The sequence below is a fragment of the Momordica charantia genome, assembly GCF_013281855.1.
Source record: "Momordica charantia cultivar OHB3-1 chromosome 2 unlocalized genomic scaffold, Mcharantia_2.0 BLBB01000002.1, whole genome shotgun sequence".
Lineage (NCBI taxonomy): Eukaryota > Viridiplantae > Streptophyta > Magnoliopsida > Cucurbitales > Cucurbitaceae > Momordica > Momordica charantia.
This window is the reverse complement of record NW_028275160.1, coordinates 10,131,851-10,203,939: the sequence shown is the minus strand read 5'-3', so window position 1 is coordinate 10,203,939 and position 72,089 is coordinate 10,131,851. Positions and strand designations below refer to the sequence as shown.

General features: G+C 34.8%; 3 protein-coding genes across 7 annotated transcripts; all 3 read left to right on the top strand.

Annotated features, from left to right (window-relative positions):
• The first annotated feature begins 37,555 nt into the window (after positions 1-37,555).
• Positions 37,556-39,267, top strand: LOC111024767 (B3 domain-containing transcription factor VRN1-like). Its single transcript, XM_022302543.2, has 4 exons — positions 37,556-37,669; positions 37,766-38,369; positions 38,457-38,650; positions 38,729-39,267. The coding sequence occupies exons 1-4, from the start codon at positions 37,592-37,594 to the stop codon at positions 38,990-38,992; spliced, it is 1,140 nt and encodes a 379-aa protein (XP_022158235.1). The 5' UTR covers positions 37,556-37,591; the 3' UTR covers positions 38,993-39,267.
• Positions 39,268-53,692: 14,425 nt separating this feature from the next.
• LOC111024761 (putative membrane protein At3g27390) lies at positions 53,693-61,925 on the top strand. 5 transcript variants are annotated; one of them, XM_022302534.2, is made up of 11 exons: positions 53,693-53,831; positions 54,110-54,229; positions 54,312-54,420; positions 54,522-54,723; positions 54,810-54,940; positions 57,566-57,854; positions 58,390-58,496; positions 58,573-58,714; positions 59,464-59,656; positions 60,449-60,692; positions 61,691-61,925. In XM_022302534.2, exons 2-11 carry the CDS (start codon positions 54,136-54,138, stop codon positions 61,827-61,829), a joined length of 1,650 nt encoding a protein of 549 aa, XP_022158226.1. In that variant the 5' UTR covers positions 53,693-53,831; positions 54,110-54,135; the 3' UTR covers positions 61,830-61,925. The 5 variants fall into 5 exon arrangements, with proteins under 5 accessions (XP_022158226.1, XP_022158227.1, XP_022158229.1 ...); XM_022302535.2 differs by having other exon boundaries at positions 54,100-54,229; XM_022302537.2 differs by lacking the exon at positions 61,691-61,925 and having other exon boundaries at positions 60,471-60,671.
• Positions 61,926-66,863: 4,938 nt separating this feature from the next.
• On the top strand, positions 66,864-71,758 carry LOC111024758 (putative membrane protein At3g27390). The gene is made up of 11 exons (XM_022302530.2): positions 66,864-67,081; positions 67,368-67,494; positions 67,583-67,691; positions 67,831-68,032; positions 68,158-68,288; positions 68,989-69,277; positions 69,374-69,480; positions 69,597-69,738; positions 70,192-70,384; positions 70,890-71,133; positions 71,318-71,758. The coding sequence occupies exons 2-11, from the start codon at positions 67,401-67,403 to the stop codon at positions 71,454-71,456; spliced, it is 1,650 nt and encodes a 549-aa protein (XP_022158222.1). The 5' UTR covers positions 66,864-67,081; positions 67,368-67,400; the 3' UTR covers positions 71,457-71,758.
• Positions 71,759-72,089: the final 331 nt, after the last annotated feature.

Sequence of the window (72,089 nt, the reverse complement as noted above, 5' to 3'; positions counted from 1 at the left end):
CAAATTTGTTTTGAGTAATTTTCCCTTCTCTTCTTCTCTTGTAAACCAATATTTGATCTTCAAATTCTTCACTCTCACTTCTAATATCCCCAAAATCTTCCATTGGATATTCAATCTCTGAAGCACTTGGATCAAATATTGTAACATGGAAGCAAGCATTTGTTTCATATCTGAATGTTAAAAAGTAGCCAACTCCAATGGAATAAAACTCCACAAATTGTTGCCACCCTTTTTCAAACCATACTTTTCCATTACTTTTTTTCACTCCCACTTTCCACTCTGCCCCATTTGCCACCTTCAGACATACCTCCTCATTTTGCAAAGCTTCCCCATGTCTTAAAACAAATTTCTTTGGAACATTCTGAAAATAAATGAAAGATCAAAAAAGTTCAAAACTTTACAAAACCCACAAGAAAAAGCAAAAACAAAATGCAAATTATGTTCTTGGTGATCATGTTTGTACTTACTAGCTTTCTTTGGGTGAGGGTGTGAGCGAGAATGACCTTGAAAAAATGGGGCGTTACCGACATAAAGCGGCGGTGCGGGTGGCGGTAGCGGCGGGAGGAGGAAGCCATGGCAGTCCGGCGGAGAAATGTTTTAGATTGTGATTTTTGTGAATAATTATAAAATGATCCAGCACCATGGAAGGGGGAGATAATATATAGAGAGTTCATTGAATGAGAGGATCAATTTTATTAATGGCTATTGTTTATGCAAGGATATGCACAACAATGTATTTCAGATTGCACTCGAACTCGGCCTCCGGACCGATCTGAATACTTGGGCGGACCTGCACAAAAAGGTGAGCACTCCGACGTTCAAGTCAGTATAGGTCGGATTCCCAGTTTAGTTCGAGGTCAGAAATCATCGTACCTGATCGTGGAGTGAGGTCCTCTACTTATGGGTGGTAGTCCCGCTAATCTCGCGACGGTTACACCCAGTAATCTCGGGACCGTCGGTTACACCCGGTAATCTCGGGACCGACGGTTACACCCGATAATCACGCCGCTGATAGTAGCTCACATCGGCCCCTACCGAGCTTCCCGGTAGGTCGGACCTCGGCCGGGTTCACCTCGGCCCTCATACTTAGCATCTGTCAACGCTAGTGGTGGTGATCTCGGCGGTCCGAGCTGGGCATAACTCATGAGTCATCTTGGAGCACCAATAGGGATCTTCCACGTGTCCAGGGTATTCTCTCCCCCAAACAGCTATGATTTCTTCAGTAAATGGAATTCCAAAACTTTTCTGTTATTGGGTATTGAGAGGTTTAATAGTCCACGATATGAATCTTCTTGCTGCATAAATGTAAACCAGTTTGCCAAGTGGATGACTTTCTTTTAAAGCGATGTTTATCCAATTGTATTCACGGTAGACCGTCTCAAAAGATAATCTCAATTGTATTTTTTTTCTCTCGTCTATTAATAAGCTGTACCTTTTTTTTATTAATTTTTTATTTTTTATTTATATTACTAATACATGATTTTATTATAAAATATTATAAATTTATATTTAATCTTTTAATTTTACTTTATTATTATTGGTTAATATCAATAGATTTTTTTTAAATAGAATTCATTCTTATTAAATATTAGAATAATGATATTTAATAAAATTTTATATTAAATGACAGTTGTTCACATAAAAAGTATTCTAATTTTATTTTAATTATTAATTATTTATTAGTAAAAAATATTTACTATCAATACTATAACAATAAAATAAATTAAAAAAATATTATTATTGTAATTAAAAATATTAGTATATTAATATATTTGTAATTAGCTAGAAAAAGGAATAACATTGAATTGAAATGATTTGATTTTCATTAATTGTATTTATTTACGGCTCTTTTTACATTATTCTTTTACTTCAAAAATTGTGTAGGAAATGGAATTGTCGACCTTTAAGATTGTATTTAGAATGTCTTATCCATTTGAGTTATGCTGGAATCGACAAATTTTATTTAGATTAGTATATATTTAATATAATTATTTGGTAATCTACTTTAGAAATAAAATATACGATTACTCTGGATAAGACACCTATTACTAATGATTGATGATTTGATCTCACTTTGTAATTGTTAAACTGACCACAAAATAAATAAATAAATCTCCGGTTAATAAATTACAGTTGTCAATTTAATATAGAAACATAGATATTTCAAAAGACAAACATATAGTTATAAATAGTTAATTTTAAATTATGATTATGTTTTATCTATATCACTACGATTTCTCCTTCTGCCTTTTTTTAATTAATTTTATTTTTATAACAATTTTAATATCATTATTAATATTTACTTTACATTTATAATTAAACTAAAGGATATGTATTAATTATAATTCAATGAAATTCTACTTAGAAATAAAAATTACAATTTTCAAGATAACTTTATTTGAAAAGTCAAAAGTCAAAAATATAGTTATTAATAGTTAATTTAAGATTATAGTTAGTTTTTATTTAGATTACCAATATTTAACTAAATAAAATTTAGATTACCAAAAAATATTAATTATAGATGTTAGAAATCTACTCAGAAATAAAAAAAACTACAATTTACAAAATAATTTAGAATTATGCAAAATAATGTAATTACTTCAAAAACAAAAAAATTGTTAATTTAATTAAATTTATTTAAATAATAAATATATATTTTTTATAAATCTTAAGTTTCTTCTTTATAACAAAAATAAAAATTTCAAAATAATTATTAAAAAATGCAATAGTTCTATTGATATGTGAAGATGCTAAATAAAAAATCATTGTACTGGCCGGAGATTGTATTTTAATTTGTTTAAGAATCTAAAAGGTAAAATGTTTTGTTTATAATTTATATTTAATATATTGAGAGGGATATTTTGAAAATAATCTAGATCAAGTGAGCATTTATATTATATATTGAGAGAGATATTCTTTCTAGGGGTAATCAAATGGGAAAATGTAGAAAATGGGCATATTATAATCTTAATAATAAGTATATATATAGCTAAACTATATCATAATATTCCTTACAGTCTCTCTCGATCCTTAGTCTTTTAAAACTCTCAATAATGTATTAAAAATTCCCAATGAGGCCTTTTATAATGAATCTTGTTAACATTTTTTTAACATAATGTATCATTAAATTATTATTTTATAATTTTATTAATATATCTTGGACATGCAAGTATACTATTTGGACACGTCACTTTTAAAAATGAATTTTGTTAATTCGACTATACCTCAATTCTTTGTTAACAAATTTCATAAGATTTCTATATCTTATACATTTACGTTGCATGTCATAATCTTTTAAAAAATAATTCAATCTATTTCCAAAATTTCCAAAATTTCAAAGTATGAAAAATATTTATATTTCTATGCTCATTCTCTTTGGTCTAAACTTATAAATAGAAAATTTAATGATACTTCTGTGGGAAAGTCTTGTTAAATTATACATTTGATCCATTAACTTTCAAATTTGTGTTTAATAGATTCCGAAATTAAGAAAAAAAATGTCTAATAGATTTTCAAACTCTTAATTTTAAATCTAATATGGGTGTCTAAATTTTTAATTTTTTGCATTTAATATCCCCTAAGCAATTAGACTATTTTAATTTAACGTTCACGGGTCTAATAGACACAAAATTAAAAGTTTAGCGTCTATTTGACACTCTTTAAAATTTAGAAACATATTATACACAAATTTGAAAATTAAAGATCGAACAAACTTATAATTTATGGAACTTAAATATCAAACATATAAACTAGTTTGTGTATTTATATCAATGTGTTCGAAAGTATCTTCGTACAAATTTAAGCTTCTATGACATAAAGTTTTGGATTGCTACTGTTGTTATATATTTAGTCTTCCATTATATCATATTGTCAACAAAATATCACTTATTATAAACTAATATTATTAATAAAAAAAATAGCTTATTTAAAAGTGTGAAATATTTATTTTCCAATTTAAATATTTTTTGCTTATCAATTTTTTGACATTTGACTATTTAATATTTTACTTTTAAGTTCTAAAGTTAAATTTAATAGAAAACTCTTAACGATATTAATTATTTAAAATTTACAATATATTGTTGACGGTTTATAGTGCTTTTGCATTGTTGAATATTTTTAATGGTTAAATTATACAAGTTTGGTACTTTGAAATTTAAAAAATCTTCAGTATAGGCTCATGAATTCTCAAAATAGTCTATATCAGTATCTTGTATAGACAAAATTGGAACCATCCACGTAACGGTGACATTCACCGTTGAAAACCAGGCCTGAGCTTGACGACGACAGAACACGTGTGGGCCTTGGTCTTGGCTTGCCTCACACCAAGTTTATAAGCCCAGTCAATGCTTATAAACCAACTTCCCAAAAGTTATTCTTCCGACGTGGGACAACAAAAGATTTTAATATTTGTCATTCCCAACAGGTTTTAGGGGCTCATAGTCGGTGATTTGGATTTATTCCCTCTTAATTAACTCTAGAACTTTTGGACCAATAAGCCACTCATGATGGTTGCTAGTGGGATAATTTCAAAACTTAGTATCACATGGTTAAACTTTATGGAATCAAATAGAGATGTATAAAATACAAAATTGAAGGGCTTATTAAATTCTCTTAAAAGTACAAGAATATTTAAAAGATTAAATGCTGACCCCTTCTCTTTGTGGTGTTCCTCTTGTCTGCTTTCTGCCTAGAGATGAAAGTCTTAATGGTATTTGGTTGTATTCATCGATTTTCATATGAGTAGTATGCTGGTTGACAGTATGATTAACAACATTTTATATACGTTAAAAATTAGTGTAAATTTTTGTTTAATTATCAAGTTAGTGTTGGACTATTTTTAGGAGTTAATATATTAGTGGGTAGTTAATTCATAGGAAGTAGTGGTGAGTGGATATTGTCGCAACCTCATCGCGATGCGGAGCGGCCGACGTCATCCCCTGACAGGTCTCTTTCGAGGTTAGGGTTTGGAGTCGCCACCAATCATCTACGAGGTGTGATTGGTCACCTATTTAAAAAAAAAACTTGGTAGGGAAGGTATTAGCACCCTACGACACCCGTTCGAAAACGGTACCATAGTTTGTCGAAAATTATCCTATTATACTTGGTCCAAAAAGAAAAATACTTTTTGTGTAGGGCCCATAAAGACTTGAACTTGTGATAAAGGAGTCTATATATAAACTTCTTACCAATGTGCCAACATCCTAAGATGCTACTTAATATTTTATATAAATGTTTTAAGATTTGAAATCCTATAAAAACGAAAATTTTTTTTATATTAAAAAAACATTTTATCTAAAATAGCTGTTTTGTAAAAATAATGATATAAAAAAAACATTGAGGCAAGCAAAGACTCAAACCTAAGACATGTGAATTATTCCTAAATAACCTACCGCTATGCCAACACCACATGATACAACTTAGTTTTAATTCTTATCATACAAATATTTATTTAAAAAAATTGTTTAAAAAAAACTAAAACCGAAAATAATAATAATAATAATAAAATAAAAAAATTTATTTTATTTTAGATTTGAAATTCCTCTAACAAACTTCCTTAAAACTAAAAAAAAACATTTAAAACAAACTTATTTTAAAAAAAAAAAATCATCATATTTAAAACAAACTTGTTTTTTTTTAAAAAAATCAAATCATATTAAAAACAAACTTATTTTAAAAATAATCAAATCATATTTAAACAAATTTATTTTAAATATATATATATATATCAAATTTAAAACAAACTTATTTAAAACAAATAAAATAAATCAAATCATTTCTAAAACAATTTTTTCCTATATCACGTACTGCGGTGAGGAAATCCTTGGTATGCCCGCCGGTCTGAAACCGTGAAGGAGCACTCGAGGTCGGAGTCAGGTTGTTCGTTATATTATTGTTGTCTGTCGTGATTATAGAGCTTTGCGCCGGACTACTGTGGTGCAGGTTGTTTGAACTTGTGATCACCGGGGGACGTGTACAATCTGTGTATTGTCGGGGTTGCTGGTCTGGGTGAAGAAGAAGAGAAGGTGATGGTAGAGAGAAAGAAGGAAGTGAATTTTTCTTCGTATTCTCTATACGGGTGTTCTGCTTGCCTCCTCCTCCCCACTGCAGCTCTCCTTAAATACACCTAAAAATAACGATAAAAAAGAAAAAAATGCAGGAGAAGAGAGAAAAAGAGGGAGGAGAAGAAAGGGAGGGGACACGTATGAATGAAAAAATCAAAGGAGAGAAAAAAACTGTTTTTTTTTTAAATCTTAAAATCAATTTTTAAAAAAATCAATTATTTTCAAATAAAATCTAATTTTAAAACTTAATTTGATTTAGTTAAAACTTTACATTAAACTTTATAATAAAGTAAATTATGTTATTTTAAACTAAATCAATAAATAAAATAATAAATAAATCAGTAATAAATTTTTTTTTTAAAAACGAAAACGAGCCGGACCAAATACGGTGTCTACAGATATGTAACTTAAGAAGTAATTTTTGGCATAGTGTGATTGGTTTCTCTTAGTTCCTATAAATACCTGTAACAATTGTGTATAGGTTTAGTGCTTGGTGAAGATGAACAGTGGAAGCAATATTTGTGTAGACAAGCTTACTAGCTATAGCTATTGGAGGCGATCTATGCAAGTTTTTCTATATCAAAATTCATGAGATTCCATCTCAAAACCAATTGACAATGAGAGGAGTAGCTCACTTACATTATAAACCATAGTTATATAGGTCCCTTATCTTTTCAATGTGGGATCCTTAACATGCTCCCTCAAGATCTTGACTCATCGATATTGACCAGATCTCATTTTTGGACTAGATGCTCATTTCAGCTTTTAGGCTATGATGATACCATATCAACATTCATGAGATTTCATCTCAAAACCAATTGGCAATTAGTGGAGTAGCCCATTTACATTATAAACCATAGTTAGGTCTCTTATCTTTTCAATATGGGATCCTTAACCTGCCCTCTCAAGATCGTGGCTCTTTTGGCTCATCGATCTTGGCCGGATCCTATTTTTTGACCGGATACTCGTTTGAGTTTTTGGCTCTAATACCATATCAACATTCATGAGTTTTCATCTCAAAACCAACTGGCAATAAGAGGAGTAGCTTACTTACATTAACCATAGTTAGGTCCCTTACCTTTTCAATGTAGGATTCTTAATCTTCTACAAGGTCAAGATTGGTTGGATCTTATTTCTGGTGATGATGCTGAAATTCCAGAAGATACTCAAGAGAATTCTGAGGTACGAAGGAAGCGGAAGATCAAGTGTGGCAAAGCGTTATTTGCTTTGTGAACTTCTATTGGCAAAGAGTATATCGAGCATGTTCATGACAAAAAGTCTCCAAAATAAGTGTGAGATACACTTGAAATGTTGTTCACTCAAAAGAACACGACGAGGTTGTTGGCCTAATGCGTGCAACTGATGTTGCATGCAAATAGCATGCCCTCATACAGATATAGGAAACTTAGCTCTCATAAGTAATGGTCTAGCAATTAACTGCAATCGTTTTAATGATTCAGCTAAATCATTTTGTGTATGAACAAAAGCTACAAGATGTTCAACACTTATCCCAATCGTCATACAATAATTATTAAATGATTGAGATGTAAATTCACTAGCATTATCAAGACAAATACACTTAATTAATTGTATAATTATGAAATTGTGCTTGTAAAATAATTATCTGAGCAAGTAATCTTGTAAATGCAATGTTTCAACTTGATAATAAACACACATGTGGCCATCTACTCGATGCATCTATTAACACCATAAAATATCTCAAGGGTCCGTTTGGTGCATTTACAGGTCCACATATATCACCATGAATTCGTTCTAAAAATGCAGGTGATTATGTCACCACCATTTTAGTTGGTGATAGTTTAATGATTAATTTATCTTGAGAGCAAGCATCATATGACAATTCATTAAATTGAAGAATCTTATGGTTTTTTCAATGGGTATCCATGTGAATTCTCAATCATTCTTCTCATTATTATTGACCCTCGATAATCCAATCTGTCATGCCAAATAATAAATATATATGGATTCAGGAACTTCAGTTTCATTGTTTCATTTGTTTCAATTACTCATATATGAGTATAATATAATCCATAAGATAAAGTATACAGCTTTTCTAGTATACGTTTGCCATGTAAGATAATAGATATAATATATAGATTTTCTATAATATTATTCTTGTTATCAGTCTCAATATGATAACCATATTGCAATGTATATCTTTAAAACTCAATAGATTTCTCTGTGATTAACTAGAAAATAATGTCAATTGTAAATTTTGTTCCTCTAGGCAAAATAATATTTGTTTTTCCAAAACCTTCAATTAAGTTTGTAGAACCTGATATTTGTTGACTTTTACTTTCAGCATTGTCAAATCGGAGAAATATTTTCTACTTTTAAGTATTGTTTGCGTTATTGCATTATCTGCCAGACATAGATCTTCATTTCTCATTTTGTAGTTATCCAATATATGAAAATTGTCCAAGCTTCTTCATTAAACAAAATAATTACAATAAGAAGAAGAGAAGAAAAGAAAAACATGAAATGCAAAAAGGCTCGCATTAGCTAAAAAAAACATAAAGATAGATGTAAAAAAAAAAAAACATTAATCCTGGATGTTTTCAAAATCAAAGCAGTATTCCATCCATTGTGCCAATTTGTTCCCCAGTAGGTTCAAGAAAATCTACCACATCCAACTTTGTTATGTTGACAATATCACCTTCTTGATATGCAAGATTTGTCTCCACATTTTTTCCATTTTATTTTAGGGAAGCTTGATAGAGATCCACTAAGTATTTTGATGTACGACAGATATGTGACCAATGTCCAGTCATACTGCATCGAAGGCATATATTTTCAACACTTCTGGAACTCTGATCTTTTGGAGTTTTTCCTTTATGATCATCATTTCGTGTGGTTCTTTTGAAATGTGGATGATTATAATGATCACCACGAAAATAATAACTATTTCTTCCTCTACTACGGTCACACCCTCAACCACGGCCCCGACCTTGACTACGATTATTAAAATTCACAGCATTTGTTTCAAAGAATGGTGTTGCTCCCGTTGGTCGAGATTCATGGTTTTTCATCTATAGCTCATTATTTGTTCAATAACAAGAAAACATGATATGAGCTCATAATATTTCTTAAAACCTTTCTCTCGATATTATTGTTGCAAGAGCATATTCAATACATGAAAAGTAGAAAATGTCTTCTCTAACATATCTCCATCAGTAATTTTTTCTCCGCATAACTTCAATTTAGAACTTATTTTAAATAACGAAGAATTATAATCACTTACTTATTTTAAATCTTGGAGCCTCAAATGCATCCATTCGTATCGAGCTTTAGGAAGGATAACTGTTTTCTGATAATCATATCTCTCTTTCAAATTTTGCCATAAAACATGACGTTATTTTATTGTCAGATATTTCATCTTCAATCCATCGTGGAGATGCAAATGAAGGAAAATCATGGCTTTTGCCTTATCTTTACTTGTCGTTGTATTTCTTTCTTTTTATGGTTTCTCCCCCATTTATGGCATCAAGATGAATCTCAGCATTAAGTACCCATGACAAATAATTATTGTCATTGACGTAAAGGTCAACAAACTCTAATTTGGTAAGATTTGTCGTGGTAACACTATCATAAAGAAAATGTATGTATATTAGAAATTTAATATATACTAAGCATAGAGAACAAAATATAACTTACTTGGAGAAGAAAAATAACAAATAACCTACCTTTATGACCTACCTTTAGCAGAAAAAATGACAGAGGCTTGTGCTGATAACATCTTGTAAAATTGAGGAGCAAAATGAGGCACCACGAGTACACAAACAATGGTAGAATATGAGATTTGACGAAATACAAAAATATAAATATAAAACTAAAATATAAATTTGGAAAGACAAATTTTGCTTATAATTTCGACATAGATTTTTCCACCAATTTTTTTCATCTCAAATGAACCATGAATTACCACTATTTACAGGTAATTTGTACAACCATGAGGTGTTATAATTGGACACTAATAATAGGTAGAAAAGAGACACATGACAACATCACTATTCAACAAATTTGTTCAAATGATAACCTGGCAGATTTATTGACAAAGGCATTACTTATTGCAACATTTGAAAGATTGATACGCGACATTGGAATACAACGGCTCAAAGATTTTAAGTGATGTTTCCATGAGGGGAGCAAAATATATTGTATTTTTGGATTTATTTGATTATATATATGAAATATGTACTCTTTTTCCTTCACTAGATCTTTTCCCATTGGGTTTTTCCCTAGTAAGATTTTAACAAGGCATATTTCATATATACAATGGGCATCTAAATGAGAGTATTATAGACATTATCAAAATATAGATGTCCAATCTTAAGTATCAAAAAGAAAGGTGTCTTAATAGTTGTAACCCTATGTGTCAAAATTTTTCATTTTCTTAGTGCCAAGTGTCAAATTGTCCTATGCCCAAGTGCTTAATTCCTAATGTCACATGTGTCTCTTTTCTACTTATTATTAGTGTCCGATTGTAACACCTCATAGTTGTACAAATTGCCTATAACTAGTGGTAATTCACGGTTCATTTGAGATGAAAGAAAAAGAATTGGTAGAAAAATCTATGTTGAAATTATAACCAAAATTTCTATTTCCAAATTTCTATTTTAGTTTTATATTTTTATTTTTGTATTTCGTCAAATATCATATTCTCCCATTGTCTGTCTACTCGTGGTACCTCATTTTGCTTCTCAATTTCACAAGACGTTATTAACACGAGTCTATGTCATTTTTCCCGCTAAAGGTAGGTCATAAAAGTAGGTTATTTGTTTTTTTTTCTTCCCCAAGTTATATTTTCTTCTCTATGCTTAGTATATATTAAATTTCTAATATACGTACATTTTCTTTGTGATAGTGATACTACGGCAAATCTTACCAAATTAGAGTTTGTTACCCCTGACGTCAATGACAAAAATTATTTGTCATGAGTACTTAATGCTGAGATTCATCTCGATGCCATAAACGGGGAAAAACATAAAAAGAAAGAAATACAACGACAAGTCAAGATAAGGCAAAATTCATAATTTTCCTTCAACACCATCTCCACAAGGCATTGAAGATGAAATATCTAGCAATAAAAGATCCTCGTGTTTTATGGCAAAATTTGAAAGAGAGATATGATCATCTGAAAACTGTTATCTTTCCTCAAGTTTGATACAAATGGATGCATTTGAGGCTCCAAGATTTCAAATCAGTAAGTGATTATAATTCCTCGTTATTTAATATAAGTTATAAATTCAAGTCATGTGGAGAAAAAATTATTGATGGAGATATGCTAGAGAAAACATTTTCTATCTTCATGTCTCGAATATGCTCTTGCAACAACAATATCGAGAGAAAGGATTTAAGAAATATTCTGAGCTCATATCATGTCTTCTTGTCACCGAGCAAAATAATAATGAGCTATTGATAAAAAACCACGAATCTCGACCAATGGGAGCAACACCATTCTCTGAAACAAATACTGTGAATCTTAATAATCATGGTCGAGGTCAAGGCCGTGGTCGAGAGCGTGACTGTGGTAGAGGAAGAAATAATTATTATTTTCGTGGTGGTCGTTATAATCATCCAAATTTCAAAAGATCATAAATGAAAAGCTCCAAAAGATCAGAGTTCCAGAAGTGTTGAAAATAAATGCTTCTAATGCAGTATGACTGGAGATTTGGTACATATTTGTCGTACATCAAAACACTTAGTGGATTTCTATCAAGCTTCCAAAAAAGAAAATGGAACAAGTGTCGAAGCAAATCTTGCATACCAGAATGGTGATATATATTTGATCCTGCCAACATAACAAATTTGGATGTGACAGATTTTCTTGGAACTCTCTTGGAGAACAAATTGGCACAATAGATGGAATAGTCAGTACTTCCTTTGATTTTGAAAATATCCAGAATTAATGTTTTTTTTTTTTTTTTACATCTAACTTTCATATTTTTTTAGCTAAGGTTGACTTTTTTCTATTTCAAGTTTTTTTTTCTTATCTTCTTCTTATTGTAATTATTTTGTTTAATGAGGAAGCATGGACAATTTTCATGTATTGGGTGACTCGAAAATGGACAATGAAAATCTATGTCTGGAAAATAGTGCAACAACGCACACAATACTTGAAAGTAAAAAATATTTATCTAACTTGACAATGCTAAAAGCAAAAGTCAACATAATATCAGGTTGTACAAATTGGATTAAAGGTTTTGAAAAAACAAATATTATTTTGTCTAAAAGAACAAAAATTACAATTGAAAATGCACTATTCTCTAGTCAATCAAAGAGAAATCTATTGAGTTTTATAAGGATATACCTTGCAATGATTATCATATTGAGACTTATAACAAGAATAATATAGAATATCTCTATATTATATCTATTGTCTCACATGGCAAACGTATACTAGAAAAGTTTATCTTATGGATTATATTATACTCATATACGAGTAATTGAAACATATGGAACAATGAACTTGAAGTTCATAAATCCAAATATATTTAATTATTATTTGGCATGACCAATTGGGTCATCCAATGTCTATAATGATGAGAAGAATTATTGAGAATTCACATGGACACCCATTGAAAAATCAAAAGATTCTTCAATCTAATGAATTGTAATTATGTTATGCTTGCTCTTAAGACAAATTAATCATAAGACCATCACCAATTAAAGTGGGGATGAAATCACCTGTATTTTTAAAACAAATTCATGGTGATATATGTGGACCTATTAATCCACCAAGCAAACTCTTTAGATATTTTATGGTGTTAATAGATACATCAAATATATGGTCACATGTGTGCTTATTATCAAATCGAAGTCTTGCATTTGCAAGATTACTTGCTTAGATAATTAAGTTACGAGCACAATTTTCTAATTATACGATTAAGAGCATTTGTCTTGATAATGCTAGTGAATTTACATCTCAATCATTTAATAATTATTGTGTGGTAATTGTTAAGCATCTCACATTGAAAAGAAAGGAGACCTTACATATGTTTATAATAGACATGAGCTATTCCTCTTATTGTCAATTGTTTTTGAGACGATAAAACCTCATGAATATTAATGTGGTATCAGATCCCAAAAGCTCAAGCACTCGATCCAAAAAAATGGGATCCGGGCCAAGATCAATGAGCCAAAAAGAGCCACGATCTTGATGGGGCATGTTAAGGATCTCACATTAAAAATAAATGAGACCTTACATAGGTTTATAATAGGCATGGAACTCCTCTCATTGCCAATCGCAGAGGAAGAGGGTGGCCAATCAAATAACTCTAGTAAGACCACATCTTACTATTATCACCGATTTGACAAGAAGTACATGGGATCATCACATCATCATAATAATGGAGGAAAAAACAAGGCTGATGTTTTTATCGCAACACCAGAAGTGGTGACCGATCCAATATGATATGTTGACTCTGGAGCTACAAACCACAGCACATCCGAATTGGAAAATTTGAACCAACAGAATGAATATCATGGTAATGAATCTCTTGTTGTTGGTAACGGGAACTTGTTGAAAATCGAGCATGTTGGTAAACCATCTTTAATTTCAAATACAAATCCTGAAACTATTTTACACCTGCAAATATTCTTCATGTACCCGATCTAACAAAAAATCTCTTGAGAATTTCAAAATTAACTAGTGATAACCATGTGTTTGTTGAATTTCACTTTGATAAATGTCTTGTAAAGGACAAGGTAACCAAGAAGGTGTTTCTGGAAGAGAGCGTTGAAGATGGACTTTACCACTTAAAGCAGCCAATCGATAGGCCTCTCCCAGTTACCACCCATATGCAGCTAGAAGCAATCAACTAATCATGCTTTCTTTCTCATTCTTGTGACAATTGTCCAAGTACCTTTTATTTCTAAAATTGAGGCAGTCTTAGGTATATGACATAGGCGTTTGGGACACCCTTCCCATAGAATATTTTGTCAAATTTTGCGTTCTTGTAATTCCAATTTGAGAATAAAAGAAAATTCATCCATCTGTGATGCATGTCAACTTGGCAAATCTCATGCTATCCCTTCAAACTTTCATCTTCACATGAATCTAAACCACTGGAGCTAGTTTATACAGACCTTTGGGAACCAGCTTCACCACGACCATCCAATGAAGGATATCATTATTACATCTCCTTTCTTGGTGACATACTAGGTTCACTCACATGTATCCTTTAAAACATAAAGGAGAGGCTTTCAATTCTTTTTAAAATACAAGCAACTAGTTGAAAATCACTTTAACACAAAAATTAATACTCTTCGTACCGATTAGGGGTGAATTTCGTTCTTTCATTCCTTATCTAACCACCTTTGGCATTGCTTTTCAACATCTTTGTCCTCATATAAGTGCTCAAAATGGACAGATAGAAAGAAAACACCAACCCATTGTATAAATGGAGTTAACCTTGCTTACTCAAGCTTCCATGCCTCTGTCCGTTTGGTGATATGTTTTTTCTACTGTTGTACACCTTATTAACGCTCTTCCCACTCCCGTCCTTGATAACCAACCATAGGCAAGAATCAGGTATGTTTTTTCTACGGATCCCTCCTCCTAAAGTGAAACCCTAGGGAGGTTGAAAGAGATGTGTGGAGCGATAAAGTGGGGTGAATTTTCTTTTATTTTTAGAAAATTTTTACTGCTCTAATTTTTTCATTGATTAAAGCGGATTGGTTCTTTTTAATTCTAGTGAGAGGTTAACTTCCTAAAAAAATGGCATGGATCTTAACTTCTTTACAGAAAAGAAAATCTTTCTATTTTTCAATGGAGGATTTGGCCACCATTGAAAGAAAGACAATGAAAATTGAAATCAAAATTAAGATTCTAAGTAGAAGAGAAAGAAAGGGGGAGGGTGGGAGAAAAAGAAAATAAAAATTACAGAAGAGAGAGAAAATAGGTAGAGAGAAGAGAAAAAAGGTATATGAGAGGGAGAAATTGAAGGAAGGGTAAACATGTAATTTCACACAAAAGCGATGCAAGCAAAATACTACAAAACTTGAATTTTTAAAAAAAGAGGCAAAAATCAAATTTGTTTTGGGAAAATATCTACTTATGCTAATTCCCAAGTTTTAAAGAGTTTAAATTTAACTTGTTTATGAAAGAAGATTTATGAGATTATTTTCTTATTAACATACCACTTACTGAGCTTTCCAGTTCACTGTTTATCATTTGTTATTCCTCTAAATTGTACTTAGTTTCCAAGAGATAAGAGATAACATACTAACTTCTAGTTTTAAAAAATTTAAATTTAACTTGTTTATGAAAGAAGATTTATGAGATTATTTTCCTATTAACATACCATTTACTGAACTTTCCAGTTCACTGTTTATCATTTGTTATTCCTCTAGGTTGTACTTAGTTTCCAAGAGATAAGAGATAACAGACTAACTTCTACCATCTAGAATAGTTCAAGCGTTATATATCATTATGTATGTATATATAGTGTATTTATATATAAAGAGTTTTATATTTAAACCAGGTTGACAGAATAGAATGTTTAAATGGTTTTAGGAATTATTGTGTTGTAAAAATTACTATTTTAGCCCAGATTTAGATCACAACTTTGTTCATGATTTCAAAAAACTTGAGAGAAGAAGAAAAATCAGGAGAGGGAGGGACGATAAATGTTGGAAGATGATAGGAGATAGGAAAATGAGTGATTTGAAGAAGGGTAGGAGTGTAATTTCGTAAAAAAAACATAAGCAAAGGGTTAAGAAAACATGGATTTTCAAAAAAGGTGTACAAATCAATTCTAGCGGGTGAAGAAGGCTACTCAACCCAAATTCCCTTAAAACTTCATAGAACTCTGAAACCTACTAAAAACTCAATATTCTCTCTCACATCCAACTTGTAATAACAATTTTTTTCTAGGCAAATAAAAAAAAAACTCAGTAATCTTTCTCACATCCAACTTGTAATAACAATTTCTTTCTAGGCAAATAAAAAAAGCAACGCTTCCAAGTCAGGATTTGGTCTTAATCGCCATAGTATTCTCCTACGTCCCCTACGACCTAGTTATGCCAACATCTCAACATGTCATAAAAACCCTTTCTAAAAACATGTAAAACAATATTCTTTCAAACATAAAACATGCTAGGAAAATTAAACACCACACATGTACCCAATATTCTGATCTGCTCGCATAAAGTAATTTCAATATACACAGTAAAATAATTCTCTCAATGCGTGAAGTCAAATGCTCTTCAAGACCTTTCGATTTCTACGTATACTTGTAGTTTACAAGTAATCACCTGGATACAATAATATGGTGTGTTTATGCAAGGATATGCACAACAGTGTATTTCAGGTTGCAGCTCGAACTCGGCCTCCGGACCGATCTGAATACTTGGGCGGACCTGCACAAAAAGGTGAGCACTCCGACGATCAAGTCAATATAAGTCAGATTCCAAGTTTAGTTCGAGGTCAGAAATCATCGTCGTACCTGATCGTGGAGTGAGGTCCTCTACTTATGGGTGGTAGTCCCGCTAATCTCGCGATGGTTACACCCGGTAATCTCGGGACCGTCGGTTACACCCGGTAATCTCGGGACCGACGGTTACACCCGATAATCACGCCGCTGACAATAGCTCACATCGGCCCCCACCAAGCTTCCCGGTAGGTCGGACCTCGGCCAGGTTCACCTCGGCCCTCATACTTAGCATCTGTCAACGCTAGTGGTGGTGATCTCGGTCGTCCGAGCTGGGCATGACTCATGAGTCATCTTGGAGCACCAATAGGGGTCCTCCACGTGTCCAGGGTATTCTCTTCCCCAAACATTGGCCCCCTCTCTGTCTGGTCCGATCTCGACCTGGCAGAGAAGTTCATTCGACTTGCTTTGGACGCGTGGCGACTTCCTATTCGTGGGAAAATATAACCGTTGCGGTAGATTTATCGTCGGAATATTCAAATATTCCGACGTTTCGGATCTTAGGGAGGATCCTAGCCGCTCGTTGATTACACGTGTACAGTGGGAAAATTTTTCCGACGAGCTATAAATACCCCCAATCCTTCAGGTCATACCTTACATTCCCTGAATTCTTGGAGTTCAATCTGAAGGTAGCTCGAACCCTTGGTAGGTCGGTCTCTTCCCTCACTTTCTCTTTCGAACGTAGTTGCCATGTCGTCCCCTTTTAGCAGCGACTTGGGGTCCGATGAGGATTTAGCTCGTAGGTTAGAGTCCGAGCTCGAGGAGATAGAAAACTTTAGGTTCTCCGATGACGGGGAGGATAGTGACGCCTCCACCTCGGGTCAGGGTTTGGTGTACCCTTCTAGGATACCTGACCACTACCTCGGATCCCTTCGTAGGGGGTTCGCTATCCCTGAGAACATCCTCCTTAGGATTCCGGAGGAGGGGGAGAGAGCTGACAATCCTCCAGAGGGATGGGTCACTCTCTACTTCAAAATGTTTGAGTACGGCCTCAGACTTCCCCTTCACCCTTTTGTCCAAGAATTTCTCTTCCGGACTGGGTTGGCTCCGGCTCAAGTGGCCCCCAATGGGTGGGGTGTCATTTTCGCTTTGGCCATCCTTTTTTGGCTACGAGCTCGGGATAGTGAAGAGGCCGAGCTGTTGGACGTAGACCAGCTCCTCGCGTGCTTCGAAGCGAAAAGGATAGCTAAGAAGCCTGGTCGGTTCTATATGTGCGCAAGGAAAGGCACAGGCGGTATAGTTAAGGGGCCGACCTCCATCAAGGGATGGGTGAGGAAGTGGTTCTACGCTTCTGGGGAATGGCTTGCAAAGGACGAGTCAGGTCGTTCCTTCTTTGACGTTCCCACTAGGTTTGGGAACCTAGGTACGGAGTAGTTCATACTTTTTGTGATTTTCTTTCCTGTCATTCAGGTCTAACTCGGATTTTGTCTTCGTGCAGTTTCAATCCGACCAGTCCCCGAGCTTACGCAAGCCTCCTTCGACACGTTGAAATATTATAAGGAGCATTTTCCGAGGGGTAGAAAGGTCGGAACCTTGGTGACCGACAAGCTGCTGCTTGAGTCCGGGCTGCTAGATTACAACCCTGCAGTTCGTCCCATCGAATCCTCAAGGCCGAACTCCGAATTAGGTATGCCGAGCTTGCTACCCCCTCATTTTCCTCTAACTTTGTGTTGATTTCTTTTTCTTTGTTTTACAGCAATGGTTTGCGGGTTCGCGAGTAACGTGAAACGCAAGTCCAAGGGCCGAGCCCATGCTCTTGAGGCCACCCAGAGTTCGAAGCCTGCCACTTCTGCTGTGGTAGGGCCAGCCTCGGAAGATCCAGCCCCAATGATCGAGCTGGAGTCTTCTGAGGGTCCTTCCAGGGAGAAGCGCCCCAGGGATCAGACCGAGGCGGTGGACGTCTCGCCCTTGGGCGAGGAGGTGAGGGAGGAAGTCTCTCTGAAGCGAAGGAGGAAGAAGAAGAAGACCATCTCCCCCTTGGAGGTCAGAGCTCGTGGGGTCCTGCCTGCGAGCTTCGCAGATCGGGTGGACGATCCTGAAGCCAGGATGGGCGGGATGTCCGACGTGACGGCACGGTTCAGAGTTGAGCCGTCAAGTTCTGGGGTGAGGGACCAAGTGTCCCGCATCTCCGCTGCAAGTTTGGACCGCTGCCTAAGGAGGGCGTCCAAATTTGTAAGTGACCCAGGGTCCATTCTGCAGAGGACCATCGACTACGCCGCTGAGGTAAGATTGGTGTCTCCATTTTTGCTCAATTTACCTAACAGGTAGCTCGGTTTAATTTTCTTCTTGGTGTTTTTCCTCAGGCGTTTGTTGCTTCCATTCAATCGGCTCTTGCTGTAAAGGCCGAGCTGGATGGGAGGGAAGTTCTGGCAGCGAGGGAGAAAGAGGAGTTCTCTGCTGCCTTGGAGGCTGCTTCCTCCACCATGAAGGATGAGCTGCTGAAGGCTTACTCTGAGGTGGAAATTTTGAAGGCCGAGGTGGAGACCAAGGCCGAGCTGCTGAAGAAGGAAGAGGACAGACACAAGACCCAGCTCCGAGCTGCCCATGCTATCACCAAAGGCTTGGAGAAGGAGAAAGTCCAACTCCTCAAGGAGAAGGACGACATGCTCCAGGCGCTTGAAGTGAAGGAGGAGGAGCTGAAGCATGCGACTGCCGAGCTGGAGACGGTGAAGGAGCGTCTCAGCAATGGAGCCCTATTGGAGGAATCGTTTAGGCAACATCCTGACTTCGATGGATTTGCCAAAGACTTCTCTGACGCGGGCTTCAAGTTTCTCATGAAGGGCATTGCTTCCGACATGCCTGACCTTCAGATCGATCTCGGTGGTCTGAAGAAGAGGTATGCTGAGCAGTGGGCGTCTGGGCCTAGCGGCACCCCTGGCCTCCAAGCGTTGGTGGATAAGTACGTCAGAGATCTGGACTCTGACTACTCCGACCTCGAAGAGGATCAGGTCGGCACCACTCAAGAGGGCGCTCCTCAAGCAGGCTCTTCGGCGACCACCCTTCAAGAGGCTTTTCGCTGTCTTTCTTCTCTTCTCTTTTTTTTGTTTGTAAGTGTCAGGGCAGAGCTGCAATGTCTATAAGCTTTGGCTCTGCTCTCCATTCAATAAAGAAGCTCTCATTAGTTTTTACTTTGTTGCCTTCCTTTCTTTCCTTTTTCTTTAAGCTAAAGCCAATGTCACCTCGCACCTCGTACTTTTGAGGTCGCGCCTTCAAAAATACTTGAAATTTTAAATTCGAATCTCTGTCTAGTATTCAATACATTGTACCAACTCTGGATTTTTTAACATTGCACCCTCAACTTAAAAAACTTTAAAAGGCTAAAATACTAAGTCCGTAGCTGTTCTTCATATCGCACCTCGTACCCTTAAGTTCAAAGGCTTGATCATTTTGAACTTTTCACATCGCCCATTTACCTTGAAGGTTTGAATGTTAAGTTCGTCAGTGGTTTTGGCATCGCACCTCGTACCTTTAGGTTTTGGAGGATTGAATTTTAACCGACTGCTGGAATGTGACCGTGTGGGAGTCTGTGGCCCCCATTTAATTTCTGGTCGAACTCGGAATCATGAAATTAAATCATCACATTTCCGATTGAAACAATTTTTACAGATCCATTGAAAACCATTTCGGCATTTCAAGGATAATAACGCTTCAGGTGCTCCGCGTTCCATGGGTGCGCGAGGACGTCTCCTTTCAGATCGGCCAACATGTACGTCCCAGGTCGGGCTATTCCCTTGACTTCAAACGGCCCCTCCCAGGTCGGGTCAAGGGCACCCACATGGGTTTGGACCCTGCTTAAGACCAGATGTCCGACCTGGAAGGTCCGAGGTCGAACGCGGGCGTTGTAATGTCTGGCCATTCTGCCCTGATATTCCGCCAGGCGTAGCTGGGCCATTGCTCTTCTTTCTTCCAACAAGTCGAGGTTGAGGAGTAGCTCTTCCTCATTTGCTGTAGGCTCGTAATGCTCTACTCTGTCAGATGGCATGCCGATCTCAACCGGGACTACAGCTTCGGAGCCGAAGGCCAGGGAGAACGGGGTCTCACCCGTTGATTCTCTTTGGGTGGTCCGGTACGACCATAGAACCTCTGGTAGCTCCTCGGCTCACCTGCCTTTCTTAGAGTCCAGTCTAAGTTTGATGCCTCGCTTGATGATCTTGTTCACTGCCTCCACCTGCCCATTTGCTTGCGGATGTGCGGGGGACGAGCTAAGGTGACTTATGCCAAGCTTGCTGCAAAAGTCTTTGAACTTGGCGTTGTCAAACTGCTTCCCATTGTCTGTCACAATGGCCTGCGGTATACCAAAGCGACATATGATATTTGTCCATACGAAGGACGTGACTCTGGATTCCGTTATGTGGGAGAGCGCCTCGGCATCGGCCCACTTTGTGAAGTAATCCACAGCAACCACAGCGAACTTGGTCTGGCCTTTGCCCAAAGGGAAATGACCAATGATATCTACCCCTCACTGCGCGAATGGCCACGGGGCCGAGATGGGGGTGAGCAGCTCGGGAGGGTGGTGGATTATGTTTCCGTAGCGTTGGCAATTGTCGCAAGTTCTAACGAACTTCTTGGCGTCCTGGCTGAGGGTCGGCCAATAGTATCCTTGTCGGATCACTTTGGCTGACAGCGACCGGGCGCCTGAGTGATTGCCGCACACTCCTTCGTGGATTTCTCTGAGGACGTATATGCCCTCTTCAGGGGTTAGGCATTTCAATAGAGGCAGGGAAAAGCCGCGTCGGTACAACGCTCCACTTCGGACCACGAACCGAGCTGCTTGCCTTGCCAACCTTCTGCGCTCCTTGGGGTCTTGTGGTGAATTGCCCCTAATAAAGTCCACAATTGGGTCCATCCATGAGGACTCTGGAGCGTCGATCTCCATCAGATCTGGCTCTGAGATTGAGGGATTATCTAAGATCTCGACGGGGACCGACCTGGCCAGGTCGGTCTCGTACGCTGATGCTAACTTGGCCAAGGCGTCGGCATTAGAATTTTCTGCTCGGGGAACCCGGCTTACTTCGTAAGTTCGAAACTGGGCGAGGTACGATCTGACCTTGCCCAAATACTTCTCCATTCGGGAGTCTTTGGCTTGGTACTCTTCCTTGATCTGGCTCACAACCAGCTGGGAGTCGCTGAAGACCTTAACACAAGAGGCTCCCAATGCTCTAGCGATTCGCAGAGCGGCAATAAATGCTTCATACTCAGCCTCGTTGTTAGAAGTCCGGAAGCCGAACCTCAAGGCATACTCAAACCGCTCGCCTCCTGGTCCGAGCAAGAGGACCCCGGCCCCGCACTCCTTCTCATTGGAGGATCCGTCGACATAGATTGTCCACGGTAGGTCGGACTCGCCAGGCTCGGAAGGTGGTGTGAGCTCGGCTATGAAGTCTGCCACTGCTTGCCCTTTCAACGCAGCTCTAGGTTCGAACTGGATGTCGTATTCACTTAGCTCCATTGCCCACTTCATCAGGCGTCCAGAAGCTTCTGGCTTATGGAAGATGTTTTTTAGGGGCAAGTTAGTGAGCACCACTACAGTATGAGCTTGGAAGTATGGTCGAAGTCGTCGGGCCGAGGTGACTAAAGCGAGAGCCAACTTTTCCATCTGAGGGTATCTAGTCTCGGCTTCGATCATAGCCTTGCTTGTGTAGTAGACCGGGTTTTGCCGCGCTTCCTCTTGCTTGATTAGGGCCGAGCTGACGGCACTGTCAGACACTGTTAAGTACAACTGGAGCTTGTCCCCTGACAGGGGTTTGGCGAGCAAAGGTGCCGAGCAGAGGTAACTTTTCAACTGCTGAAATGCTTGCTCGCACTCCGCTGTCCATTCCAACGGCCCTTTCTTTCGTAGGACTTTGAAGAAAGGAAGGCACTTATCTGTCGATCTTGAAACAAACCGGTTCAGGGCCGCAATCCTGCCATTGAGGCACTGAAGCTGCTTCAGCGTCTTAGGTGCCTCCATCTCGAGCACGGCTTTAATCTTTTCGGGGTTGGCCTCGATTCCCCGGTTGTTTACCATGAAGCCAAGGAATTTTCCCGAAGAGACTCCAAAGGCACATTTAGCTGGGTTGAGCTTCATTTGATATGTCCTCAGAACCTCGAAGGCTTCGGTCAGATCGGAGAGATGCGACTTAGACTGCTTGCTCTTGACAAGCATGTCGTCCATATACACTTCCATATTCCGGCCGATCTGCTTGGCGAACATTTTGTTCACCATTCTCTGGTAGGTCGCTCCTGCGTTCTTTAAACCGAAGGGCATAACCTTGTAACAGTATAGTCCTTGGTCCGTTATGAATGCGGTATGATCTTGATCTGGGACATGCATCTTGATTTGGTTGTACCCAGAGTAGGCGTCCATGAAGGTGAGCAGTTCGTGCCCGGCTGTGGCGTCCACGAGCTGATCAATCCTCGGCAGTGGGAAGCAATCTTTTGGGCATGCCTTATTTAAGTTCGTAAAATCTACGCACATTCTCCACTTTCCGTTAGATTTTGTAACTAATACAACATTGGAGAGCCACTCGGGATACGAAATTTCTCTTATGTATTTAGCTTTCAAAAGTTTGCTAACTTCCTCAACAATTACATCACTCCTCTCCTTGTTTATAGGTCTTCTTTTTTGTTTCACAGGTCGGAATGATGGATCTATACTGAGGCGATGCGTCATAATTCGCGGGTCAATGCCAAGCATGTCCTCATGGGACCACGCAAAGACGTCCGAGTTGGATCTGAGGAAGTGGATTAGCTGCTCTCTGTCGGTGGCCCCCAGCTTGGTTCCTATGCTTACTTGCTTCTCGGTTCTAAGCAGAGGAACAAGCTCGAGCTCCTCAGTGGGTGCGGCAAACTCCCTCCTCGGCAGGTCGGCCTCGAACTCGAGCGTCCCATCCCTACCGGCGAGAGTTTCGAGGGCGCAGACCGATGAGCCTTTGAGTGCGGAGGCATAACACTCCCTCGAAGCGGTCTGTTCTCCTCGGACCGTGCCCACGCCATTGGGGGTGGAATACTTCAAAACTTGATGAAGTGTCGAGGGAATGGCCCGAAATGAGTGGATGATGGGTCTCCCAAAGATGGCGTTATAGGCCGATCTACCGTCAATTACCACGAACTCGGCCATTTGGGTGACCTGAGTTTGGTCCTGCCCCAGCGTGATCGGCAAGTCGATGCAACCCTCTGGGATGACCGATTCTCCAGAGAACCCAACCAGCGGTGTCGGGCTTTTCTTCAATTGCGACCTCGTCCATCCCAGGGCGAGGTAGGTCGGTAAGGACAGGATGTTAGCAGATGCGCCTCCGTCTACCAACACTCTCCTGACCACCACATGATCAATCAAGGGAGCGATCACAAGTGCATCATTGTGGGGCAGGTGGACCTCCTCCAAGTCTGCACCGTCGAAGGTGATTGGGCAGGTCGGCCTCTACTCCCTGATGATGCACACCTCGCGCCTGGCTGCACGAGCTAACTCCTTTCTTTTATGTCCGGACTGACCCCCGCTTGGCCCTTCGAAAATGGTATTGATGACCGCAGGTCGGTCAGTGCGCCGGGGCGGCGTCCTCGAACGCTTTCGCTCTTCCTTTTTCTCTGCCGAGCTGGTCCTGGGCTTTCCCACAAATTTCTTGAAGTAGCCATCTTGAATTAGATCCTCAATTTGGCGCTTCAACTCCCAGCAGTCCGACGTGTTGTGGCCGTGCTCCCGATGGAAGCGGCAATACTTGTCCTTGCTGCGCCTCTCCAGGGCTCCCCGAAGCTTCTCAGGACGTTTGAGTAGTTTTTCCATTCCGGACTCCTCAATGTTCGTTAGGATCTCGGAAATTGGAATCGTGGTCGGGGTGAAGCGTTCGTAAGGTCGGCTCCTGGTGGGTCCGTTCACCGCCCTTCGAAACTCAGCTCGGCCACTGGAGAAAGAACCCTTGTCCTTGGACTTGGGATCCGCCTTTTCATCTTTTCCGCTTCTATCCCGGCCGATCCTTCGTTCTGGTCGGCTGGTTTTGGTTCGGAGGAGCTCCTGCCCATCGATGACTTTCTTCGCCTTCTGCAGCACTTCGGCGAAGGTGGCCGGGGCCTCCTCTCCAAGCTTCACCGTGAGGGCTTCGTCGGCTAGGCCGGTGAGAAAGTAGCACATGGCCGAGTCATCAGAGCAGTGTGCGACCTTCAATTGTTCCTCCTGGAATCTGGTGACATATTCCCGCAGCGTCTCACCTTCCTTTTGCCTGATGGTGGCGAGATGGGTCGCTGTCTTTTTGTCATAGTGCCGAGAGGAGAACTGGGCAAGGAACTCCCTTCTCAGCTGAGCGTAGGTCGAGATCGACCTGGCTGGCAGTCTCCGATACCACAAACGCGCGCTGCCGGTAAGCGCGATCTGAAAGGCGCAGCATTTGATTGCGTCTGATGCCGCTTGGAAATCCATGAGGCCTTCAAAGACATCAACATAATCATTGGGGTCCTTCAACCCATCATAAGGTTTCACGGTAGGAGCTTTGAACTTCGGAGGGATCGGTGCTTCCAAAACGTCCGAGGTGAAGGGCGATTCTCCCAAGTCGCCATCGTTCAGTGGACCTTCTTTCTGCTCACATTTGGCCTTTAAGGCCTCCACCTGAGCGTCGAGCTTGCCCCTCAGCTGGTCGAACTCCGCCCTTGTGATCACCCCTGCGGGAGTTGCTGGGTTGTGAGAGGATTCAGCCTACTGGTTGGAGCTCCGGTGTGAGCGGGATGGTGACTGTCCTTTTCGGAGAGATGAGCCTCTCTTTCTGTTGAGATGCTCACGGAGGTCTCCCCTCTGGCGAGTGTGTCCCTCGCTCTCGTTGTCTTCGGGACGTTCCTCCTCGGCTGGGCCGAGGTGGGAACCCCTTTGCTCGCGTACGTCAACGCGCGTCACTCGATTTTCAGATCGGGACCCTGCACCTGCGGCTAGTATCATTTCGTTATACATTTCCTCCATGGACCGCATTTGCGTGCGCATTGCCTCCATTTCTCTCTGGAGTGCGTCAAAGTTCTCACTTGTTGGAGCCGGGGCTGGACCCCGGGCGCCCTTCTTAGAGGTCCCACCTCGGCCACGGGTGGCCTTGGATGTCCTTGGGTGCGCAGGTGGTAGGACAGGCGCGGTGATTCGTGCCGACCTGCGGAGGGGTTCTGTTGCTAGGCCGTCGTGACCTTGCCCCTCTACCACTGCTGCTCCGACCTCCCTCTGGTGGGCATCGCTGGCAGCTAGAGTCCTTCGATCTGCCGTATTGGTCGAGTTTGCTGGTTGAACCATTTTCGCTCGCGTGTTGGTTTAAAAGAATTGGGATGACTTAGATTGTCGATCCCCACAGACGGCGCCAAATGTTTATGCAAGGATATGCACAACAGTGTATTTCAGGTTGCAGCTCGAACTCGGCCTCCGGACCGATCTGAATACTTGGGCGGACCTGCACAAAAAGGTGAGCACTCCGACGATCAAGTCGGTATAGGTCGGATTCCCAGTTTAGTTCGAGGTCAGAAATTATCGTCGTACCTGATCGTGGAGTGAGGTCCTCTACTTATGGGTGGTAGTCCCGCTAATCTCGCGATGGTTACACCCGGTAATCTCGGGACCGTCGTTTACACCCGGTAATCTCGGGACCGACGGTTACACCCGATAATCACGCCGCTGACAATAGCTCACATCGGCCCCCACCGAGCTTCCCGGTAGGTCGGACCTCGTCCAGGTTCACCTCGGCCCTTATACATAGCATCTGTCAACGCTAGTGGTGGTGATCTCGGCCGTCCGAGCTGGGCATGACTCATGAGTCATCTTGGAGCACCAATAGAGGTCCTCCACGTGTCCAGGGTATTCTCTTCCCCAAACATGGTGGTTTGAAAACTACTTTCTTGATAAAATCTCAAATCTCATAATTTTTTATAAAATTCTTTAACAACTTTCCTAACTTTCTTAAAACATTTCTAAAATCTTTCTTTCTAAACGAAATTTCATAAAATTCTAAAATCATTTCTAAACTCTCTTTTTAAATAACATTTCATAAACTTCAAATATTTCTCCAAAATCATAAAACAATTCTAAGATTTTCAAAGAAACTTTAATCATAAAACAATTCTAAGATTTTCAAACAAACAAAGTTTCTTTCATCTTCATCTTCAGCAGGAAATGCTAAAACATACCTAATATATACTTTATGGAAATTCTATAATAAATATCTGAAAACATTTAATAAAGTAATCACTCACAAATTTAATAATAATATCTAATACGTTTAATAAATTAATCACTCACAAATCCTTCAAACTAGGTCATCCACAGCTCTAATTTTTGTTTTGTCCTAAAATATCAGTTCAACGCCAAATTAAATCGCACTTAATTCCAAATGCAAATTTAACGTGTTCTTATTTCCAACAAAAAAATCATATTATTTTCAAATTATCCATGTGTTCTTATTTCCAACAAAAAAAAATCATATTATTTTCAAATTATCCATAAGTCCAATCTAACGACTCATTCTCTCTCTTTATTAAAAACTCATTCCTTCTCTCTCCACCCATTTAATTTCTCTTCCCTTCACCTTCACAAGTGGAAGCCCCAAAATACCAACGATTACATTTTCTTTCTTATTTAATTTTAAACCAACAATTCTATTCTCTCTCCCTTCCATCGACGACCCCTTCTTCTTCCTTCAAAGCTCAACTCACGATTTTTCTCAGTCTCTTTCTACCCTTTCTTCTTCCTCACTCTCTTCTGTTTCCTTTTCTTTGTTCAACCGAATGCCATTTTCACTGTATTTCTATTTACAACTTCAATTCCCTTTTAAAACTCATAGACTTAACATTTCTTTATCATCTTTCTTCTTCAACAGCCACAACAAGTTCTCCATCAAATTTCAACCATAAAACACATAAATAAAATTTACCTCCTCTATAAAGTAGGTTACTATGGCTGAAAATCAATTCCAAATGGGGTCTTAAACATATAAGATGATTGAATCATAAACCCACAACTAGATATCAATTTCCATTATTCTTTCCAAGTTTCTTTTCACAAATTCCATACTCAAGCATAAATACTTACCAATTCCACTTCTTCCTCTGAAAAACCTCGAAATCTGCACGACCAAACGTGAATCTCCCTCTCTACTCACTCCTCTGCTTTTCTTCTTCTTCGTTCTCCTCCTATTTTTTTCTTTCATTTCCTTTCCTTTTCGTTCCTCGTCCTCTCTTTCTTTGCCTTTTCTTTTCTTTGTTTTAACCACATGTCACACACACAACCATCACCAAGACATGTGTCCCAAAACCAAAATTTCCTTTCTCCTTTTTTTTCCTTTCTTTTTGAGCTAAAAGATCAAAACTGGTAAATAAAAAGAATAATAAGAAATTGGGAAGCTATTCTTCTTAAAGGTTATTTTGGCTTTTGGTGTGAATGAAAAAAATAACAAAAAATAATAATTTGGAAACTTGAAGCAGGTGAAGGGCACGTGTGAGAGAGGTTGACATGTGGCTTAAAAAGAAAATTTAGAAAGGACAGGAAAAGAAAAGAAATGAAATGAAATGAGAGAGGTTGAAGGACGGGTTTCATAAATCTTTGTTGAGAATTGGAGGTCGATAATCATGTTAAGCTGAATTTGAGGAGTTCAACTGCAAGGAGTAGCAAAACTTTGGTGATTAAACTTATTTTCTTAGAAGATTTCGAAAGAATAGAGATTGAATAGGTTTTATGGAGTAGACTGTTTACGTTCAAGAAATCACTTGAAACTTGAAGTTGGTAGATTTTTGTTGTCTTTAAGCAGAAAAGACAAAGATTAATGATCTGTGGGTTTTCTCTTCTTGAATGCTTTGATTTTGTGCGTTATTCATGTTATGCTCAAGGAATTGCTTAAAAGGCCGATGGAATAGAATTGTCAAGAATTAATTTGTGGTTTGTTGGTAATTTTTAGAAGCTGTAGGAAAAAAATGAAACTGAAATGCTGAGGAAGCAGAGAGAGTTGTTGTTGATGGAAGAGAGGGAATGAAATTGTTGGTTTAAAATTAAATAAAAGGAGAGAGGGAATTGTGGATGAGAAAGAAGGAAATTTAGGTCAAAAGAAAATGGTGATGTACCAATTGGGAAGGAAGAGAAAATAAATTGGTAAACAAGAGAGAATAAGTGGTTTTATTTTGGAGATGTGGTTATTTTAGAATTTAAGTATATGTTGGAAATAAATATATGTTGGATTAATTCGATATTGGATAACAGTTTCAGGTCAATCGAGCATCGTTAGGATCGACCCAAGTTTGTTCCATAATTGGATTTGTGAGTGGTTACTTTATTAAACGTTTTAGATATTGTTATTGATTTGTGAGTGGTTTATTTTACAAATATTTTAAGAAATCTATTATTATAGAATTCAAGAAATTATATATACTAGGTATGTTTTAGCATTTCTAATAAGAATGAAAGAAGTTGTTTTTGTTTGAGAATTTTAGAATTGTTTTATGATTTAGAAAAATATTTGAAGTTTTAAGAAATGTTTAATTTAGAATGAAAGAAGATGTGTAAGATTGAGAGTGTAGAAAGGCTTTTTAATTTTAGGGAGAAGTTTGAAGTTTATTAAATGTTGTTAGAAATAATGTCTTTTAGAAATGTTTTGAGAGTAAGTGTGTTTATTGAGAAATTAGAAATGTTTTGTGTTTTTGAAGAATTGTATGAAGTTTTTAAAAAGAAAGATTTCAAATTCTAAAGAATTTGAGAAACTTTTATGAAATGTTACTGAGATTAGATTTGAGAGATTCCAGAAATTGTTTTAAAATTTATGAAATGTTACTTGAGAGTGAGAGATTCCTGAAATTGTTTTAGAATTTTTATTAAATCAAGATTTCAGAAATAATCTGAGAAATGGAATTTTGTGAAATGTTCATAGAAAGAAATATTTAAGAAAGTTAGAAAGAAATATTTTAGAGGTGGTTTAAGAAAGAAAAGTTTTTATAAGAAATAAAAGAAAAATTTTAGAATGGTTTATGAGATCGAGAATTTTATGTGGAAAGAGTTTTTTCAAACCACCATGTTATTGTATCCAGGTGATTGCTCGTATGCTGGACGAATGTGTTTCTATAATATACCTAGAAATAGAGGGTTTTTGAGTCCATTTGACTCCGTGCGTTGAGAGAATTGTTGTGCGTATTGAGATTACTTTACGCCAGTAGACTAAAATAAGAATATGGGTACAAGTGTAGTGTTAGCCTTTCTTAATCTGTTTTGCGTTGGAAAATGATATTTCACATATATTTAGAAAGTGCTTTTCCTAGCACTCTTTATGCTTTAAGAGAATGTTTTACATATTATTTAGAAAGTGTGTGTTCTTACAAATTTATTATGAAAAAGTTTAATGAATTTTTAGTTGCTTAAGTTTTATGCAATTTTAATGAGAGTTTATTACTTCAGCTTTATAATGTTTTGCACAGCTTTGAAACTTCAGTTGTTTATGAAAAATAGTTTTACAAAATTATTTTCATATTAATTTATCGTACAAGGAGCTCACTCTTTGCCCTTTGTTTTTCCACAGGTTGTACTTAGTTTCAAAGAGATAGTGAACCAGTTTTTTCCATCTAGAGCTAGAGAAATTTCATATCATTTGTAGCTACATTTAATACGTACCATAAAAGTTTAGTTACATCTTGAAGAGTATTTAAAAAGGATGTCATAATAAATATTATGTAAAGATTAGTTTAAAATTTTAGAAAGAAATTTGACTTTTGACTCTGCAACTAGAAGGGTCCATGGTCGGCGTGTCTTGTTGTGGAACTAGTAGGTGTTTAACTAAAAAATATTAATTAAAGAAGCATATAATCGATTTAAAAAAACAAAATTTAAATTAAATTTAACTAAAAAATCTAACAAAATATTCGAGTAATGGATTTAAAGGAAAAACAAATTTTTAAATTAAATTTAACTAACAAATCTTAAAACAAACTAAAAAATCAATTTAACTCATTATTATTAAACATTTAAATTTTAAACTAAATCTAATTTTTTAAAAATTATTTCATAGTTTATATATATCTATATTTCACATATTTTGTTTAATTATGTAATTAGATTGGATTAGAAATTATCAATAAAAAAGCAACTTTAATTTACTGACTCAAATAATTTTCATATATGTATACATAATTTGTTTCAACATTTTCATCGTGACTATATATATTACTTATATGGTTAGATATGATGGTTAGAAGGGATTAGTTATAGGCTAATTAAGCTTATAATTAAACTATTATTTACTAATTTAAAAAATTTCCATCAATATCCACTATTTTCGTAATTTTTTCCGAAATATCCATCAACATCGACATTTTGAACCTTGTATACCACCTAACTTAGATCGTCCAAATCCCCCATTTCCACCCACCCATGCAGACCAAGAGCAAAAGCAGAATATTTAAACCAAAAACTTTGTCTGTCACTGTAATTGCAACCCCATTACCACCATGCTTGATTCCAACAGGACCCGAATCTGAAAAGATTGCGTTACAATATCTTGAATGAAAATTTGTCATGGACAATGAATTTAAAGTTTTACAATCTAATAAAACTTGTAGTTTAGCCTCATTTCATAAATTCATGCACGTTGTTGTCTGCAAATGGGTGTTCAAGACTAAATTAAATTCGGATTGGAGCATTCGGCATCATAAGGCACGCCTTGTTGCCAAAGGATTCAATCAGCAACCCACCATTGACTTCAGTGAAACATTCAGCTCGGTATCCAAAGCATCCACCATTCGAATTATCCCGTCCATTGATGTTCACTTTGGTTGGTCCATTCCTCAACTTGATGTCAACAATGCATTTCTCCATGGCTTTCTTCAATAAGATGTTTATGTGATTCCGCCAGAAGGGTACGTGAACCCTAAGCTTCCTCATCATGTGTGCAAATTTCACAAGGCTATCTATAGTTTGAAACAAGCCCCATAAGCTTGGTATGATCGTCTCAAACACTTTCTTATCAGTTGGGGTTTACAACTCTCAAACAGACACATCTCTATTTTATTATCATAGTGGTTCTGATACACTCATTGTTTTTGTATGTTGATGACTTTGTGGTTACTGGTAGCAATACGAGTTATATATCATCTTTCATCACTAACTCGAGAGGATAATTCTCTCTCAAAGACTTTCCCTCCATTATTTTCTTGGCATTCAATTCTCTCACACTACACATGGTCTATTTCTCAATCAAAGAAAGTATTGGTCTTTACCTAATTGTGGAACCGGAAGAAAACATCCATTTTTTAAAAAAAGATGGAGATGATCCACCAACTATCTGAAATGTTGGCAAACAGGACTTCATCATCCAAAAAGATAGACGACACTCTAGATCTTAGCGTGCTAACCATAGCTTCATTGCATATAGTGATAACGCTTTCTGGGTGTTGGTCGAGATAGGTTGGGTAGGGCCCCAAAGGTAGTTGTGCCTAATTTCATTACAAAGCTTCTTCATTAATTTGATCTTCACAATCTCAAACCCAGCACCACTCCAGCCAATGTAAGTACATCCCTCTCTGCATTTTCAGGGGAACCACTTGAAAATCCTTCAAAATATAGTTGATCCATTGGTGCACTCTAATATCTCACTCAAACTCGATCGGATATCTCATTCATTGTCAATCACTTGAGTCAATTCCTCCAGATGCCCACAGATTAGCAATAGCAAGTGGTTAAAAAGGTGCTTCGCTAACTTAAGGGCACAATTTATCATGGTTTGCTCCTTCGCCCAGGAAACACATTAAACATCATTGCCAACTGTGATGCTAATTGGACATCTTATAATCTAGATGATCGTATGTCTGTATCATCCTACTGCATACTTACCGGCCCCTCTCTAGTCTTTTGGTCATCCAAGCGACAATCCACCGTTTCTCGGTCTAGTATTGAAGCAAAATATCGCTCTCTTGCAAATGCTACAATTGAAGTGCTTTGAATCTCTTCTCTACTCTGTGAACTTCGTCTATTGCCTAACCCTTGCCCAGTGGCCTGGTGTGACAACCAAAGTGCGATATCCCTTGCAAAAAATGTAATATTTCACGTCCGCTCGAAACACATTGAACTTGATGTTCACTTCATTAGGGATAAGATTGCAGATAAGTACATTGACGTTCGTTATGTACCCCCACGTGATCAACTAGCGAACTGTCTCACCAAGTCTCTTATTACTTCCTGCCTATATGACATGCGCTCCAAACTCGGGATCATTCCATCACCCCTACAGTTTGACGGGATGTTAAGACAAAACATAAATATTTTACATTAATATTATTTGATTTACCTCCCACTTATGGCATGCAATATATTCTGTACAGCTTGTAATAGGCCACAATCATTGACCTTATTAGTGGGCTATGATTGTGTTGTTGCCCTCTCTGGATCCGGATTTTTTTTTAAATTATGTTTTCTTAAATAATGTTGGTATAAATAAAATTTAAAGAAAAATATGTTTTTCCAAACTTATTTAGAAAATAATGCCTGAAAATTAGGGTAGGATTTCGTCAAGTCACCATTCCAGTCAGTTTCTATAATTTTTATCTACAAACACAAAATTCCTGAGGCACTCTTTCTCGCTCTCACCCACTTCCTTCCTCTCACCGGTAGCCTTGTCTGGTCGGAGGATTCTCCCCTTCCCTTCATCCTCTATTCCCCCAATGACGTTGTTTCCTTCACCATCGCCTACAGTCATTTCGACTTCCACCATGTCTCCGGCCATGGAATTGGATTTGGAATTTTGTCCTTTGCCACCGGAACTAACCCCATCATTTGAAAGAGGCCCCAATGTTGTTCGAAACCCAAGAAAAAACGATCAAAATGCCTGTATAGAACCTAAAAATGAAAGAAAACCAACCGACGAAACAAGAAAAAAAGAAGGGATTGGGGGTGAGATTATGAGGAGTGTGAATTTGAAAATCATGAAACCCTAGAAATTGTGGTCAACTGGGATGGTCGAACTAAGTCCCACCCTAATTTTCAGACGTTATTTTCCAAATAAGTTTGGAAAAACACATTTTTCTTTAAATTTTATTTATACAAGCGTTATTTTAAAAATAATTAGTTTAAAAGAAAACATTATTTAAAAAAAAATCCAATTCAGAATTCCTATTAACATACCTTGTTCTTCTCTTTGGCATGATCAGCCAAGAGCCAATTACCATATCGTTTTTAAAATCTCAGTTTAAATAATAAATATATATTAATTATAAATCTTAATTTTCTTCTTTGAAATAAAAATTGAAATTTCAAAAGATTTAAAAAAATGCAATACTTCTACTGATATATATGAAGATGGTAAATAAAAAATCATTGTACTGGAGATTGTATTTTAATTTGTTTCTAAGAATACAAAGGGTAAAATCTTCAGTTTAATTAAATATTGAAAGGGATATTGTTTTAGGGGAAATAAAATTGGAAAATGTAGAAAATTAGTATTATAATCTATATATATTTGTTTAATTGTTTCAAAAAAAATATTTGTTCAATTACATATTGAGAGGGATATTTTTTTAGGGGAAATAAAATGGGGAAACGTAGCAAATGGGTGTGTGTATATATATATAGCTAAAATATATAGTTTTATTTTTTCAAATTTGGTCCTTAAACTTTTAAAATTAATAATTTTACCTCAATGTATTAAAAATTCTCGATGAGGTCCTTTTATAATGAAATTTGTTAAAATTTACTACCCTAAATCTAATGTATCATTAAATAATTATTGTTTTATTAATACATTTAGACACGTGGACATACTATTTGGACATACCAATTTAAATGACAAATTAAAAAGAAAAAAAGGATTTTGTAGATTTTGTTGATAAACAAGATGGATTTTAGGTTTCAAGTAGAATTCAGGTGACATGTCCCATATCTAAATATTTTAATAAGACAACAATTATATTTAATGATACATCAATTTTTTGTTAACAAATTTTAACAATTTTTTTTAATGGAGTGGTCTAATTGATAATTTAAAAATATATTAAAGGTAAAATTGAGAATTGAAAAAATTAAGAACGAAATTCAGAATAGACTCAAGGATTATAGATCAATCTTATATATTTAGCCTTCCATTTATGTCGGATAAATGTCAACCAGATATAAAAATTTTCAACAAAATATCATTAATATTGATCTAATATTATTGCCAAATAGAGATAGAAGTGGTCAAGGTATTTATCTTTGACCAAGAGGTCATGAGTTCGAATCCCCAACTCCGTTATATTAAAAAAAATATTGAACTAATATTATTAAAAAATTAATTTATTTAAAAAGTATAAAATGTTTATTTGTTAATTTAAATATATTTCTTCTTATAAATTTTTTTGACATTTTATCAATGTTTACATAAAATTGCAACATATATGTCAATAGATTTAAAATCTTGCTTTTAACTTTATGAAATTAATTTTAGAAAAATTTTAGCGATATTAATTATTCAAAAAAAAATAATTTGTTTTATTTTGAGTGCATGCATGTAAGAGGTGGGCCTCCAAGAAACAGTTCGATTTGACTGGGACTTGAAGTCTCTTGGTCATACTGGTTTAGAGATTTCAAATTCGAACCTTCTGATAACTTTAACCAAAAATCCTTTTATATCTTTCAGGTCTTGACTTTGGAGTGGGCACAAGTGCCCTTGGATATAGGGAAGGAGAGCTTCGACTTCTAAAAAAACATAGGGAGGGAGGTGGGGATTCAAAATTTACTATATAATGTGACTATTTTTTAATTATATTGCTTTTGCATATTGTTTTTTTAGTAGTTAAATTGTATAAGTTTGATACTTCAAATTTAAAAGTTTTTAGTATAGCCTCATGAACTTTCAAAATAATGTAAATTCAGGGCTCGTTTGATAATGTTCTTGTTTCTTGTTTCTATTTCTTCATTTTTTAATGGAGAAAAATAAATTATATGGTTCAAACATTCATGAATTCAAGTAATGATAAAACAATATTTATAATTATGTTTTAGAATAAATTAGAAATGGAAATAAAAAAAAAAGAAATTTGTTTTTGTTGTTTCCAAAATTTAGATACAACTACGAGAATGTTTCCAAATAAGGAGAAACAAGAAACAAAGTTAGTGGTAAAATGCTTATATTCCTTTAAAAATTTGGAAACGAAAAGAAACGAGAACGTTACCAAATAAGCCCTCCGTGTCATTTCTACACTTTAAAAAGTATCTACAAGGTATTGAGCTTTTAATATTATATTCAATTATAGATCTCTGTGGTTAACTTTGTCAATTTAATACTTATATGACATGTTGATTATATTATTTAATAATTATGTGGGTGTGAGATAATTTTGAAAATTAATTCAAGACCATTTATGAAATCAAAAGACAAAATAAAAGTCAGAAACTTATATTACAACCTGATAATTCAGACACCAATAATTTTATAATTTTACACTTTCTTTATTTATAATATTGTAATTTAATTTTCTAATAAAAAAAACAATTTTAAGGAATCGTATTCAAACATTAATTCAAAACTATATCTATTTGTATATGAACGCAAACGTATATGAGTGCTAACTAGTTTACAAAATAAAAAATATATGAAATTACAAACAGATCATAACATTACTTTTTTATTTAAAATCACAATACTGAATATATTACCATATTTAAAAATCACAGAATTAAAATATATTATTTCGTTATGTGACTATTTTTTTTTTTTTTTTGTAATTTTGTAATAATATTATTAAATATCTTTTTATTTATTCATAGAAGGGTAAAATTAAATTTTATTTCGAATAGGACCCCAACTTTTGGATTCGGTGTCTACTAAATCTATGAATTTTTAAAATTGTCTAATGAATTGGGAATTTATTAAACACATAATTGAAAGTTATATATCTATTAAATATTTTTAAAAGTTCAAAGACTTATCCGATATAATGAAAAATTTTGAAACATGTTATGCCGTAGCAAAAAATTTAAGAATGATGATCAATGCAAATGTGTACGAGCTAGGTTCTCGTGGTAAAAATAATAGAATTTCTCGTTCGGTAACTTCAAATCGAGATCGATTCTCTTCGAGTTTACAACTTTGCAAAGACCATATATCGAGAATTAGTAATAGATTGGATTAATTAACTCAAAAAATCAAATCAAATCAAATGATTTAGCCTATGAAAGGGACATTGGAGGACCACTTTTTCACTTGTTTTGAATGTTGGGACATACTTTCCACATGAAACCATCACATTGGAATTCTCCATGATTACAAATGGTAACTTCATGAGTCCAAAATTAGGACAATTTTAATATGTTACTTGAATAAATAATCTAAATATAATTAATTTTTTTAAAACTTTTTTCCACTCATCGTGAATTAATTATATACTTTAGCATATTTTTATTAATTCAGTACTACATATTAGGTATATTGTTTTGCTAATAAGATGGATATACGGTGGCTGGCGAAATATTTTTATCGGAAGACATTCATGGAACGTTTTAGATATAATTAGTGACGAATATTTTCATTAGGAAATTTTAAAATTGTTGTAGCTAACGTGCAATTAATAGATAAGTTGATTCCATTAAAAATTTTGGTTGATAATGATGTTTGTTTACTTTTTCCGATGAGAATTATGTCTAATGAACGGTTCCAAAGTTATGTCTAATAAACTTTAATTAAAAAAATATATAAAAATAATAGTGAAACCAATGTAAGTAATGATGGAAATGTCGAAATCTCATATTACGAAAGTATATATAGATTAAGTGTCACCCTCAAATAAAAATATTGATTAAATGTCATGGAAGGGATATTTTTCAAAAAGAAAATTATTGAAATAAAAAATTTATAATAAATATTTTAATTAACAATGGAGAGACATTCACTCTTTTTAAATAAGCAAAGTTTAGTAATATTAATATTAGTGATTTTTTTATATTTTTTATATTTAGTAAAAAAAATTAATGAACCTTTTAAAATCGACTTTAAGTTATTTTAGGATTTAGGAAAAAAAAATATAAATTAACTATTATTTAATAAAAGTAAAATATTATTAAAACTAAAAAGAAGCTCACAGCTTGTATATGTTTTAATGGACATTCAAAACCATGAGAAAGAAAGAAAATCAACCGAGCTCTCGGCCATGGCTTCCTTCTTCACCTCCGAAACCCCTCATTTCTTCAAGATTATTCTCCACCAGAATCTGATCGAAGGAAAGCTGGTACGCGAATCGCCAACACACATCTCTAGTTAATTTTTTCTTCTTCAACACTTCAAATCATTAATTAACTTTTTTTTTTCTTTCGCATTAATTCAGGAACTTCCGAAGAAGTTCGTGATGAACAATGGCGGCTCTCTGTTACAAAGGACGGCCAGTTTAAGGCTTCCGAGCGGCGCAAAGTGGGAGGTGGAATTGAAGAAATCGGACGGCAAAGTCTGGTTCGGAAGAGGCTGGCCGGAATTCGTGGAGTTTTACTCTGTGAAATTGGGATATTTCGTGGTTTTCCGCTACGAAGGAAATTGCTGCTTCAACGTCGTCATATTCGACCTCAGCGCCACGGAAATGGATTATCCGGTTCCGCTGAAGCGGATTTTCAATCGGCGTAACAGAGGTTTCGATCGACGGCAGCCGCTTCTCGTCCCGAAAATCGAAGACGAAGAAGATGACGACGACGACGGCTCTGTTCGAATGTTGAACGGCGTTTCGCGGAAGAGAATGAGAGAGAGAGATCAAGAAGCACCTGTGTATTGTTCTCTGCGCAAGATGAAGAAGATGATGAGGCAGACCGTGAAGATCAAGCGGCGATTCACTACGCCTCAACGGTTCAACGATGATGGAGACGAAGAAGAAGAAGAAGATGAAGAAGAAGAAGAAGAAGATCTGGAGATGAACTACTCACGAAGACAGAACAATTACAGAGGTTCGTAGTTCGTACCTTCAATTTCCACAAAATTAATTTCAATTTCACCATTCCGTTCCAAAATCGGATGAATTCTTGTCGATTCAGCCTCAAATCACAGAAGCGGCGGACGATTCAGTCCAGAATCGATGCGACCAGAGCAACCTCCAAGGATTCCGCAGCCATTAACAGAGAATCAAGAGCGGCTTCTGAGGAGAGCGAGTGCGTTCAAATTCGCGACGCGGAATCCTTCATTCATGGTGACGATGAGGCCATCGTACATCCAAACAGGAAATTATCTGGTAAAATTAAAAACACTGCTTAAACTGCGATTATCTTCAAATACGTTCATATATTGTTCATCCCGATGATGATTACAGAGCTTGCCGAGAAGCTTCGCGGAGAGATACCTGAAGGAATCGGTGGATGTGAAGCTGGAGGCCGCCGACGGGAGGATTTGGAGCGTGTGGTGCGGCGTGCGGTGGGCGTTCACGCGGCGGCGGACGGAGCTGAAAGCCGGCTGGAAGAACTTCGCGGTGGAGAATGATTTGCAGGAAGGCGACATCTGTGTCTTCGAATTGATCAACAGATCAACCACCAAAGTTTTGTTCAGAGTTACCATTTTTCGCCGCCCGGATAATTAAATTAGATTAAATTATTTGCGTTTTTAGAAATGCTCAGAATTCGGTACTACAAATTTGGATGTTTATTGATTTTAAAATTTAGATGGAATTTATGGTTTAACAAAGAAAAAAAAAAGTGTTTGATTTCAATTTTAAAATATATCAGAATGATGGGTCGTTGCGTTGCGATTGTGAGTCTCTGGCGAAAGCGCAGAAAAAAACATCAACTTCATGCAGATTTCGATTGCTAATTGCTATGACCGTCAACGGGGGTAATTTTGTCATTTTCATCACATTCCCAGCTTCTCCATTTTTTTCATTTTTGAGAAAATACAGAGAAGGTAATCTCCAACCACATGCAATGGTGATTTTGTAACATGTTCGGACTCCTTTAATGTCATTTTGTCCCTAGAGCGAGCTCTAGATTCAATGGTGATTTAATAGAATCGTGAGTATGGATATTACTTCTGTTTGGGTGTTCATGAGTCGAGTTGTCTAATCGTCCTAATTTTACAGAGCAAACAGTCATTTTTAAGTTACGAACCCAATTCAAACCAACCTATAAAAATTAGGTTGGATTAGCTTGGTTTCCATTAATGTTTCAATCTAAACTTATATATCTTGAGGTTTTTGGTAGAGCTGTTATGTAACTTCCAAATATTTTAACTAAGGTTATGTTCAAAAAATGGCGACTACTCAGAAAAATTCTAAACAACTAACCTAATCTATACAATTTGGATTTAAAAGATAATGAACTAGAAGCGTGGGTGAATTTTTTAAGTTAATAATAAATTTACGAAAATTATGATTAAATATTATCCTAAATTAGGTTGGTTCATCTTGGTGGACCCAAGAATCGAACCAACCCAATGGAGTAGAAAAAAAAATGGTGTAAACTGAGGAAAGTAACTTCGTAAGTATTAGAAATTCCCTCAAAGTTGTTCTTCTACATCTTTAATTTCCACTCCCGTCAGCATAGATAGAAAAAGGTCCATAATTAAAGGAAAATAATTTGGCCCTAAAGAACAAGCAATAATATTACCAAACATTATCAAGGATAAAATAATAATTCACATTTTCAAATTAGTAATTCCTATATAAATAATAAAATTATAGTTAAATTACAAAATTTAACCTTATGATAACTTGACCCTGTATAATTTTTTATTCTTATAAAATGTTGTTACAAGTTATTACAATATTAAACGCATGAAATTTTTATAACTATAAGAATTAAGTTGAAGTTAAACTGAAATTATAAAAGCCAAATTAGAAGTTTCTAAAAATTACTCTAACGAAATTTGGTCCAAAACATAAGCATTTGGCATGCGGTGTTACAATTTTGGTTTTTGTTGATAGTTAACTTTTTTTTTAAAAAAAATTAGGTTTATAATTTAAAAAAAAAATGTGTTTGACGTTAATTTAAAAGATATCAAAATGATGGGTAGTTGTGACTCTCACGCAAAGCCCAAAACAAACATTCATGCAAATGAGAGTGAAAATTACATTTTCATGATCTAGCTATGACCGTCAACGGGATCAATTTTGTCATTTTCAATATGCCCATCATCATATTCACATCTACCATGAGAAAATACTCTTCTTTTATTTCATAAATAATATTTTGGTGATTATTAGTTAGTATCGCGATATTAAATTTTTCAACATTTTTATCTATTCGTAGGTTCGACATCGACATAAGTGGTAAATTGACATTTTCATAATATTACAAATAATTCAACAAAATATGAAAAGTATCAAGGAAATCTAATTAATATAGACACAATATTAATATCCAATTATTTTTAAATTATTTAGAAATCATAAAATACTATTTTGTTAATTTAAATCGTGTTTACTAATTTTTTTAATTTATTTTATAACTTTTCCAGAAATATCTATCGACGCCGATATTTTATGGATATTTTCGTTGACATTTTCATGAAATTAAGACCTCGACGTTTGCATTAATATTGATATTTAAAACCTTAAAATAAAAGAGGAGATTTTTTTTTTCTTTTTCTAAAAAAAGAAAGAGGAAAATACTTAAAAGCGAAACAATCTATTTATACGGATTCTTAAAAAATGGGGAAAAAATAGACCATCATAATATATGACAAATGTAATCTCTTGGATGCCCTTGGGGCAAGATCAAATCAAGAATAGCCAAGGACTAGAAAGCACAGTTAGTCTAGTGCCATGTCCAAAATATCAAGACTGCTTATTCTCCTAAAGCAATAAAGAGACAAGACCTCTTATATCGGAAAATTAAGAAAGTCAAGTGTTAATTTAGGCCCGACCACCTTCCCCTACCCCGCCCAAGGAACTTCCCATGTATCTATTTGAATGTAATAAACTTATATTGTTTGGCCTCTGAATATTTGAGAGAAATAAAAAAAATAGAAAACTTTTTAAAAATGAATGAAGTCTAAATTTTTCAATGGTGGTTAGAATAGATACACACGTCTCACCTGGATTTAAATATTTTCTTAAAAGATAAATAACCGTCAAATTTCTTCAACATGTCTCAAAGTCGATTTTCGGCCAAAATCGACAGGAGGTCAGACCAAACTGATGTACTGATTTAAGAAAAAAATTAAAACAGGTATTCAAATCGAACTCTTTAGAACTCAACTAATCAGCCTAGATTAGAAACTGATAGAATTTCGATTTCATAGGTTAAATGTTGAATCAGCTCTGATTGGCTACTGTTGTAATTTTATTTTATTTTTTTCTGTTTAAATTTCAGCTTAATTACACCCCTAAATCCAATACTATAACAAACAGCGGTTATAAACTTAATTCTGAAAAATTATGTGAATTTTTTTGGTTTAAAAAACACATTTGTTCATAAATTTTTAATTCAAAAAATCATTTACTAGCACGTTTAGTTTTTAGGAGAGTTTCTTACCCAGGTAGATAATGATTTCTAGGTAATGACTTAGTCTTTATAGTTTCAAATTTATATTGATTCAATAATTGTGGTAAAAAAAAATTTAGGGGAATTTGTTACCCATGTAATAAAATTGTTAAATCACTTCAGGACCCAATGTATAATACTTTTCAATTATAGGGACTAAAATATTGAAAGATAATTTTTTTTGAATAAGATGTTAATTTTATTCTAACTGACAAAATTATAAAAATTTTAATAATTTTTAAACTACCAATACTAAAATGTTGTATACTACAATTTAGGTAAAAATTCTTGCAAATTTGAAAGTAATAATCAAATGGTTAGTTACTAAAGTTTAGAAACTAAATTGTTATGGTTGAAAGTACAGTTATAAATAAGGTTAGAAATATCCTACAAATAATTAAATTTTCATAATCTATCGGCTTAAGTTTTGATATTTGTTTATGCAAGAATTTGCACAACGTCAATCTAGTTCGACCTCGATCTTTGTTCCGACCTGAATCGCCGAAGGAATATATGCACAAGAGGGCAAAATCTTCGACGCTCAAGTCAGTAAACAGTTCGGACTCAATATTAAGTTCGAGGAGAAATTTGATACCTAATGGTGAAATGAGATCCTCTATTTAAAAGTTTAGGTCCCGACAGACGGTTACCTCGGTCAAATTAGCGGTCGGACGTGTCGGGTTCGAGCAGATCGAACTCGGACACTTTCCTGGAAATGACAGGTTAACCCCTTAATAAGAAATGGCAAGTCTTCCATTCTCGGAAGGTTCCAAGATGGAGCTCCACAAGTTCATTCCTTCGAATCTTCTGTCAGTGACGAATCTCTGTCCTCCACATGGCAATAGGATTTCTCATCCCCAAACATCGGCCCCCTCTCGCACTTCATACCCGCAAGTCTTTAAAGGTTCTAAATTTTCTAAATCTCAATTCACATCTTACCTCGAAACTCGTAAATTCTAAAGTTTTGAATTTTCCAAGTCTTAATTCACATCTCACCTCAAACTCGTAAGTTCTGAAGGTTCGAATTTTCTAAGTCTTAATTCACATCTCACCTCGAACTCGTAAGTTCTGAAAGTTCCAATTTTTTAAGTCTTAATTCACATCTCACCTCGAACTCGTAAGTTCTAAAGGTTCGAATTTTCTGTCTTAATTCACATCTCACCTCGAACCCGTAAGTTCTAAAGGTTCCAATCTTCTAAGTCTTAATGCATATTTGGCCCCCATTTAATTTCACATTGAACTCACGCCCTTAGGAGACATGAAATTAAATAACACAGAGTCCAATACTGGTACTATTCCTTGAAAATTTTATAAGTCCAAATCATTTTCGGACCCTTTCGACATTTCAAGGGTAATATCTCTTCAAATGCTCTATGTTCCACGGGTGCAAGAGTAACTTTCCTTCGAGATCGGCAAGCATATACGTCCCAGGTCGGACTATACCCTTAACTTCGAATGGCCCCTCCCAACTTGGCTCCAACGCCTCAACATGCTTCTGCACTCTGCGAAGGACTAAGTGTCCGACTTGGAAACTCCAAGGTCGGACTCTCGAGTTGTAGTGCCTTGCCATTCAATTTTAGTACTCCGCCAAACGCAGTTGGCTCTTTTCGTTGAGGAGGTCGAGGTTGAGGAGAAGCTCTTCCTCGTTCCTAACATGCTCGTAGTAGTTTATCCTCTCAGTTGGCATCCCTATTTCTAAAGGCACTACAACCTCGAAACCAAAGGCCATGGCGAAGGGGGTTTCGCCAGTGGACTCCCGAGGCGTAGTTCGGTAGGAGCAGAGCACTTCAGGTAGCTCCTCGGCCCACCGTCCTTTCCTTGTGTCCAGTCGTAGCTTAAGGCCATGCTTAATGATTTTGTTGACCGTCTCTACTTGCCCGTTGACTTTAGGGTGAGCTAAGGACGAGCAGAGGTGACTAATCCCGAGCTTGCGGCAAAAGTCTTTGAACTTGGCATTGTCAAACTACTTGCCATTGTCCGTCACAATAGCGTTGGGTATGTCGAAGCGGCAAACCACGTTTGTCCAAATGAAGGTCGTGACTCTGGCCTCCGTGATTGTCGAGAGTGCTTCGGCCTCGACCCATTTGATAAAGTAATCCACGGCTACAATAGCATACTTAGTATGCCCCTTGCCCAATGGAAAATGTCCAATCAGGTCAACTCCCCATTGTGTAAAGGGTCATGGAGCTGAGATCGGAGTCAACAGCTCGGGAGGTTGATGGATAGAGTTCGCAAACCGATGATAGTTGTCACACGCTTTCACAAACTCTTTTGCGTCTTGATCAATCGTAGGCCAGTAGTAACCCTGACGAACGACCTTGGCTGATAAGGACCTGGCCTCCGAGAGGGCGCCAAATGTTTATGCAAGAATTTGCACAACGTCAATTTAGCTCGAACTCGGTCCTTGCTTCGACCCAAATCGCCAAACAAAGACCTGCACAAGAGGGCAAAATCTCCGACACTCAAGTCAGTAAACAGTTCGGACTCAATATTAAGTTCGAGGAGAAATTTGATACCTGATGGTGAAATGAGGCCCTCTATTTATAGGTTTAGGTCCCAACAGGGGTTTCGACAGGCAGTTACCTCGGTCGGATTAGAGGTCGGACACGTCGGGTTCGAGCATATCGAACTCGGACACTTTACTGGAAATGACAAGTTAACCCCTTAATAAGAAATGACAAGTCTTCCGTTCTTGCAAGGTTCCGAGATGGAGCTCCACAAGTTCGTTCCTTCGAATCTTCTGTCAACGGCGAATCTTCGTCCTCCACGTGGCAATAGAATTTTTCATCCCCAAACAATATTAATTACCAATAAATCAAAACTTAAGCTAAAATATTTGAGAATAGAGTCATACCTTTTGATTTAAGCATTTTTTTCCTTTACTTTTTTAATAAAAAAATTATTTTAATTATCTATTTGGTAACATTTTCTTTTAAATAATCTTTTTTTTTTTATGAAAACTTCTTTTAAATACTCTTAATAATGAGTTCGTTTTGTTGCCCTACGTTGAAAAGAGAATATTCTACTAATAAGAAGTTTTACTTTTTTTTTTCTATATGACTTTTTGTTTATTGTTTTTTTTTCGAGATTAACCCTCTCATATCACTAACAAAGTTATACTAAACACAATCTAAATTAGTAATCAAACAAACTCATTAAGAGGCCATGAGTTTGAATCTCCCCACCTCTATTTTATTTTTCAAAAGTCATCGAATTCATCTATAAAGAGTACGTTCGAAGAGCATTATACTAAACAAAACAACTTTCTTATATATACAACGGCAACTTAGAAAAGAAAACACAAATTCATCGAGAAGTAACACAATTTATCATACACTAATAACATGTGATTTGTTTCATAAGATCTCCAAAAACCACTGTGAAAAATGTGTAACAGAACTAATTAAGTATTTTATAGGCACAATTCTAGATTTTCTCATAGAAAAGCAACATAGCCCTGGCTCCAAGAACTTGTTGTTGAGAAACAAGACGAACTTCAGAATCTGATACATAAAACCACTGATCATGATCATGATCTTGATCTTTAGAGACAGTGGGAAAATTCCAATCCAAATCTTGAGCTCTTCTTTTTCCTTTTTTCCTTTTTAGTTTTTGAGAAGAATAATCTTGAACTCTTCTGTAAACAGTGTAATGGCCACCCCCTACTATCCCAAAATGCTCCACCACTGAAACAAGTCTATACAAACAAGATTCTGTAGCTGCTATATTCTCCTGTATTGTAATTGAGTACACATGTTAGAAGTATAGATAAAAGATTAAACTTCTTGTATCTCATAAGCTTAAATTTTTGGGTTCGATGTACTAGTTTAACACGGTATCAAAATAAGAAGTTTTAAGTTTTATGTTCATGATAACCCCATTTAATATTGAGCTTAAGCTCTTAATTTGATGGTGATTTAATAGATCACATGAGAGTGTTGTGGATACTACGCCCACTAGTGGTATTATTCATGGGTCGAGTTGTCCGATCATTCTAGTTATATATTCCTATAATACAAATAATCCTTGTTAATTTACGATTCCAACCCAACCTAATCGATAAAGTTTGGGTTGGGTTGGTTTGGTTCTCTCAAGTTTCAATTGAAACTCACATCTTATTGGTATTAGGTAGAGTTAGATAAGCTTCAAATATGTCTTTCAATGAAATGTTCGAAAATGTTGACTGTCCGAAAATTCTAAACAAAGAACCCAATATATACAATTTGGGTTTGGGATTAAAATTAATTTGAGATATAAATATAAATGAGTTAAAACAATCATTGAAATTTCAAATCAATTATAAATTTGTAAAAATTCTCCTACTATAAGTTGGGTTGGTTCAACTTGGTGGATCCAAAAATCGAACCAACACAACTAAGTTAGATAAAAATGTACCCACAAATTAGTTTCAATTCAACCCAAACTAGTTTAGTTTGGATTGGGTTGTTCGGATTTTTTAAGTCGTTAGTTTCTTTGAGCATCCCTAACTCTCATATTCAAAAATAATGTGGCAATTGAGTTGTGGGCGCAGGTCCTTATCAATAAGTATAGAGGTCGCTGGGATGTGGATTGGAACTTAATAGGTAAACAGGGAGATTCATGGTTTTGGAAAGATTTAACAAAGACTTGGAATGAAATTAATCAGTGGGTGGGTTGGGGTATAGGAAATGGCTGTCAAGCCAAATTTTGGCAGGATCGATGGGTGTATGGGAAGAGTCTTACTAAAGATTTGGGGGTTACCGGAATTACAGATGATGAGTAGCATCGTCCAATCCGAGATTTTGTGCTAGAGGCTGGAAACTGGAATTGGTCAACCTTTGAAGGCAGGATTAATCCCTCTGCTTTGTTGTCAATAGCAAGTATCAAACCTCCTGATGTTACTGCTAATACACCTGATTTTCCAATTTGGATTGGGTCCAAAAATGGGGAATATTCAGTTTCATCTACTTACTCAAATCTTATGTCTTGTAATTCGAGCTTTTCAAATGCTAAAATATGGAAAGCCATCTGGAATTCGCAAGGGCCTAATAGAGTTAGATTTTTTCTTTGGTTAGTAGCACATGAACGACTGTTAACTAATAAAGAAAGATTCAAAAGACACCTTGGAATGCATGATGATTGTTACCTCTGTCCACAAATTTCTGAATCTATTATTCATGTTCTACGAGATTGTAGTTATGCTAGGAAGTTATGGATATCTTTAATTCCTAATAGCCTATTTGCTAATTTCTTTAATTGTGAGGTTCAACAGTGGTTGGAGCTTAATTTGCTAAATCCTCCTTCAACTTATTGGCCTTTGATATTTGCAGTTGGTTGCTGGCAATTATGGAATTGGAGGAACAAAGCTATATTTCAGGCGGATTTCAAGAAACCGAATGACCCATCTATAACAGTAAGACGAATTACTGACAGTTTCATCCATTCATGGAACTTAGTGGCCTCTTTGTCAAGAAAACCAATCCGAAGCTGGGTCAATATCACATGGACTCCCCCTCCAATTAATTGTTGGAAATTGAATACAGATGGATCTTCACAAGGTAATCCGGGTATGGCAGGGGCAGGAGGGATCATAAGGAATTCAGAGGGCAATTGGATTAAAGGCTTTCAGCAAAATATTGGAAGCACAACGGCTCTGGTAGCAGAGTTATGGGGAATCTTAACGGGTTTAGAGTTGGCTTGGGAGCTAGGGTGCCGCTCTTTGGAAATAGAATCAGATTCTATTGTAGCTTGCAATATGATTCTGAACCACTCTCGGCCTAATACCATAATCCAACCATTGTTGAGGAAGATCACACAACTGATGGATCAGGATTGGAATGTTTCGATTAAGCATATCTATAGAGAGGCCAATTACTGTGCGGACTGGTTAGAGCCTGTCGACGCACTCTTGGGGTCCATATTTGTGAAAATCCTCCTAGAGGGTTATATCCATTGCTGATGACAGATTTATCTGGGGCCACCATGTCCCGTTTAGCTATTGTGTAGTTTTCTTTCTGGGCAATTGCCCCTTCGTCTTCCGAAAAAAAAATAATGTGGCAACATTAAATATAATTATTTAAAAAAAACATCTTGCGAAGTAAATAGAGGAGACAGGTACGTGCTCTCGTAATTCTAGAAATTTTCCTAAAATGGCACCATATGGAAGTAACATAAAAGTACTTTTGAAAAAAGTCAAAAGCACTCCAAGTTTTTGAAAAACGACTTATAAATTTAGTACTTTTGATCTAGTGCTCGATCACACGTGACAAACCAAACAACAAAATTGATTTTTTTTTATTTAACTTGAGAAAAAGACTTCTACAAAATTACTTATAACTAAAATGCTTCTAGTAAAAAGCACATTACAATTCACAAATTTTGGACCATACCTGGATTTGTTTTACTTTTGATGCAGAATGTTGGCCGCCAAGTTGTTGTTCTAAATCTCTAATTTCCACTCCCCTCATCATAAATGGAGACATGTCCATAATCAAAGGGAAAGGAATATGGCCCTAAAGAACAAGCAATAATATTGACAAGCACATTTTTAAGAATTCTCATAAGGTAAAATAATAATTCACATAATTAAATTATTAATTCTCATATAAAATAATAAATTTATAGTTAAATTACAAAATTAATCCTTATGATTTAGAGACGATATCAATTTAGTCCATCTGATTTACATTAGGATTCAACTTAGACGTCCTATAATTTAAAAAGTTTCCATTACTAATATTGGGTACGAGTCATTACCATATTGAACACTGCATTTTTTATTACCATAAAAATAAAGTTGAAAATAAATCCAAATTATAAGAAACAAATTTAAAATCTTTAAAATTACTCCAAATGGTAATTTAAACTACAATTATTACCTCAACTTTGACCAAGTCACCAAACACATTCACTGAAACACGATTTAGATGAATGCATAGAATCTACAAGGTGAAATATGAGTATGATTAGTGATTGGTAAAAAAGAAACTACATAAAATAACATAGAAAATTAAAATATCATCAACCATCACTTTGTTTTTGAACAATTACACAACTTTAATTAAAAAAAAAAAGTTCTATGTACTTTAAGGTCGGATATTCAAGTCAACGGTTAATGAGCATGATGTATCCTTCTAGTACTTTAAAAAATTCGAAACTTTCAATTTTGTGTTTAATAATTCGTTACATTAACTTTATTAATTTAATGTTTACGTGACATGTCAAGTATTTAAGAATTATGCCTCAAATCATCTGGTCACATCATTCAAGTATTAAATGAAGTAACAATAGGTACACAAAATTGAAAACTTTACGGCCATTACCCCTGAAAGTTAGGAAAAATTATTAGAAACTTGTTGAATAGATATAACTCTGAAAGTTCAGTAACGATACCTTCGGGCAACGAGCAATGGTGAGTTGTGTTAGAGTGCACGAAGGCTTATTCCACCATAGAAGTTTAGGAAAATGAAGAAACTTTGCAAGGAAAATATCATGCCATTGCCAACGCTGCCACCATAGAGGTTTATAGACGTAACTTTGAAAGTTCAATAACGATACCTTAGGGCAACGAGCAATGGTGAGTTGTATTAGAGTGCAAGAAGGCTTATTCCACCATAGAAATTTAGCAAAATGAAGAAGCTTTGCAAGGAAAATATCATGCCATTGCCAACGCTGCCACCATAGAGGTTTATAGACGTAACTTTGAAAGTTCAATAACGATACCTTAGGGCAACGAGCAATGGTGAGTTGTATTAGAGTGCAAGAAGGCTTATTCCACCATAGAAATTTAGCAAAATGAAGAAGCTTTGCAAGGGAAATAGAATAATGCCATTGCCAAAGCTTCCACCATTGAAGGAAAATAGAATGCCATTGCCAAAGCTTCCACCATTGAAGGAAAATATCAAGCCATTGCCAAAGCTTCCACCATAGAAGGGAAATATCAGGCCATTGCCAACGCCAATTATAGCCGCAATGATAATTCTCGATCTGTTCGACATCAAAAAATTAAAACTGAAATTTCAAAATGATTGAGATGAAAAACACTTGCATTTATTTTTTATCACGTATAATTTTAAGCAAGTAAGGTAAAATGTTTTGTTTATATCTAATATATTGAGAGGGAACATTTCTTTATTTTTTTTTTTTTGGGAAATCAAAACGGAGAAATGCAAAACATTGATATAGAGATTTTTCTAAAAAAAAATTATTATATGGTAAAAAGGGTAATTTATTTTGTAATTGCATCAACCTTGGATCTTCACAGTTCATAGGGCAAATATTTATATTCCTCTATTTAATTTGTTCCGCAATGATGTAAGATATTTAAGTATATGTCCACTATATAAAATATAACCATGTCTATAGACTATACAGATTGCAAATGAAGGAGATGAGAATGACAATGCTCACAATTGATTGAGATGGAGGGAGACTTCATTAATCCAAATGATGATAAATTTATGGAAAGAAAATTGCCAACATATAAAGAATATTATAAAAATTATTAATTTTTGACATGTTAATAGTAAAATTAAGTGCAACATAAACCATCATCAAATATGATAATTGTTGCAGTTTCATCACAAACTTTCAAGGGTAAGAATTAAACCCTCAAATTTTTATAAGTGAGAAAATTGCAGCCCAATACTGCTGACTTCATTTCTTCGTCGACAAAACATCTTTTGGCTCCAACGCTTGAGAGCAAATATAGAAGACATGTTTGTATTGTCCATAGCCACCATTAATTTCATTCGCCCTTATGTTTACTGATAAAAAGGTTGGTGCTTCTTCCAAACAAATTATTAGATTAGTACGACAATTCTAGATGGAGGGGTAAAAGGATTTAATAAAGATTTAATAAATTTTTTCTCACAAAATTGGCCCATCAAATAAAAGTGTTTTTTACCACACAAATAATTTTATTACAAATTAACCAATAAATTATAAAGGCAAACACCGTTAATTATTTCTACCAACAAAAATCAATCGATAAAAATAGGTTTCAATTTATACTCCCAATAAATTTTATGCAATTTATGATAACGAAAATTAATGGTAAAAATTAAAGAATAAAGTGGTAGAGAAAATGACATCGGAAACTTGGTTCGCAAAACCACTCTCAAAGTTCTTTTTTGGTATTTGATTGTAGAACTAAACTCTTTCCACGATTTAGAGTCCAATTGATATTTTTTTTTTTTAGCAATAGCGATCTCAATTTTTCACCATTCAAATCAAACCGTTACAACGCTCATTTTATGAGTTATATTGCAACTATTTAGAAGTTTATTATAAATTTAGGGAAAAAAAATCTCTTTGGATAAACAAAAAGAGAGCAACAAAATTTGTAATATAAATTCTTACGAATTAAAAGCCATCAACTGGCTATACAAAATAAATCGTTGCATGCTAAAAAATTGAGAAATATTATGAGAAATGATTGTTCAATTTTTTTTTCTCAAATATTTTTCGAAACTTTTCCGAGCTTAAAATAGAGGGGGGAACTCACAAACCATGCGTCAGATGCCACGTTGTAGTATTTGATTGGAGGAGGAATGTGAAAATAATAAAAAAATATTCTCTCGAGTTAACTGGTCAAAGAGGAAGTTGAATGGACATGTGGCGTGTTGTTATTCGTGAAAAAATAAGAATATTTGAAATTATCAATAAAATAATAATTTCAAAATCCATCCCTCAAGTAGACTTGTCTTTATCAAAATAACTTCCCTTTCATGATCGATGGTAATTAAAAAATTTATTTTATGAAAGTTTAAATTACTTTAAATTGATTTTTAAGGTATAATAATTATTTTAGAAAATTAATTATACTAAAATTTATTTTTTCAAAATCACTTATTCTATCATGACTCCCCCACACACCCTTTCCTCAAAATTTACGTAGGTTTCTTTTAGTTTTGGACTTGATTGCATTTTTGTATTTTTATTTTATAATTAGAATATACTTTAAATTAATAAAAAGTACTTAAGTTGTTTATATATTACAAATTGATAAATTATTGTTTATATATATATATATATATATATATATATATATGCAATTCTTTTTAAAGGTTAAAAAATGATATCTAAATTATATTAATCAATCATTAACTATTATGACATAAATGTTATAAAAAATACTTTAAAAAAATTAACTATTATGATATAAATATCTTATTAAAAATTAAATTAATATATATATATATATATATATATATATATGTGTGTGTATATAATTGTAGATATTTTATCATTTACTCCATCTCAAAATCTTTTTAATTATTAGTGGTATATATATTTTTTTATTGTTTTAGTTTCCTTAAAATATAACTAAATTGCCGCGGGAATGAGTCGAAGCTAGAAAAATATAAAATTGAAAAGAATGAAATAGTTATAAAAATTTTTACACTCTCAAACTTTCATATTCTGTAATTAAATATAATTATATTTATATTATTATAATGGAAGCAAAATATTTTACCTTCTAACTTTTCACATTCAATTTATTTAATTTTTATGAATTGCATTATCTCATATCACGTTTTTTTTTTTATGAAATTTTAACTACGGTTACGTTTTATTATTTTTAATGTATTAATTAATTCTAAATATTGTAAGTAGTTTCATTATTTTACTTTGAGAAAGTTATTTTACCTAATTTGAAACCATTATTTTTAACTACTTTAATTAATAAAGATTTTTCAAGTTAAGTTTTTGTTCTATATTATATTGAACTTTTCAGGGAGATAAAATTATTTATACCTTTAATTTAATACTATAATTAATTATAAAATAAATTTTATTTAAATTATATTGTTAGGAAATAAAATGACAAAATTTTGATATTTTCCAAGATTCCGCACAAGTTATTAGTGACTTTGTTTTCGATAGAAATAATATGGGCTTATAATTGATCACTACATTACTATTCTTTAAACAAAAATTTTTAAGTCAATATGAGTTTAACTGAACGGTAACTGGTACATCTCTAACCAAGAAATTATGAATTCGAATTTTTTACCCTACTTATTGTACTCAAGAAAAAAGTATAAATAAAAAAACACTCTAATTTTAAATAAAAAATAGGAGTAACAAAAATCCAAGATCCTAATTATACCCTCATCAATAAAGAAAGAATTAGCCCTTTAATCCCTATACTTTCAGTGAATAACAATTTAGACCCTGTAGTTTCAAATTTGTGACAATGAATTTGGTTTTCGACCCTGTATTTTCACATTTGTAACAATTGGTTTTCAAACTGTAGTATAACAATTTAGTCCTAATAGTTTTAAGTTTGTAACGATTGAGTCCCTATTGTGAAAGAAATGGTTAAATTTCTTATACATTTAGATGGATAAATCGATGAAAGACTAAATGTGTTTATAAATTAAAATACGAAATCGTTATAAGATAAAAATCGATACTTAATTTTGACAAAAATTTTTTTTGATAGAAACTAAATCGTTAAAAGTACCATAACTAAAAAGTTTAGTTATAAATTAAAGTTCAAAGACTAAATAGTTAAAAGTACAGAGGGAAATGTGCTTTTTAACTTGTAAATTTTGCGGCGTAAGAACAACTTTTTGGGTCCAACCTTTTAGATTCCATACCTTCATTATTATTGGTAATTAATTATTAATAAAATATTAATAAAATATTAATAAATTAATAGATAATTCATAATATACATATATGTTCTTTATCAGAATTGAACATTTAAATCCACGCCCTAGAATTATCAATACATTAATTAGTTGACTGACACGCGTTAGATTTATTAATATGTTAAGCAGTTGAAAATTGATGTAAAAAATGTATCTTTTTAGGAAAGTACTGATCTTTTAAGAAATGTCTCCAATTCTTATGGACAAATGTGAATCACATGCAGATATCTTCTCGCCCCTCGTTTCTTTTTCCTCCATTGTCGGAGGACGCAAAAACAAAAATCCAGGAATCAACGATTTAGTGAGTCTTCTCTTTCTTCACATCTTTAATTCTTCTTTCCCTTTTTAATTTAGAAATGGAAGCTATGTAAATTATTGATTTTCCCCGTGAGCCTGTTTGGATCACGAGAAAAAGTGGGATAATTTCGGGAAAAACTTTACTATCCCGCTCGACTGTTTAGATTTTTGCAAAATTAATCATATGGGTCTTCAGATTTTGCGAAGTGAATCAGCTGTTTTGTTTCAATTTGTATAAGTCCAAGTTTTGGGTTACTTATTTAGTACCAAAGTTTGTAACAGGGAGCTCTTTGCCTGGGATGTAGCAAATGGGGACTCCAAGAGAATGTTGCCGTTACTTCCTCTACTTCATCTTTTTTCTTCCTGTTTTTTCGTTTCTTTTTACTCTCGGATTTGCTAAAGGTACCTCTCTTTCCTTAGCTTCTTCCATGATGATTTAACTTTCTGGCACAGATTGTTACTGATTTTGAAAAATTATCTGCAGCTGCTGTATTCAGTCCCTTTGTATTTCTGGTGATTGCTTTTGGGGATACTGGTATTGTCATTGGCTTATGGCCCGTTCATCTAATCTGGAGTATCATCTGTATTATAAGGTTATTTTTCCTTGTTTGTTTGTGGGATGTTTAATGGTTGTAGTTTTAACTTACAATATTGGAAAAGAAAATTGATTTTGTGTTATCCAAATTGGAAGCAGAACAAATATGTTTGGCCCATTCATGAAATGCCTTCTGATTTTAATTCTACCGATACCCATAGCAGTATGGACAGTGATTGGTGTTGTTGGAAGTGTGATTATGGGTATTGGTTATGGCTTCGTGTGGCCTGTCATGGAAACGCTTAGAGCTATCAGCCGAGAAGGCATTCCAATTCATATGAGATTGATTCGGTGCTTCACGGTGAATGTTTTGTCATCGATTTTAATTGTAGTTTTGAGTGTTTCGATTCAAGGTTGCTTAATCTAAAGAAGTTATTGGCTTAATAGGATGGAACGTGGAGCAACGTATGGGGAGCGTGCACCATTGTGCGTGATTTTGCAGATTTTTCCTTCCATTCCTACTTCTCCATCATGGATGGGATGGTTGAGTGGCAGGGAGAGGAGCAGATTGACATCAAGTATAGTTCCGTGCAAACACAACCTTTTATGCCTATAACTATTGCTTATATTGCTTCAATATGTATTCGAGCTGATTCTTGCTTTATTTCAATGATCTTCTCAATTGTTGGATTACACCAATCATTCTGCATCTGTATCTGAATTGTTCTTTTTTTCTTTGGGGGTTTTAAGTATAGAATTGAATATATTGTATAGCAGGTGTTGATGCGTGAATCTGGAACAACGTGAGCCTTGTTGACGTCATATTCTCAGCCAAAGAGGTTACTTGCACGGAGAACTTGCACCAGCAGGGTATTGCGTCCAACACACTTCGATACTTAAGTTAGCATTTAAATCTAGGTGATGTTAAGCTGCTCTAGAATTGTGTTGCGTACCTGTTCCTGAATGGGGATTCTGCTATTTATAGAGAATTTAGAGGGCGTGATTTGCCGGCCCCATTGTCCTGCTATTTCCTGATCAAGCCGAGGTGAGGCGTAGGTTGTCTCGTAATCCCGAGCCGAGGTGTTTGATCAGGACTCCGAGGTCCTAGATGGTGGTGTCCACATGGTTGAGCATAACTGAGGTATGTGGGCTTAGCGTTAACCATGTGGTAGGGTGCTTTACTCACCCTTAACATTGCCCATTGTGTCAAGGTCGGTAAAAACTTTAGTGTCACTCTGGAGAGTGCAGTTCGAGGGAGGTCTCGTATGTTGCCGCCAAGTGAGCTAGGGCGTCAACATTCGCATTCTGTGGTTTTGCGATCTACTTGACTTTGCATTTATTGAATGCCTTGAGGTTCCTCATCTTAGCTAGGTAGACTGTCATTCTATCATCCTTGGCTTAGTATTCATTAGTGACTTGGTTGACGATCAGCTGAGAATCGCTGAAGACGATCAGGCATATGACCCTTTCTCCTTTTGCCATCATTAGAACATTGGCCTTCAACTTTTATCTCCATCGTCGTTCGTTGCCAACACTATCCGTCGTCCATTGTTGTCCACCACCATTCGTCGCTGTCAGCGACATGCCACAGTTCGTCGATGTTTTTATCTCACCATCAACTGCTACACCACTGCACACCTCATTGGAAGGCCAAGACAGCTAGGGTATTCTATTATACTTGGTTTGCAAGGCTAGCTTTTCTATTGGGGTGATTTTTTTTTTTAAATGGAGAGTTTATAGTTAACCACACCTTGAAGACAAGGTGTGTTTTAGGGGCGTGCAATGATAGGAATGCTATTAGGATAGAATTGAGAATATTGTTAGGGTATTAAGGGTAAATTAATAATTAGCTAGAAACGTTTTTAGGAGATTTGTTATAAATAGAGTGAGGGGAAAGGATAAGAGTAGACATCGATTTAGTGTAGTTTAGACTTGAGTAAGAATACTTAAGAGAAGGGAGGATCCAAGTACCTCGAATTACTTGTGATTGTTCTATATGTTACATTTCAATATATTTCTATTTGTTTAGGTTCTATCAGAATACCCACCCTTTCGATTGGGGTGGGGTGCAAACAGGCCCGATTGGTAATAAATACCTTGAGCATTGCAAGTTGAGGCTCCATCTCTAATAGGGGAGTCGAGGTTGACCCAACCTTCCCTTTCAAGCTCACCTTCAATCGTTGCCTTTTCATTCCTAGGGTATTGATCGATGGGGTGTTACTTTTGGCAGTTGCCCCTTTCCTGCAAGTGTTCCCCCCACCCCAAAACTGTCAAGGAAGGCCTGCCAACTCTCGATTTTCCACTGGGGTATCTTCTGATCTAGGGTAGAACACTTTTGGTAATACTTTCTTCCCACCTACGATGCAAATTATTGATGCATGATTCTGGCACAGGTGAGCCTTGATGACTCAGTCAAGGAGGTTACCTGCACGAAGAACTTGCACCGGTGGAGTACTGTGCCCAATGAATGCTGAAGTTGTCATTCAGATTGAGGTGATGTTGAGTTGAGCTAGGATTACTCTGTGTTACCTGTTCCCAATAGGGGTTCTGCTATTTATAGGAAATTTGGAGGGCTTGATTTGTAGGCCCCACTATCCTGCTATCTCCTCAAGCCAAGGTGGGGTGTGGCTTGTCCCATAATCCTGAGCCGAGGTGTTTGGTTATGATCCCTTGATCTCGGATGGTGGTGTCCATGTGGCTGAGCATAACCAGGGTATGTGGGCTAGATGTCAGCCACGTGGCTTCCCGAGGGTGCTTTATTCATCCAACAACAGGTAGATTTTCTCTGATGATTAAAGTTGAAACTCGATAGCCAACCATTATTCCTTTAAGCTTCTGGAAACATATTTTATGAATGTGGAAGTTATAATTGACAACTTTATCGTTTCTAAACTCAGATTGATTTCTCCTGTGATTGATAAATATAACATCAGATTTCTCAAATGATGTTTAAGCAATTTGTTGACTTTGTTTCATATTCTTCAATAGACAACTTGGCATATTTTAATCAATTAAGGAAGGATACATTTGTTTCATATTCTTCAATAGAACAACTTGGCATATTTGAATCAATGCCAATGTTGTTTCTGCAGGTTTCTAATTACAGCTTTCCTAATATATGAAATTCATGATTTTCCTTGGTTATTTTATCACAAATATAAGTATATATGTTCTTTTTCTTTTTCCCTTTTTGTATTTTACAGGGTTCACGAGCTAGCTAGTTGCATTTTGGTCGCACTTGTCGGGATTATGGTTGATTTTCCTATTATCACTCTGATCGTTCTGTACAAAGCTCCAATTATGCTGTTCAAGGGGTGGCACCGGCTAATACAAGACCTCATAGGAAGGGAGGGCCCTTTTCTAGAGACAGTTTGTGTTCCTTTCGCTGGATTGTGGATATTACTATGGCCTGTTGCTGTTATAATGGCAACTTTTGCTGGTATAGCCTCCAGCATTGGCTTAGGTCTTTATGGTGTCGTTGTTACATATCAGGTATGTGTTTTTGGTCATAAAACTTTGAGAATTTGTAACGGGTAGCTAAAATATTTGTCCTTTTTTAATTTGCAAATACAACAACAACTTTTGGGTTTGGCAAATATGGCAAAATATTTGAAATTTGATTTTTCGGTTTTTTAGTTATTTCGATTTTATTTTACCCTTCTAGATTTTTAGATATGTCAATGGTATATCAAATCTAGTATATAAATGATATATCGAATATATCATTGTTATATCAATACCCATAATCAATTATATTAATGATATATAAAATCAGGTATATCAGATACGATACATGTATCTGGTAATCACTGTTTGGGCTCCGTGTTCGGGTTTCATGTTTATGAAGGATATATTAGACTTTGGCTATATTCTACATGGATTGGGCCTCCAGATTTTGCTGTTTTTGCAAAATTAGAAAGTGGTTGCTACTTTTACAAATTTGCACTAAATTCTTTGCTACTTTTATGAATGATAAAATCCTGTTTATTTCAAGTTTCTTCTAAAGCCTTTCACCCTATGTTATCAGGAAAGTTCCCTGAAGAGAGGATTGCTTTATGTCATTGCATCTATTTCTTTGTTTGACGAGTACACCAACGATTTATTGTACTTGCGAGAAGGCTCGTGTTTCCCCCGGTACGTAACTTTACTGATTACAGTTCTTAGTTAATTGCTAAACTATTCAGCACCCTTCATTCACTTGGGTTTGCAGACCTAAATATAGCGAGAAGATGGATTATTCAAGTTCATCGCTGGTCCCTGTTAAAGGACTACACGAACATCTCGAACGTATTCGTACAAGTGAACCGTTGATGACTACAGCTGAGCAGAAGAGTGCGGTGAAGGCGGTAGTGGTAAGATAAAGTATTTGATTTGGTTTAGTTAATGTTAGAACTTGAAGTAGCCTAGGAGAGTTTTGTTTTGTTTTTTTTAGGTTTAGATACCACTTTGATCTTTGAATTTGACTTTGGTTCATTTTAGTTACTGAGACTTTCAAAACGTCCATTTTGTCCTTTATACTTTCAATTTTTGTTTATTTTAGCCCCTGTACGTTCGAAACATTAGTTTTGGTGCCTGTACTTTAAAAAAGTGACCATTTTTGTCATTTCATTTCATTTTTTTCTTATTTTATCAAAATTTTAGCATAAAACTTCATTCACTAAATTTCTTAAATGTAGCCAGAAATTTGTATTAAATGGTTTTAATTGTGTATAAAATTTGTGTTAAAATTTTGCAAATAAGAACAAAAATGGTAATTTTTTAAAAGTACAGGAACCAAAATGGATGTTTCGAAAGTACGAAAACTAAAATAAACAAAAGTTGAAAGTACAGGATCAAAATGAACATTTTAAAACTACAGTGATCACGATGAACTAAAACCGAAAATAGAAACACCAAAATAGTATTTAAACCTTTTATATGTGTGTACAACAAGAGGCCTATCAGTTCTCACACTTTTTCAATTGCATTTTTCCTTGATTGTTTCCTGATGTTGATGGAGGTAGATTGCCCTTTAAATTTCTATGGGATTACTTCAATGCTTGTGGCTAACTCATTCATTAAAAATATATTGATGCACTTTGGCTACTTCATTTATGAACAGATTTGGGATAGCTTTTTCAAGGCATGTGAAGAAATTGGGAAAGAGCTGATTAGAGATGAAGCCATTGGGGTTGCAGATCTCGAAGCTTGGCGTCAGGCAAGAAACAAGATAATTCATGTTGGAATTTCTTCTCATGCATTTCTTCAATGCTTTCTTCGTTCGATCAAGAGCGGTTCTGCTGGTTTCCTCATGAGTAAGAATTTTTGTAGTTTCTTTAGTACCACGGAGCATTTTCTGTTTTACTTTATAAATACATCACAATAGCAGTAGTGCAAGGGTTATAAGTAGGGGTGTTCAATATTCCGAGGACTCGAAAAGCTCAGTCAACCTAACCCAACCCACACGGTTAACGGTTTGAGTTGGGTTATAAACTAGTTTGGGTTGGGTTGATTTTAGATAAGTGAAAACTATCTGAGTTAAGTTGGTTAAAGGGTTCCCCTAAAGTAAATTTGAGTTGAATTGACCAAACTTGAACTTATTAGTAATTTTAAAAACCATTTCTTTTACTTGCACAAAATTATAGATAGAATATTTTGTTATACAAAGTGACCCGAATAACCCGAACAAATGCAACCCAAATATTTTATGGTTACTTGGATTGAGTTCATTATTAAATAAGGATCGTTTGGGTTGAATAAATTTAGCATCCGAACAATTTTTTTGGGTCTAAAAAATATTTCAACCCAATCCCATCCAACTTTGTAAGTCAACATTATTATGTGGAAAAAATCCAAATATACTCAAAGATTAGAGATGGAATTGTTCCCGTGTCTTTGTTTTTTCTCTCGGGGTGCTTTCTATTTGCCCTAGCTGTAAGCGATGGAAGCGCCACTACTTGTGTGCTGGACATTTTCCACTAATTAGATGACGCCTTTCAGTCTAAGTGAACGAATGGACCACATAAGTTACCTAGACAAGGAACCCCAATTAGCAACTTTATGCTGTTATTTGTTTCTTTTATTCACTTGTTTTGATTTGACATCAGGTGATAAAATTGTGATAACCAGTGTTAATAGGCCAGAAGGACGGATTTTCGACTGGCTCTACGAGCCATTGTCCATCATGAAAGAGCAAATCAGGTGCCTAAATTTGCAGGAAAGTGAGGAGTTGTACTTGTACAAGTTCTGCTTATACAGTGGTGACACGGCAAGAATCGAGTCGTGGGAGAATGGTGGCATACCTCCTCCCGACGAAATACGAAGGGCGCAATTAGAGGGTATAGGTAGAAGGTATTACCACTCTTCATTACTCTTCATGTTGTGATGTAGGACTTGTTTGATGATATTTTTGTTTGGGAAAGTTATAGTTATTTACTTAACTTTTTTCTCTGTTTTCTACGTTACATCCAAAATTGTTTTAGAAATTATAGCCCATTTCTTAGCCCTTTTGTTTGTTTGTTTTTTTTTTTTCTGAAAATTTCGCTTCTAAATACTAATCACTTCTATTTATATATTTTTTTGTTTTGTTGTTTGCTTTTTAAGAATGGGCTCAAAATGTAAGCCAAATTTTGAAAACTAAAAAAGTAGGTACCGTTTGATAACTAGTTCGATTTTGTTTTTTTTTTTGTTTTAAAAATTAGGTTTGATTTCTACCATTTTTTGGTATGTTTTTCACATTAAACACACGAGTTTTTAGTCAAATTTCAAAAACAAAAACAAGTTTTTAAAAATTACTTTTTTTAGTGTTCAAAATTTAGCTTAGATTTTGAAGATATTTTTGAAAGTAGATACCAAAATAAAAAAAACATGAGTGGAAAGTAATGTATATAGTTTTCAAAAACTTTTTATTGTTTTTTGAAATTTAGCCTAATAACTCAAATGTATCTTGAGATTGATGAAAAAATATTCAAAAAAATTGTAAGAAAACAAATATATTTAAAGAAAAACAGAAAATTAAAAACTAAATTGGCCTTAATAGTATTTTTTTTTTTTGGAGAAAGCTATTTTTAGGTCAATGCAGAGCTCATGATAGGGTTTTCTAGACAAGATGGAGAGAGGGATAGGAGATGAGAAGCTTTCCTCTCTTTGAAAAACCTGTCTTTTGTTATTAAATTTGGCTAAGATTTCAAAAGTTCATTTTTATAAGTTTAATTCATAAACAGAAAATCAAAAACAAAACTGTTCGATCATGGCTTGCGAATCAAGCTTCCTCTTTCCATGTATTCTGGTGCTTTCTTCTTATCAATTCTCTCTACTTTAGAATAAACAAATTATCATATGGTTCTTAGGTTGCAAGGCTTTTGTTTGACATTGTCTCGGCTTCCTACTTCGAGACGTCGATTCTTTGAAGTTTTAGGAGTCCTCGAACAAGAAGCAAAGGGCGCTAGTCATGTCGGGAATAGATACGATGTAGAAGCAGCCACATAGGGATTTATTTCCATTTGTACCATTATTGTAACATTGTATTGTATCGGCCACTCTAAATTGATCATTATAACAGGTAAAATGCCATTTTTGAGCTTATTATTCTGATACCTATCCATTTAGTTCTTCATTTACTTTCTCTTTTTCCATATTTGATAGTAATGTAACAATAAACATTCTGGTTTTCTTAGTACAAAGGTCCTTTTTGTCAACTATTTGATTGATGTTTATGATTCATCTATGAAATTCTCTATTACTGAACAGAGCTAGTCACCATAGATAGCACAATAAATCTATGGAGTTTAAGCATGAACAAGAAGATAAAAAAACGCGTAAGTTGGTATGTAATAGAAAAATGTAGATAAATTTTGCAAACGGTTGGACTATAGTAAAATGTTTGAACAAATCCCGTAGCTACTTGCAATAAAATAAAATATGTTGACATAAGGAAGAACATATTGGCTAGTTATACCGTTAGCAATTGTTTGAATTTTAAGATGTTTTTTGAAAAAGTATATATATTTTTATCTTATAAATTGAGGTAATTCTAGAAGTTCCTTTTTTTATTATTATTATTAATTTATGCGGCAAATGTGGTTATTGTGGTTGGTTAAGGATCGTGGTGACTATTATCAAGAACTTTTGAAACAACAATTGAATTTTGAAAAAAATCCAAACATAGGAATAACTCTTTTCATAGGGATAACTCTTCTAATTTAATTGTACAACGAGAAAGAAAAAAAAAAGAAATGTATTGCAACTAAAAAATAGTTGTTGGTTCGTAAATAAAGAACATTTGATTGTCAGTCCCACATATGACTCTTCATCCACTAGAATAGAACAACGATTCACAAGTTTGATGGCTTTGTGGCACTTGAAGCAAGCAACATACCCACCCCCTTCTAGTGTTCTCGTCTTGATCCCATACAATTGGTATTAAAGTCATGTAACCGAACTTTTTTAAATAAAAGATATTTATTATTTTTACATAAAGAATAATAATTTTATTTTTTGTAAAAAAAAAATAATCATATTTAGATTTATTTTATTTTTCATTTAAAGTTATATATATATATTGATAATTTTACCTTCTAAATCATATTTTGAGTGAATTTCAAATCCATCCATAAAAAAAAAGTGAGGTAATGAAAAATATATAGTTAAGAATAAGAAAAAAAATACTTTTCATTTAAAGTTATAATTTAGATTTTATTTATGGTAAATTTACATTCTAAACTATCTTTCCTTATGTAAATTTCAAATCAATACATAAAAATAAAAATATGAAATAATGACAAATACATAATATTATAGTTTGAAATTTGTTACAAATTTTGTATCCACTTTATTACAATATATATTAAATTCAATTAAATTGGGCATGCATTTAAGAATTTAGAATAATGTTAGAAACATTTATTTGATTGAATTTTATTATGTAAAAATTGTAGAAAGTAAGAGCGTACTAGCTATTCAGGTGGCCAAACCGAGTATAGCTCAAATGGTTAAGGCACCTATCTCTGATCAGAAGGTCATGAGTTTGAACCCCCACCCCCACAATGTTGTACTCAAAAAAAAAAAAAAAATACTAGCTATTCAGGTGAATTTTTTCAATTATTTTTCAACGTAGAATTATTAATCATATTGTGTCAACTCTTTAAATAAAGGTTGCTTATTTGTTAATTAATTAGTCGAGATTAAAGGTACAATTAACCAAGGCCCTCCATTCACTCTTGTGCCTTCATCGTGGCTAGTTCTCTCTTCCTCTTGCCTCGCCAAATTTGCCCCATATATCCTCACAAATCGTCAAATTAATGTAACAAAAATAGTTGTTTCATGGAGGGGTGTGGTCATAAAGTTTCTTAGGAATTACATCTACCCAACCTATTAGCTTACGCTTTGGGTTGGTTGAGTGGTGGTTTATTCATCCTTAAGGACCGTTTGTTTCGCGGCAATCCAAGATTCCCATGAGACGGACATTTGGATTCCTACATTTGTTTTGTTCTAATGTAAGATATCCAGGTATATCCAAATGTTCTAGTATCCTAAGATGCCATTTGGAAGGCATCCGAGTCGATTTGGATGCCCTTTTAAAATATGGGTTTCCTTGATTCCCATGTCGAAGGCATCCTATGTTGACATTTTTACCCCTTCGTTATTTTTTCATATATTTTCTTTTATCAAATTCCTTTGGTTTTTTTTTTTAATTTTATAGTTTAAATAAATTAATATACTCTACTAACTGACTAATAAGTAATTAAGTATATTTATGTATTACATGTACATATAAAATAAACTTCAATTAAATTATATAATATCTCCATTTACTTTTAATATTTGAAATGAATTATTATGAATAATATCTATTATCTTAAATACATAATTTTAAATCAACATTTTTTTAACGATTAGCTTACCTTTGATATTTTTCTTCTTAAAAGAATATGATTTGATAATATAATAAATGAATTTTACCCCATATAACATTAATTATATAATTGTATTTTTTAAAAAATAATAAAGTTGAAAATGAAATTTATATTCAATATTAATTACTTTTAAAAAAGTCTTATATTTATATGAATTCTACCTAATAACATACAAAAATTAATACATCTACACAATTAATATAAAAAAAAACCTAAAATATTAAATTAATTTAAAAAATCTATTATATAATGTAAATTATATTAGATTAATATATAAATTATATGAATACTCGTAAGGGCGTTTTTTGAACATTATATAAATTTAGAACATTCCCATGAATAAATCCTACAAAACAAATTTGGTTATTCAGATATTCCCAGACATGCTTATATATTTTCCTACGAAACAAACGTGATCATCTGAAGATGTTGAACATCTAAAATTTCGGACATCTGAAATTCCAGACATCTGAAGATGCCGAGCATCTACATTCTCGAAAAACAAATGACCCATAAAGGTTTTAGCAAAGCTCTAAAATTGAGCTGAACCAATCACGTGAAGACTATGATAAATAAGATATATAAAATATCATAACCAACAACATATATTAGGACGAGTGGATTACAAAAGTATTAAATTTCTACCATTGATATTTTTTATATCCATGAATTTGACATCAACATAAAGGATAAATCGATATTTTCATTATATCGTAAAAAATTCAATTAAGTATTAGAAAATATCAACAAAATATCATTAATATACACGTAATATTAATAATAAGAATTTAAATTTATTTAAAAAGAATAAAATGCTTATTTATTTATTTAAATATTTTTTTTATAATTTTTTAGAAATATTCGTCGTTATTGATATCTTGATAAATTCATCGATATTTCCATAAAATAGAGACCTTCGACATTTCCATTGAAATCAATATTTAAAACCTTATATACTTATATATATATATATATAACATGTGGGGTGGGGGATCGAACTCACAACCTCTTAGTTGAAGATATATGTCAATTACCGCTTAGTTTTATTCGCTTTGGCTTAAATACTCAATCATTCGCTCTTCTCTACTTTATAATTATATTATTCCGGTCAATGGTAAGGTGTGATAACCATATGGGCCTTCAAGGAAGTTACGTAGTCTCAACAAACCGTTTTGAAAAGCATGCCTTTCCATTTTTTTTCTTTGTAGTTTTAAGAATGAGAGATCAAACCATCGACTTATAGGACAGTAATAAGTATCTTTACCTACTATAAATTATGCTTAAATTGGTTTTAGACTTCTAATTTTGTGGCCTCCAAATAGTAATCATGCTTTTTCAAAACATTGAAGCTATTAGACTTGCTTTTCAAAGCTTGGTAGCCATATATTTATTTAGATTCGGGAGCTGGATATTTTATGAATGAGTTTAATAGATTTTATAATTCCTAAATATACCAGAGAAACATTTGAAAGTATTAAGATATTTATATCTTCCTTGGGGTTGAAAGTTCAAATTTCCTCCTAAAAATATATTTGAAAATATGTGAGATGAAATGATTGAGACTCATAAATATAGCGATAGTATGATGACATTCCAAGTTGAAAACGTGACATACACAAGTATATAAAATCTTCTACTTAGTCAACTTGAGGGTAATTTAACCAATCAAAGCATATATAACCAAAAGGTCACAAATTCGAATTCCTATTCTTTGTATTGAAAAAATAAAAAATACTTCTACAGTTTTATTTTTTTTAAAATTAATGTCATGAATTCTTAAGATTAAAAATGATATTACTGAAGATAAATAAACTTCTGTTATTACCCACCTTTTATTTTATACGTTTTGGCTAGGTCAAAAAAAATTAATAACCTCATTTTTTTTTTTCTTCTTCTTGAATTCAACAAGTGGGGGTGAAGGGTGAAGATTTGAGATAGATAGAAAAAATATTGTTATTAAACTTTATTTCTAGAAACTAGTAAACTAAAAGAAAATAGTTATTATTCCAATTTAAACTGTTTGACTAATTAAGACATAGTAATTAATAATTATGTCCTTTAAATTAAAAGCTTTAAGTCTAACATCCTCTTTTTCCAAAAAAAAAAGGTTCTTCCTTATGTGAAGTTAATATTCCTATTTTCTCTCACTTTTTAAGATAAACGTTGTTTAATATTTAGAGATATCATCTGGCAATTACAATAATTAATAACATGTTTTTTCCAATAATTAATATCTATATCAATGTTTAATTAATATCGCTTTGTGTAATTAATAACATGTTTTTTTCAATAATTAATATCTATATCAATGTTTAATTAATATCGTTTTGGGACAAAGCGAGTATAGTTCCGTAATTGACATATATCTCCATATAAGAAATAAGTTCGATCGCCACCCACATGTTCTACGCATCACATTTTTATTTTCTTTTAATGGGGAAATTTTGAGGGAAGGGTATTTTAAAAACAATTTAAAAATCGAGTAAGAAATGAAATTTTTTGAAATTAATGGGCATAATTGAAAAAGTTAGAGGTATTTTGTTTATGATGTAGCTTAAATTCATAATCTTTTTAGAAAAAAAAGTTCATCATCTTTTGAGAAAACGTGTGAAATTCATATGCATTGCTTACAGATCTCTTTCGTCCCTTGTTTTTCTTCTTGTCGGAGGGCCCAAAAGAAATATAAAATCCTCTTATCCTCGATGCATTGAATTCAATAATCTAAGTTCGGAGCTTTTTCTTCCGATTCCTACACTTTCCCAACTGGCACTATCAACTCTGGCTGCAGATTCCGCTTCTGAAATCAACTTTCCAACTAATGATTTGGTAAAGTCTTCTATTTCTTCGATCTCTGAATTATACATTCCCTTTTTAATCTAGAAATCAAAGCCATGTAAGTTACTGATTTTCCACGGTGGGTCTGTTTGGATCCTGAGAAAATGTGGGAAAAAACTCTATTCCTCCCACTAGATTGTTTAATATAATGGGTCGTAAGATTTTGCGAGAAGACGTTTATAAATAGGAACTTTGAATAGGTTTCTGTTTTCTACATCAGTTTGTATAAGTTCAAATCTGGGGTTACTTATGTATGTAGTATGGAAGTTTATTACAGGGTGCTCTGTGGCTGGGAGAAATTCCGTAGCAAATGAGAACTCGAAGAGGATGTTGCTGTTATTTCTTCTACTTTATCTTCTTCCTTCCTATTTTTTTGTTTCTGTTTATTCTTGGATTTATCAAAGGTACCGTTCTTTCTTTAGCTTCTCTTCTTTCAGGTTGATTTAACTTTCATGCACATATTGTTTTACTAATTTGAAAAATTATTTGCAGCTGTTGTATTCAGTCCCTTTGTATTTCTGGTGATTGCTTTTGGGGACGTTGGTATTGTCATTGGCTTATGGCCAGTTCATCTAATCTGGAGTATCATCTGTATTAAAAGGTCTTTTTCTTTTTCCTTTTTTATTGCTAGGTTGTTCAGAATTGAATGATGTTGGATACTGACTTTAATGGTTGTACTTTTAACTTATATTGAGCATGGAAAAAAAAGTTTGATTTTCTCTTATCCAAATTGGAAGCAGAACAAAGATGTTTGGCCCATTTACAAAATTCCTTCTGATTTTAATTCTTCCGATACCAATAGCAATATGGACGGTGATTGGAGTTGTTGGGAGTGTGATTATGGGTATCGGTTACGGGTTCGTGTGGCCTTTCATGGAAACATTTAGAGCTATCAGCCGAGAAGGCGTTCCTATTTATATGAGATTGATTCGATGCTTCACGGTGAAATGTTCCGTCTTTTCTTTTAATATGATATGGCTATTCTTGGTGAAGTTAATAATTTTGAGCATTCGGTTTCAAGGTTTCTTACTCTAAAGAACTTGTTGCCCTTGATATTGCCTTAATAGGATGGAACATGGAGCAACGTATGGGGAGCATGCACCATTGTGCGTGATTTTGCAGATTTTTCCTTCCATTCCTACTTCTCCATCATGGATCAGATGGTTGAGTGGAAGGGAGAGGAGCCAGTCGATATCAAGTATAGTACTGTGCAAACACAACCTTTTATGTCTACAATGGTTGCTTATATTGTCTCAATAAGTATTCTAAGTAATTCTTGCTTTGTTTGAATGATCTTCTCAATTACACCAATCATTCATTATACATCTGTATATGAACAGTGTTTTTTTTTTTTTTTTTTTTTTTTTTTTTTTTTTTTTTTTTTTTTTTTGGTTTTTCAATGTAGAATTCAATATATTGTATAGAAGGTAGATTTTCTCTAATGATTCAAAGTTGAAAAGTAAGGGACATAAGCTAACCGTAATTCCTCTGAGCTTCTGGCAACATATTTAATGAAAGTGAAAGTTACAATTGAGAACTTTATTGTTTCTAAACTCATTGATTTCTCCTGTGATTAATACATATAACATCAAATTTCTTAAATGATGTTTAAGCAATCTGAGTGACTTTTAAATCATTATCACATTGTATAAGTAATTAATTGTCTCTAGACAAAACAAATGTATTATGTGCCACTTCTTAAAAAAGATGGATCCCCGACTTCAAAATTCCTTAAGGAAACATTTGTCTCATATCCTTCAATAGAGCAACTTGGCATATTTGAATGTCACAGCATTTTTCTAATTACAGTTTTTTTCTTATATAAACTACATGATTTTCCTCGGTTTATTACAAATATAAATATATATGTTCTTTATTTATTTATTTGTATTTTGTAGGGTTTACGAAGTAGCTGGTTGTGTTTTGGTCGCAATTGTTGGAATTGTAGTTGATTTTCCTATTATCCCTTTACTTGTTCTGTACAAAGCTCCAATTATGCTGGTCAAGGGGTGGCACCGGCTAATACAAGACCTTGTAGGAAGGGAGGGCCCTTTTCTAGAGACAGTTTGTGTTCCTTTTGCTGGACTCTGGATATTGCTATGGCCTTTTGTTGTTTTATTGGCATCTTTTGCTGGTATAACCTCAATCATCGGCTTTGGTTGTTATGCTGCCGTTGTTGCATTTCAGGTATGGAGTTATGTGTTTTTGGTCATAAAACTTTTATGGATAATAAAATCTTGTTCATTTCAAGTTTGTCTAAACCCTTTCACCCAATGTTATTAGGAAAATTCCCTCAAGAGAGGATTGCTTTATGTCATTGCATCTATTTCTTTGTTTGATGAGTACACCAACGATTTACTGTACTTGCGAGAAGGCTCGTGTTTCCCCCGGTACATAATTTTACTGATTGCAATTCTTAGATAATTGCAGACACTGATTTGTTCGCTTATGTGACGCATTATGATTGATAAATCATTCAGCATCCTTCATTCACTTCGGTTTGCAGACCTAAATATCGCGAGAAGATGGATTCAAGTTCATTGCTGGTCCCTGGGAAAGGACTTCACGAACATCTTCAAGCTATTCATACTAGAGAACCATTGATAATGACTACAGCTGAGCAGAAGAGTGCGGTGAAGGCAGTAGTGGTAAGACAAAGTATTTTGATTTGGGTTAGTTAATATATTGATCAAACATGAAGTTCGTTATGTAAGCCAAGGAAGTGTAGCTTATGAGAGTTTGAGAGTTTCTTTTCTCTCCAAAACACCACTCGAAATCTGCCTATCTTGTAATTTGTTTTATACATGCACATACCCGATCTCACTCTCTTACTTTCTTGTTCAACGAGTCTCCTGTCCCACGACCATCCATAATTCCCACAAGTCCTCTTCCTAGCTCTTTGTGTATATGCATACTTAACAAGTGGCCTATCAGTTCCCACACTTTTCGCTTGCTTTCTTCTTTCTCTAGTCAGATGGAGGTAGACTGCCGTTGCCCTTTATATTTATATATGATTCCTTGGATCTTGTGGCTAACTCATTCATTATGAAATTAATGTGTAAAAAATATTGATGCATTTTGGCTATTTCATTTATCATCAGATTTGGGATAGCTTTTTCAAGGCATGTGTAGATATTGGGAAAGAGCTCATTAGAGATGAAGCAATTGGGCTTGCTGATCTCGAAGCTTGGCGTCACGCAAAAAACAAGATAGTTAATGTCGGAATTCCTTCTCATGTATTCCTTCAATGTTTTCTTCGTTCAATCAAGCGTGGTTCTGTTGGTTTCCTCATGCGTAAGAATTTTTTCTTTAGTACCATAGTGCATTTTCCTTTTCACTTTATAATTAAAGAAGTTTAAACTGCTCACATCACAATCATAGTAGTGTGATGGCTGTAAGTCGATGTTATTATGTGGAAAAAAATTCGAATTTATTTAAAAGATTACAGATGGAACTGGTACGGTCTTTGTTTTATGTCATCTTGATGGAGGGATGATTCTGATCGTATCAGTACTAGTGCACCCCATGTCCTTAATATAAGCGATGGAAGCGTCACTACCCCGTTTTCTGGATATTTTCCTACTAGTTAGATGTTGCTCGAGTCTTCTTTCGGTCCAAATGAATGAATGAAGCACATAGATTAGCTAGACTGCATTCGTGAAGGAGCCACAATTAGCATCTTTGTGATATTAACCCTTTTCATTTCATTTTTTCGTAATCGCAAGATGATGATTGCTAAACTTTCTCCGGTGGTTTTATTTTTTGTTCATTATATTCACTACTTTTCATTTTACATCAGGTGATGACGTTGAGATAACCCATGTGAATCGACCGGAAGGACGAATCTTCGACTGGCTCTATGAGCCAATGTCCATCATGAAAGAGCAAATCAGGCGTCTAAATTTACAGGAAAATGAGCAGTTATACTTGTACAAGTTCTGCTTATACAGTGGTGACACGAAAAGAATCGAATCCTGGGAGAACGGTGGCGTACCTTCTCCCGACGAAATACGAAGGGCGCAACTAGAGGGTATAAGTAGAAGGTATTACGACTCTCAATTCTTTTATGTTGTGATTGGAATTCTTAGTTCGATAGCACTCATTTGATAATGTTTATATTTACTTACATTTTTCTTTACTTCTTTTCCATGTACACCTTATGCTTTCTTCTTATCAATTCTCTCTTCTGCTTAAAAAGATAGATGGATGATGATATTGTTCTTATAGGCTGCAAGGCTTTTGTTTGACATTGTCACGGCTTCCTACTTCGAGACGTCGATTCTTTGAAGTCTTAGGAGTACTCGAACAAGAAGCAAAAAATGCTGGTCATATCGGGAACGGATACGATATAGAAGCAGCTACCTAAGTCAGGTACAAATTTATCTCCATTGTATTGTATTGTATCACTATCAACCAATTTTACATTCTTCCACTATAAATTGATGTTTAGAACAGGTAACATACCATTTTTGAGCTTATTAGAGGCTAATAGTTGTGTCGATACCAATCCACTTTGTGTATCCACTTTGTTCTTCATGTTGTACCTGTATTTGGTTCTTGTTAGATGACATCCATGAGACAGATTATAGACATTTTTAAGCTAAGTTAACCTTGTTTAATGTGCGATATGCACTTATTCCCAATAAATCTATGGAGTTTAAGCGTCAACCACACAAATTAAAAGGCAAAAAATGTAGATACAAATTTTATAGGAGATTTGTAATGTGTAGCTAAAATATTTGTCAATTTTTGGTTTTGTAAATATGAAAAATATTTGAAACCTGATTTTCGGTTTTTTAGTTATTACAATTTCGCTCTTCTAGATTTCCAAAGATATCAATGATTCAATGATATATCAAATTAGATATAATCAGATGCATCATTGGTATATCAACATTCAATTAGTACACTGTATCGATGTTATTGATTCTTTTAGTAATATAACAATTCAAGTATTCGATGGTATGTAGCATTAGGTATTAAAGATGGGCATTTAGGT

Bases quoted from the DNA above. Each gene is read 5' to 3' on its own strand.
- LOC111024761 (XM_022302534.2), top strand. From the start codon at position 54,136: ATGGGGACTCCAAGAGAATGTTGCCGTTACTTCCTCTACTTCATCTTT. The intron at 59,657-60,448 runs GTAAGAATTTTT...ATTTGACATCAG, and splicing joins TTCTGCTGGTTTCCTCATGA to GTGATAAAATTGTGATAACC. The intron at 60,693-61,690 runs GTATTACCACTC...TATGGTTCTTAG, and splicing joins TTAGAGGGTATAGGTAGAAG to GTTGCAAGGCTTTTGTTTGA.
- LOC111024767 (XM_022302543.2), top strand. From the start codon at position 37,592: ATGGCTTCCTTCTTCACCTCCGAAACCCCTCATTTCTTCAAGATTATT. The intron at 37,670-37,765 runs GTACGCGAATCG...GCATTAATTCAG, and splicing joins ATCTGATCGAAGGAAAGCTG to GAACTTCCGAAGAAGTTCGT. The intron at 38,370-38,456 runs GTTCGTAGTTCG...TTGTCGATTCAG, and splicing joins AAGACAGAACAATTACAGAG to CCTCAAATCACAGAAGCGGC.
- LOC111024758 (XM_022302530.2), top strand. From the start codon at position 67,401: ATGAGAACTCGAAGAGGATGTTGCTGTTATTTCTTCTACTTTATCTTC. The intron at 69,278-69,373 runs GTATGGAGTTAT...CAATGTTATTAG, and splicing joins CTGCCGTTGTTGCATTTCAG to GAAAATTCCCTCAAGAGAGG. The intron at 69,481-69,596 runs GTACATAATTTT...TTCGGTTTGCAG, and splicing joins GAAGGCTCGTGTTTCCCCCG to ACCTAAATATCGCGAGAAGA.